Source organism: Rattus rattus, chromosome 6 (genome assembly GCF_011064425.1).
Source record: "Rattus rattus isolate New Zealand chromosome 6, Rrattus_CSIRO_v1, whole genome shotgun sequence".
Classification (NCBI taxonomy): domain Eukaryota; kingdom Metazoa; phylum Chordata; class Mammalia; order Rodentia; family Muridae; genus Rattus; species Rattus rattus.
The window spans coordinates 90128355-90200443 of NC_046159.1; positions in this window are offsets into that span (position 1 = coordinate 90128355).

The window sequence follows — 72089 nt, forward strand, 5'->3', positions numbered from 1 at the left end:
CCGAGTGGACCACACGTCTGTTGTGGTGCCGTGCTCATAATGTGCCTTCTTAACGTTGTCTGTGTGTTTTGCTGGAGTCACAGAGCAGACTGACAACTTGAAGTTTACCTAATTTAGCTTCCGGGACAAAGTGTCTACCTTCCTGGGAGGCTTAGAGGCTGTGTGACTTGGTAAAGACTCTTAAGAAAGCTTGAAGCCATCCAAGCCTCCCAACGCACAGATAACATTGGTGTATACACATGTGACTCTTACCCAAGCCTTCACTCCCAACATACAGGCAGTCATGTACGTGATCACACTTACACACGCACGCAACCCACTGTTACACACTCACACAACTCACTCTCATAATACACATACTCATGCATACTCACATGCTCTCTCTCTCTCTCTCTCTCTCTCACACACACACACGCACACACACACACACACACACACACACACACACCTCTGAGATTTAGAGTTCTGTGTAGATCTATCAGTTCTAGACTTTCTAGCATTCCCAGAAGGTAACTGACAGTTGTTGAGTCTTTTAAGAGCAGGAAAAGCTCTGGACATGTCAGCAAACAAACACGCTATCAAGTAGCCTCTCTTTCAGTTTTGCAGGCATAGCATACTGAGCTAAAAAGCAATACAGATAGGATTTTTATATTGGAAGATGAGTTGCACCCTGAATCGATGGCTGCTGCTTTCCTTCCTCATGGGCCTCGGCTATCCTTGGTGGGTGGGGGTGGGAGGGGGCTGGCATGTGCTGAGACACTCACACAGTGGGAAAGATTCCTTAGAACAGAAGACAGAGTATTTGGTGCTTTTTCCTGCAACACGGAGTGGAAGGATCTATTTAAGACAAACTGTCTTTAACTGCAACCAAGCTGGGGACCTAACCCTGCAGATTTTCAAGCCTGCTGGCGGGGGACAAGGCATAGACCCAAATGGAAAGCAGTGCAGAACCCTCAGGGAGAGGTAGACGCAGTGGAGGCCAGTTCACCAATTAGGGAAGAAGCGAAACAGATGACGCCTGACACGGGCTGGAGAAAGAGGAGAGTTTCAAATACACACTGAATTCTGTTTTCTCCAAAGGTCAGCTTTAATCAAGTTCCCATGTAAATATTACCAATATAAACCAAGTAATGGAGGTTAAATGGCTGCTCTTGAGGTCACTGACTCTTGGTCAAGCTGGAAGATTTCACGTGAAATGGACCAGTTGTAATATACCTGGAGGGCCTCATGCCCAGCCATGAAACCTGAGCCCCCTGCCTCCTCTGGCTGTCAGATGGAGTGTAGAGCGATGGGAAGAGGGGGCAGGGCAGAACCCAGATGCACAGGGGCTCTGAGGATTTTCTAAACACATAAGAGCTTAGACTCTGTGGCTGAGGGTAAAGGAGCAATCGCATGCGCGTTTGATATATAGGTTAGTACTTCCTGTTTGCTGATGTCATCGTGGAGGGACACCTAGCAGTCCTAAGAGCACCTCTCTTTGGTTCTACGGGTCTTTCATGCATTCTTGACTACTTTGCAGAAGTGCTACAAGATCTTGCTTCAGAGGCAGAGACTCTGTGTCCAACTAGAGGCGACCCTGGCCTGGAAGGCTCTATCACTAATGTATAGGGGAGAAAACTGAGGTACGAAGGTCAGATATTTTGGCTAAGGCTGTAGGGTTGTAGGACAGGACTTGGCTTCAGGTCTGATGTGAGTCTGTGCCTTTAGCCACACAATTCAAATACTTTCTCTAACTGGCATCCTTAAACTTGTATCTTCTCAGAGCGCACGGGGTTGACCTCTTTTGTTTTTAACTGACTTCTAAGTACATCAGCTTACCACCTAAATGTCAGAGTTGCTTCCTTTGAAGGTGGTCTTCAAATCAGAGATGTGGAAAGTTCCTCACATAGTTAAACCCTAGAGATAAAGCCATGTGCATAGCACACACACATCATAGACAGTGGGAAGGATGTTGGGCTAGCTCCTGAGAGTAGCAAGGGAACCTTCCAGCAGCGACTGCTTACTAGTTCTAGGAGCTTCACCGTTCCCACACACACTGCCTTGCTCACCCCTGAACGGCATGATGGGACAGTGTGAGACTCAGGCAGTGTTTGCTTGGATGCCTTCTCTGCTTCTGCAGGAAATGGCCTGAGGATCCAAGGCTTCTGAAATGCTCCGCCTGTCATCTCTATGGGCACTCCACACCATTAAACCCAGAGAGATAACTGTGTCATCTTTCTCAAGGCAAGAAGGCTTAGTAGGGCAGAGCCATGACACTGATGCTGGGTCTACAGAAGCTGTGCTCATCCAGCTCCACTTTCCTGGGACCGTGGATGTCAAACCCTATCTTCATTAAGGGGAGAAGTTGATGGTGTCCCCAGGAAGCCCTAAACCCTGTACTTTCTGTTCTTCTGGTGCTGTTGTCTCTAAAGTTAAATTCTGCACAGGCAGTGTTTGCATGACTAAACAAATCAACAACGGAAGCGAGAGCTCTTTATGACTCATACGTGTCCTGCACGCAACAGGGATGAGAGATGATCAGTCACATGCACAGTGTCCAGGGCATGGAGACCTAAGTGGGTCCTGGTGTGACATTTTGGGAAAATGGTTGGAAGGGTGCCCTGGTTAAGAACTGAAGGTAGACCAGCGACTCAGAGGAAAATGGAGTGGAGAATAACTGAGAGCGAGCTGAGAGGCTCTCCTGGGGCTGGTGAGGTGGCTCAGTGCAGTACAATGATTGACAGTAAGCCTGACAACTTGAGCTAGAGTCCCCAAGACCCCTGGATTCACACCGTGGAATAATAGAACAAACACCTGCAAGTTATTGTCTGACCTCTGCATGACAGTCATATGTATGTTGCATGCAAACCTGTGTGTGTGCATGTGCACACAGAATAAATAGGCAAATGTAAGAATTAAAGAACTTCCTTTATGGAAGGTAGAGGCGTTTGCTTTCCTCCTCCTGCTCTCAAAATACAACTGAATGATCAAAGAAAATGGCCAGGTCAGGCACGGTGTGGCCCACGAGGGAGGTGGAACTGGTGCTAAGAGTTTGAGGTTACCCTGAAGTACTCTTGCTTCACAAAACAAAGCCAGAAAACCCAAAATAGCCCAGAGCAGCAGCATGAGGGGCTAAGGTTATACAGCTAGCAGCTGTTCCTGTAGAAGACTGAACTACACAGACTCTTTAGTTCTGGTTCAAATTGCAGTCAGAGATGAGAGGTGGCAATGTGGGATCTTTTCAGGGGAAGAGACAGGAGAGAACGGGTCCCCGTGCTTACTAAGGACTCCAGAATTCCATGACTGTCCTTAATTATTAACTTGTGTGAAATTGGCTAAGTCACTTTGCACTGCTCTTGAATTCATTTTCCTCCTCCATAAAAACTGGTACACTGATCCAGAAAATACCTAAGGTTATCAAATGTCCTGTAGTAATTATTAACATCACACATCTCATTCTCAAATACCTAGGTTTAGAGCACACATTGTGTGGTTGCCTCCCTCACAGCCGTTACCATAACAACCTGACTTGAGATCAGTCAATGCTGATCCTCAGTACTGAAGAGACAGAAAGAGCCAAACAACCAGCTCTTTTTCTTCAAGAAAACAACAACAAAAATAGCTCTACTGTCTTAAACTGACCGTGCGTATGGCTTCCTTGCCCATTGCTTTCCAAGCATTAGCTAATGTGATGTACACGAACACTCTCGAGTTAGATACAGCTCTGGTACAACTGGGAACGCGGAGTCTCAAGAGAGTGGAATGTGGCTTGCATAGATGTGAACCCAGGTCTTGAGATCTTGAGGTCGTTTTTCAGCTTCCTGTGATGCTGTGTTTTGGATGACATGTTTTATCAACAGTCAGAGCACCAGTCCACCAAGGGCATGGTCTGGTTTTAGCAGCCAATCTTCTTGGTCGAGATAGCATTGTCCCTGTCAGTTCCAAACCACGTGACGCTGGTGCATTCAGATGAAATACCTTCCAAACTTGAGATGATTTTCCACGAGCACCTTTTTTCCTTTCCTACAAAAACCTCTAGACACCTGGGCTACCGTTGCCTCTGGCACTCTAAAAGGTTACTATTTACTATACAAGGCCTACCTAGGGGTTACGGGGACATCATGATGTGATTAAATCACAAGGGTGCTGTTACCCCAGCACAGCAGCCGGTTCAGGGATAAGAGCAGCCCAGCACTCCGAGGTCACGCTCAGAACACAGGAAGGGCTGGGACGAAATGAAGAATCTGAGAACAAGGTATAAACACCTAAGCAGGGTTGCAAACAAGACCAGAAAGGAGGCGTCTGGGATCCGCTTCTGCTTCTGGCGACTTTCAGGGCAAGGCTTGAGGCCTCTTAGACTTTCAAAGGAAAGTAACCAGTGTCGAAAGAAGAGCTGGACAGCACAGCAAGGGCGTGGGTCGGAGTGGACTGTCCTCAAGCACTGGGAATGAACCGGTGGGGTGACCAGGTGCTGTGCGCAAGTAATTTTCACCTTTTGATTTTTCTTAAACGTTTTTCTCCTCCCCCTCCCCTCTTCCTCCTCTCCCTCCTCTCCCTCCTCTTCCTCTTCCTCTTTCCCTCCTCCTTCCTCCTCAGCTATGCATGTCCTAGTGGGCATTAGCTGAAAACATTGCTGCCTTTTTATGAGGGACAGGCTCACAAGTAGCCTTTGGAAAAGCCACGTTCATTTTGGTTATGGTGTAAGTTTGGAAGGACAGAAGAGCTGCATTGAGAAGGCTGCATGTTTATACAAGATGGAGAAAGAGAAAGGCTCCTGGAGTGCTCTGAGGACAAGTGCGTCCTGTTTCCTCACGCAGGATGAAGATGAAAATGTTATGACCTGGTTCGTCCCAGTGCTATTTAGCACTTGCTGGCATGTTTGGGTTCTGAGCTATTGCTGTGCAAGGGCCACCATAGATTTTGAAACAGTGTTTTTGCATGGGGTGGATTTTGTCGAGAGACGTCGTATGCCTTCTGTATTAGGAATGTTTCTCCATACTCACAGCCCAGTGTCCCCTGCCACACCAGGTGTACCCTTGTGGGACTCAAAGCTAAGGCTCCCCGGAAGCTCTCTGAGGCGCACAGCTCTAGACCCTTCTAGAACAGAGTTAGCGTATCCTTCTGAGGAACTGAACCCGACTCCCTGCTGCATTCAGGGGAGGAGCCCCTTCCTCCTGCTTCCTGGATGCTGTCCTTTCCGCCTTCCAGTAAATCACTTTGAACTTGGAGAAAACAGGAGGGACAGAGTACACCCAGGTGTCCTGAGTCATTAAGCACACTGGCTCCTCTGGGGGCCGACTAGATTCTCTGAGCTTTGACAGCGGTGAAATGTGACAAGAAAGTAAATATTCTTGTGCCCCACTTAACCAGAGGTCAGATGTCCCTCAACCTTCTGGAATTCAGCTTGAGGAGCAGGAAGGAAGCAAAACAGGCTGGAAGCGGCGGAAACACCAGCCACAGGGCGATGCACTCTAACTATGTCTAATTGACTCTTAATTAACGCACAGTCCTAATGAGCCCACTTATTTAGTCACTTGGGCCACAGCGAATTAAAAGCAGAAAATTGAGGGGGCTAAGGAAAAGGGAAAGAGAGATTAGTGGTAATCACACCAAAGGCCGTAGGAAATGAAGACAAACAGCTTGACATCAAAGGAGGAGATAAAAAGCAAGCTTTCAGAAAGAGGTCCCAGAATTAGCAAGGCCAGCAATCCTCAGCATCTGTAATGGGTCAAACGGCATTGCACATCTGGAAAGCCCGAGGGCAACACCACCACAGTGAATACACAGTTCCTGCCCTAAAAGTCAAGACATTGTGCGGGAAGGGGTTGAAGTATGGCCAAGTCCCCACCTCCCGAGTCCCACGGTTCTTCCACCGTGGAATGATTTACTCTAGAAGCTTGTTGAAAATGGCTAGCACCCTCACAAGGCTCCGCTCACTGTAATGCTGACTCAGAATCATGCTTTTGAGAAACGCTAACCCCTTCACCGTGCTGGGAGTCCTAACCTAGGCAATCACTCACCACACTGGGCCTTGACTCATTTTAAACTAAAACTTTCAAGCTGCTCATTCTTCTGTCCCACAACTATTTCCTGGTCCGCCAAAAACTCTCTTCTAGTTTTCTGTTGACTGTGGGCAGCTGACTGGGTTCTGCCAAGGTCTTCTGCTTCATGGAGTGGCATCTGGTCATCCTCATGGGAAACAAAAGAGCTGGCAGAGCCGGTTCAGTCAGCGTCTCTCCTTTCTCTTAGCTATCCAGCCTATCAAAGACAGTGGGGCAGCCCCAGCGGATGGGCAGCTCTATTGGCCTATACAAGTGCTAATAAGCAAATATATGGCTTATGTCATAAAACACAAAAGATGCAGATTATCTAATTTTGTTTTTTTTAAGGAAAGATGATTTCACTTTTAAGAACACTCGTATAAAGTTTAGGATAAATTCCATTCCATCTATTTAAGAATATTAGCTCTTTGGATACTAAATTTACTTCATTGTAAGTTCTGGAGGCTCGGTATATTTTCCGGCTTATGGCCCAGAACTATTTTCAGATGAATGAATGAATAAATGAACGAATGAATGAATGAATGTCTTGGGATTTGAAATAACTAAGTTTTGGGTTTTTTGGGATGTTTATCTCTGCAGAATCTCCCTTCCTTTCAAGATGGTTAGCTATTACAGTACAATGACTGTAGAAAATAGGGAGTGAAACTGAGAAATAGTATTCATATTGGTCAAAACCACCTGTTAGGATTTAGGGAGTATGTTTAATATTTATGAAACTCAGAAAACCTCCTGGGCAAGAAGAGAATGACTCACAGCTCACGAAAAGGTAAAATCATGTGCCATTCTGTAACAGGTATGTGTTAAATACCATATGTGTTCTTGAAGTTGTGTGTGTAAAACATTCTTTAGGGGTCAGTAGTCATTTCCTTTACCAAGGATATTCTTTGTCGGATGCAATTAACTCGACTAACTTCTGTCTTTTTCTTTTCCATCTACAGGAAAGCAATGCTCTGAAAATTAATATTTACTAATTTATTAATATTTACTTTCTTTACAAAAATGCTTAAAATTTTGTTAGCTTCACAAATATGCAATCTGTGGCTTAGGCCCTGTGAAGAGTCACTTTGTAAAGTGACAAGCGTATAATCCTTTAGTTTCTTGCTTGCTGAAATGACCAAACCCCTACTTCTGGGATCTGCACAGCCAAATTGGCATTCCATGCTCAATAGGGAGCTAATATAAAGAGTCATCCACAAACAGACACAGTAGACCTTGGAAGACACAAGTAGGGGACAGATGATTTACTTAGCCCCTTGGTTCCCAAACTTGCTGGTACTTCTTGGTACCTCTTCACATTCTTAATAGTTAGTGATGGCTGGGCTATGATTATAAACATTAATCATATTGTACACAAATGTTCTAGACGCAACAATACAGATTATATTGGTCATAAAGATGATGGAATCATTCTGACTTGTTGTCTTCAGAAAATCTACACTCTACGTGAGTAGAGACTAACATTTGAGCCATTGTTATGAAGTTATTTTTAATATCCCAGCCCTGGAAGGGTCTCAGAACCCCCAGGTCCCTGCACAGCACTGTGAACTACTGATATCACTCATTCCAGAGACAAAACTCTCAACCACAGTAGTCTCCAGAGGAGCCTGGACAAGTGACAGAACAGTGACACTGGCTGGTGGAGGCTGGGGGAATTTCATGTGGATTGCGTCTGCCTCGTGACAACTCCCGCCTGCAGTGCAACAAGCACGCACCGTGAAGAGCCAGTGTGGAGGACACGGTATTTAGAGAGTGGCCTTTTCACCTCCGAAATACTTGAAAGTGGTGACCTTCTCTTCCTGAGATGACCCCTGACAGAGTGACCAGTGTTCCAGTGCATTCTTTGTGGTGTCTACCTCTGGAAGTCATTAGCTTCTGGGTGTAGTAAAGAATTCGGGGCTCAGTGGCTTCAAAGTTGCTTCAAAACTCAGTCCTTAAAAATCCATGAACTGTGTCAGATGCAGCACAAATCAGATATCCACTGAGAAAATGCTTGACTTTGTATTGTTTAAGTTTGTAATCACTTGATGTTATAAATGTTCATTGAATGAACGACAACTAAAGCCTGACGTTGACTAGGACTTGCTATAGGCTTAGAGAAGCCGATCTTGTCTTAGGGCAGAATGGAAATTCTTTCCTCTTTCCAGTAGAGAGGGGCACTGGGTGGACTCACTCCTCATAGATAGTTGTTCTGAGATTGGTGCAATGGCTGCGGCAGTGCTAGCTATGGGATGGCATGAAAGGTAGGATGCCTTATTCCAAAAGCACAGAAGTGCATTTTATACTTTATGAATGTGTTAATGGTTTTTTTTAAATCGCTGATCCCTTAAATGTAAAGAAAACATAATTTTTAAAATTGCTATCACAACTATTACTCATCATTTTTACATGCTATAGACCCGGTTTTAAATGCATATGTGTGTGGAATTCGTAACATTATACAGGTTTGTTTTCTCCTTCCTTCTCCTTTTATTTCTTCCCTTCATCCCTCTCTCCATTCTTCCCTCCCTTTCTTCTTTCCATTTTCCTTCTGTTTTTTCAATATTTTTTTTTTTAAAAATAGAGTTTCACCACATATCCAAGGTTATCCTTGAACTCATGAATCTCCTGTCTCAGACTACTAAACACTGTGGTTATTCCATGCCCTTGCCTATAATATGGTTTCACAGCTCATACATGTCCAAGGACAAAGTCTGGGACATCACCAACTCCCGTCAGACTACCTTAAACAGAGTCTAAAAGAGAGAGTCAAACAGGAGGTGCCACCAGAAGTAAGAATTTGTTGAGTTACATGGGATTGATCTTCAGGTTGTTCTTATGAGGCCCATTTACAGATAAGAATATGGAGAACCAGAGAGATAAGGAACTCACTGGGCTACAGTGCTAATTAAAGCTTGGTATTTTTTTTTAACCTTTTAGATTTCTTTTTTATGGGTCCAACCTGAAGAAACACTCCACATGGCCAAATCTAATATTGTCGCTAAAGCTGCTATGAGAAACTGCAGCCCAGCAGAAGGGAGTGGGGCCAGCAGTTTCTTGGACCAGAGGCAGGGTATATAATGCACAATCAAGACCGAAGGCTACTGTCATGGCGGAAACAATCCCCAGCATATTGTATGGGGCAAGATAGAGGGAGCTGAGAGGTGAACAGAGACTTCCAGCTTTGGAAATAGATCCACACAGCCTGCAGTCCTGCAAAGGGCATCCTTTATCACCCACAGCAAGCTCAAGGACATGAAGAACCTTACCGTGATCTCTTTGGTATTTACAATATCCCTAAAGGTGACACCCCTGCTCATCTCGCATTGCTAGCTCTATGGTTCTGAGTTGCTGGGACAAAGCCTGCTGGAGGGAGAACTGCCCCACTTCACATCCCCACGCTGGCTTGGACACATGCTGCAAACGAAGCAGCTTCCCACTGTCTATCCGTCTCCCACCTTCCTCATTTGGTCAAACCACACGCTCAGTACTGGGAGCTTCCGTTTTCTCCCTTATCTTGAACATCACGTACTGTTCCAGCCCACAGCCAGCCACCCAGGAAGCACGTTGTTCCTGGTCAGCCATATGGCCACACTGTTGAAAAGCCCTGTAAGTCATATTATCTGTACCACATTAAAAAAGATCTATGAGCACTTGAGACTCACAGTGTGGTTGGTTTCATCCTTATCTCTGGCCTGCTTACCTCATAATAAATGTGAAGAGAAAAACGGGTAAGGCAAGAGAGGGCATGTAAGGACACCAGCGGGGTTGGTGACCGAGCGGAGGCCTCTTCTCTTATCTCTATCAAGATTTCGTAGGCTCGGTTATAACATAGCAGTTCCATGTGTCGGGTTTCACTCCATTTGGGGCCAACGAGGAATCCAAACTTGTCAGTCCTTATGCTGTAATCAACTTGTTATTCAAAACAGAATCACAAGCTTATCACTTTTAATATTACTTGAAACATTTTTATTTTCCTTTTTTAAACTCCAATAACATCAATTATTTTGACGTTTATATGCAGGCATAAAAAGCTGTTGCTGTAAATGTGTCTTTCATGGGGAAAGAAAAGAAACACACGCGGCATGTTCTAGATCTTGTGTTTGTATTTTTTTTTTGAGGTGTCTTACCCCCTCCCAAATCTGTGCTTTAAGCCAGCTGTTTACCCTGAATTAGACCGAGAGAACCAGGAAATTCTAATGAAAACAGGTAAAAACACTTTATAAAGAAGGCCGTGATTTGCTGGGGTCTCTTCCACTTAAGGGGCGGCGTTTTAGCCTTCTGTGGTCAGAATGGTTAATGGAGTATAACGGTCAGAGGAAATTAAGATGTCCATGGCATAGGAAGAAATAGACTTTTTCTTACTGTCCTAGGAAGCTTACAAAGACAACTGGAATCTTGGATGGTGTGCATGTGCATGCGTGCACGTGTGTGCGTGACTGTGTGCGTGCATATGAGTACGGGCATGTGATGTGAGTAGAAAGAAGGGACACTTTGCTTCAAATTACAGCTCACCCTGCACGCTTGCGTCTGTGAGACTTGAGCTCTGTTCAACTCTGCCTTGGCCGCTCAGCGCTGCTCTCTCCTGCGCCTTGGGATGAGCTTGGTTTTCTAAGGACCACGCACAACACTTTGCAAGTCACTCTCTGCCTCTTCTTGTCAGCTATTTTGCTTTGGGTCCCTTTGTGTCCTTATCTTCTTGATTTTTGTTGCCAGTCTCCAGGAGTTCAGAAGGAGATGTAGTTTTAGCCTGGGCTTTTCAATCCGCCTTAACCGGAGCTCCTTTAAACTTCACTATGACCTCATGATGCAGATTCTGTTAATGTTCCCATAGGGGGTGGGGGTGCTGAGGCTGAAGGAAAGGAAGTGACTTGTCCAAGAAGACACAATGTATGTAAGGAGTAACAAGACTACGAAGCAGTTGCTTATAATCAAACATGTTCCCTGCGTCACCCGCCTGTGCCTAGACTGTTTGGGGATGGAGTTGAGGTATGACTTAAGGGGAGCATGAAGTGGGGCTTCTGTGTTAGAAATGACATCTTTTAGTTTTGAGCAGACATATGTCGCTGTGGAAAAGTCACAGGACTGAATAGTTTGATTCTGTTATAACATGTATGTTATACTTCAATTGTCTTAAAATAGAGAAGAAGGGATGAACAAACGTGAAGACAAAGCGAAGTGTACAACCAACGATCCGCTGACAGCTATCTGCCTGGGGCTCAGTAGGTAGGAATCCACCACAGACAACACCTCTAACTCATGAAACTTGGCTCAGGCAGAGTGCCGGAAAGAGCACCCCAGTCAGACCGTCCGGACTTGAGGCTGCCCCAGAATGAGAGTGGGGAAGTCCCATGAGCTCTGCCATGTTTTAATGTGCTTATCTACAAACAGGGATAGTTTAGTCCTTTGCTGAGCTAGGCTAATCCATGTAAGGATTTGGGTATGAAGAGAGTCTCTCGGTGCCATGGAAAGATTGGTAATTAGGTGCGCCTATTGGCACAGGCTGGGTAGGCAGCGCCATGGTCACATGGCAACTGTGATCCTGTTTTACCAAACCAAGTGTAGGCATTAAAAGCTTTTTTTTTTTTTTTTTTTTTTTTTTTTTTTTTTTTTGGTGCTAGCAGGCCCAGGTATATCCCTTTTCCTGGTAAAAAGCTCTTTTCAAACAAATTGTATGACCAGATGTGTTAGCCAACTGACACTAATAAATCCACCAGTTTTCCTTGGCTCAGAGGGTGCAGACAATCCTAAGAGTACTTCCTTGTCTTTGGTGTAAATCTTGGGTTCCATAAGTACAATTCTGAAGTGAAAATGAGCGAGCCTCTATCACTCCCTGGAGTTTATGACAACGGTGAATTCCAGGGAGACACAAGGGAGGAGAGGAAGAAGTTAAAAGTCTTGGGTAATATGACAGGCACTGCGTCTTCCCATTGGCTGATGTGTTGTAAATCCATGGAGTCTAAGTCTTGGTTGCATGCTCCACCATACAGGGCAAGCCCGCAGTGCTTCCAGGATGAGTCCTTCCACTCTATGCGTCTATGCGGGATAGCCTGCCCTTCCTCACAAAGGCTCATTCTAATTGTGCCAATGGTCAGCTAGGCTTGCCATGATTCTGTCAAAGCAGACAAATTAAACATGTCAGGTGACATGTGGGGGAAAAAAAGGTTTTCTGATTTATTGTGGAACTTTTTACGGATAAGAGTTATTTCTTTTGGCTGGGTACCTACTCTCAGTCTTGGTCACATTTCCAGGGGCCGCAGCCGTTCCTCTCAGATACTCTGGATGCTGAGATGTTTGTGTGCTTGTGTCGGTCTGCCTGTTTACACACCTGGGTACAGTCGGAAAGTGAGTGGTTACAAAGTGTTGATTAGGAGATGAGAATTAAGAGGGAGATTTCAACCTTCGCTCAAACTACCTCAGCTGAAGAAAAAGACTCAGTATGACATTGTTATTTAAAAAAGGCAAATCTGAAGGTTATGTGAATTGTACTGTGCATTTAGTCACACAAAGAAAGCGCTGTCCCATCCCACTTGTGTTAATACATGGGACATGGTTGCATCTTTTTCTCTTGAATGAGTGTGTATGTGTGTGTGTGTGTGTGTGTGTGTGTGTGTGTGTGTGTACCTCGTGGTACAGGAAGGTCAGATTTGGGGTGATCCTTCTCCCTCTCGCTTTTTAGATGTCACAGCCAGATGAAGGATAATTTAAGAAGCCCCAAGCTGGGTGATGGGTCTTGCAGAGCCGTCCGTTGGTTAGACCTGGGCGAAAGCTTAGACCAAGCAAGGTAATTTACGACCCAAGGCGAGCTCAGCTCCCTGTAGGCAGCACAGTCTAAGTTCTCCAAAGAACTCCTGGTTTATGAGAGAGAACTGTAAGGCTGGAGACAGAATAAGTTATGGCTTTCCAGTGGCTCCCCCCTCCCCCGATCCTGGTGATATTTATTATTTGTAGGCAGGGATGAGAGGGTTCACTTTGCCAACTTTTGAACCCTCGCCAAATTCATGGTTCTGAGCTTGACGCCATCCCTGAACCTCCCCGCACTGGAGTTCCTGTTTCCTTAAGCATCCCGTGGCTTCTCATTTGGAAAGAAAGGAGAAGAAATCTACGAGCTTCACTTTAAACCTGGAAACAATTCCTTAAACATCAAATGGGTCTCCCCTCCTTGAAATTGCAAAGTATTTTGATGAGTTGAATATAAATTAATTGAAAACATAAGCTGTAAGAATTCCCCCAGTTTATACACCAAGTTCACGGCTGAATTGCGCTTATGTTTTATTAGCTTCAAAGTTGATAAGAAATCACGGGATGAGAGAAGGGCCCCAACACCTTTGTTCTTTTGCGTTTTATTTCTATTGCCTTCTTTTCCTCCTTTAATGTAAAATGGGCTTCGGCAGAGCGCACAAGGCTGGAAAGGGGAAGAAGGAGCAGGAGGCGCTCCTATGCAGAGTTTTGCCAAGAAGGAACTCTGTATTAGGAAACAGGGTATTTTGGCTACAGATTTAAATTCTTGATTTAATGACTGTAACCTTAGGAGGTCGACATAACTTTGAAATCTGCGTGGCTGACTCCCCACCACACTGGAGCAGGCTCATCTCCTTCACACCTGCGGCTCCTTTGGCAAGTCCTCCCCCAACTTCAAGCCCTGTCCTCAGGAACCCTGTGAGGTTATTTGGGTCTAGTACTTTCTATGGCCAACCGCCTCTTGTCCTTTGAAAGGATGCCCTGTGGGTATGGAGGCAGCTGTGCAGAGGCAGCCTGTGGAGAAGTGGGGGTGCCTTCGGCCATTTTGATGTGCTGCGCTCCCGGTGAGTGATGTAGGAGGCTGCTGCGATCTCTGGATGCTGACTGGGAGGGGAATAGGCTTTGAGGGATGAGAGCGTGTGCCATATGGGATTGATCAAGAAATTTCTGCTGAATGAAGCTCTTAGAATCTGGGCCATCAGTGTTCATCAGGTGCCCCCGCCCCCCAATGTCATTCTTCTCTCTATTGTGTATGGCTGGAGGGGTTAGTCACAAGTTCCCATACTAAGTGGAGCCACAGATAGAGTGGAGCATTTCATTGTCTTGCTGTCATTCCCCCAGATACGCTTGGGAAGATGGCTCAAGATATTCATTCAACGGGCTTGCTATTACCTCACCTGAGAAAGATGGTCTTGGGGTGACCATCCCCCTCAGGAGTTGAATGTGGGGGAGTGAGAAAGTCCATGGGACTTTGGGTTCAAAGTAGGTACCCTTAAGGGGCACCATGCATGGAAAAAAAAAAGAGTTCTTGGAGCCTTAGATACAGATGCTCTGGGGCAATAGGTATGGTCTGCATCCCAGGAGCGAGCAGCTTCAAACTTGCTCTCTACTCATTTGGGGAGAGGAAAACACAGTTCTGCGATGACAGAATGTGCCAAGAAGAGACTGACAAAAAAAATCCCTCTGCCCAGATGTGGCCCCGCCGTCCTGCTGCCAGCTGGGATTATCCAAAGTGGGTGTCCACAGAGAACACAGGCATTCTCTCCCACCGCAGACCGTCAAACCTCCCTATTCGACTGTTTGAAAAGCTGCAGAGAATTAAAACATAGGCACTTTGGGAGGGGGGTGGAGAAGGTCCTTTGGGGGCACTTTATTTGGTTTGGTCTCTATCTCCCTGCTTGGAATGTAGCAAAAACCAGGAGAAGTCAGCATGCAGAGAATAGGCCTTGCAAGAACCGAAACCCTCCTGCCAAAGTGAAGGGCAAGGAGGGTTTTTTTGAGCTCTGGTTTTATAATCATTTCTGTTTATAGTGGGAAAGAAAGCTCCCTCCTCTTGAATTGAGCACATGGAGTCTTTTCTTCCTTGCTCCTTCCTTACACAAACATTATAGGGCCCGGTCCTTCAATGCGGTATTTTTGAGGAGCTAATGTTAAACACAGATGAATTCTGCCACTTGAATGGGAGGCCTGTGTCCCTTGTGTGGGGAAAGCGCCACTCACATGAGGGAGGAGATGATTGCGAATGGGGAATACGGGGATCAGGGATCGATGTGGTTGGAACGGGGCAGGGGAGGGACAGGAGAAGCATGACTTTCATGCTCTTTTGAAAGTCTGAAAGCCGGTGTGAAGGGTGGGGAGGACACCAAAGCTGCTGCCTTGAGCACAGGGTCCTAGGAAAATGAAGGGAGTGAGATGTGTCATATTTGATGACCTGTCTGTCTTTCTTACACACACACACACACACACACACACACACACACACACACACACACACACACACACACACACTGTGCCCTCCTAGCTCTGAGTGTGTAGAGCCCCAGAATTATAACAAGCAGGGAAGAATTCCAGCATAACTTGGAACTTTGTAAATACTTTTTGAACTGTCTTACCTCGATCTTGAATTATCTCAGAAAACCCAGTGAGGGGAGAATGAAGTAAAGGGGAAAAAGCAGAAGTATAGATGTCTCGAAGGAGCTGGTTTGAAGAGAGAGTCCCAGCCCTTGGCTCCTGTGGATGAACAGGGCTCTCTCCTAGACCTTGCTCCTCAGCCTCGTCCTGCCTCGGCTCATGCTGGGGTGCACCATCCCATGGTGATGGCGGCCATGCTGTAGGAAGAGGGAGCCGTTCCTCTCACACAGATGGGGTTTAGAGTTGGATCCACTAGCCCCATGAGGTGTTGCCAGTGTTCAGACACTGGGTCCCTTCCTAATCTACATTGAAAGAGAACTTATGAGAAATTTTCCTCTTTCTTTACCACAGGAGAGACGTGAAAATGAAAAAGTTAATATTTTTGATGGGTACTTATTATACTCAGGTTACAGATATGGAGATAATATGTTTATCACTATGGCTTCTGTCGTGTCCCTTCGTGCACATCCTTTTCTGTAATAACAACACGGTAGGCAAGAGCTCCTCAGGGGAAGACGACAGCACAGACCACTGATGACAGTATTGCTGGGGACACATGGGACAGTTTCCTTGAGCATTGAGCATGTTCCACTCTTAAATGACGAAATCTAACAAGCTGGCTACCTGGGAAATAACTGCGAGTACGGGAGGGCTGAGACAGATGCACAACGTTTTAACTAATATTCAAAACAGTGCTAAACTTAGCTGGCCCGCTGGTGTTTGAGTCCCTGGCGGTATGTGGTCAGGTAAACATTTGAAATGTGGTTAGTCTGAATTAAAACATGCACTGGCTTTTGAGGGTCCTAAAAATTAGAAAAAGTTAAGTATCCCATTGATAGCACTTCATATTTATTACATGTTGAAATACTTTGCATGTATGCATTTCTTAAATTTAACAACTGCTTCTTTTTGCTTTATAAAATGCGGGTAGTGGAAGATTTAAAATCACAGATGTGACTGCATTTGTGGCGTGCCCTGCTCTTTTGTTGCATAGTGCAGGCACGGCTTTTGTAGAGTCCACAAGGCTATGCTACCAGGGACTCAGTATCTCCTTCCCAATCATATCATCGGGCCGTGACTGGCCTGAACTGGTCCTCCTGTCGTGTATGTTGGCAGGGAAAGTTACAAAACACTTTGAAATTGACAGGAGAAGAATTCCCGAGTAGCCTGCCCAAGGCACTCCTCTAGCTGTTTTTATCTTTTATTGTTAAATAAAGAGCTATTTTATAATCACGAAAGCTGCAGGACACTGATGATGATGGTGATAATTCTCGTTTAAAGGAATGCAGATATGTGTTTGGAAGGATAGCATTGATTACTGCCTTATGGAGAAAAGGGTTTGCCCCTTTTTATAAACACATCTCAGCCTCCCTTATTGTAGATGCACGTGGTTTGACCCCATTACAACATCTCTCTCACCCCTTATTACTTAACAAATAAGAACCCTGGAGACCAGCTGACTGCATTTTCATATTTGAATCATGATTTGACTCTCTCTGTCTGTCTCTCTCCATCTCTCTCTCTCTCTCTTCATTTCTTACTCCCTCCTCCTTTCCTCATTTTGCAATACTAGAAAATTCAGAGGTTCATGATGGTTTTTAATTAACTGTCCCATCCTTTCCTCTTCCTTCTAACTTTCCAGCTCCTTCTCTGGCTCCTTCTCAGGATGCTGTGCAGTTTTAGCAGCCGGAGAAGGCATAGTGCATGTTTTTCTATAGGAAGTGCGTCACCTGTTAGCCGGCTACTGATTAAACACTACTCCTCTGCTTAGCTTTGTGGCGCGTGCCTATGACACCAACACTGGGAGAAGCAGAAACAGGTGGGTCTCCGCAAGTTCAAGGCCACGAGATCCGTATAAAAAGCTCCAACATAGCCAGATGCAGGTGGAGCCCCACGCCACCATCCCCACCATCAGACCCTCCTGTTCAGAACAAGTGTACCCGTGGCTTGTTTTTGAATTTTCTGAGTCAGCCAGAGAATCCACCTATCGGGTGAAACCCTTAATTCTAAGAGAAAGAAGTGCTGAATCCCATATAATGAAAGGGAAACGCAGCCTGTGGTGTGAAGACTGTTCACTGTGGGTGTCCAGCAGGTAAACCCCCCGCTTAATGGCAATACAACTTAGAAAAAAATGAGTTGAAAGTTTTGACAGTCTTGTTTGGATCCCTGTTTTTTGTTTATTTTATTTTGGTTTTTGTTTGTTTATTTTTGTGGGTTTTTTTTTCTTTCTGAAAAGAGATTGACTCTTTCAAAGCAAGGTTAAATAAAGTAGGACAGACCCCCTCATTATCTATTTTACAGTTTCATGTATTCTTGTGAATTGAGTGAAGAAAAAAAAACAGAATCAAATTGAAACTATAAAGTCAATAATTTTATGTACTCAAAAAAAACCAAAAAAACAAAAAAACAAAAAGCAGTTTAGAAGCACCATAACTTGGATGATATGTTTTGTTTCTTTTCTTCATTTTTTAAAATGAGAATTAACTTTTCTGTTTCCTTTGGAAACATCATCAATGTCGTGAATGCTGGCCTCTGGATTTAAATTTCACCAAACAGGAGCTTGCTGACCTTTGACAAGCAGGGACGTATGATTTTATGAGTCTGTGATTCTGAAAACGAAGCTGTCTTTGTGCAAAGGCAGATCTCACATCAAAACAACATCCCTCATTAGCGTCTTATACATTTCCTGTGTCTTTAGGGAAATAACATAGACAACCAGGGGATAGACACTTCGATTCACTATTTTAATAGCACAATTTTTATTTGATGACACACACACACAAAAAAACTAAAGGATATTTTAATATGAAAATAAGAACGTTTTACAGCCATTTTAAACATTAAAATTCATTTAAAACAATTGGGAATCATGAAACATCTAACTTGACTGGAGGTGCCTTAGATTTTTTTATATCAAATACTTTTAAAAGTAACTATTCAAGAAGAATAAGAATTTTTATTACCGTTTGTTTCAGAGTAAGATAAGCATGCATTCTAAGAAGTTGATATGATTAAATGAAAATGTGTGGTAAAATTTGAAAGATAAAAATGTTTAGGTGCCTTATGGTTCTCAGATGGAAAGAAATGACTAGCATGGTATATCGTCGGTCATTACCAGAAATAATGAAGCAGCATGATCTGAAACGAGGGAACCGGACTTTGTCTGTCCGGAAAACTTACTTCCTATCAAAGAAGTTTAATTTGAGTCATTTTTCACCATCTCCCAAGTAGATTTCACGCATTCCTTTCTCTTACCAAGTGTCCACTGCTAAATAGAGGCAGGGCTACATAGATTGTTTCTTGGGAGCCAAGAATTATGAGGTCTTCTCTAGAAAACAGCTTTACTTCTTTTTTATTAACCTGAAAGTAACTGAAGGTTCTAATTGGGGGTGGGGGGGTGATGTCTTTGTCCTTTGCTGTTCAGGAAGGAGCACTCCCTACCCATGGCTATCTTCCATCAATGCTAGTGGCCAAGTGAACCTTATCACACACCGTTATGACATACAGCTCCGTACAGCAGGAGGGTCTCTCATGTCAACATCCACATTATTCATAGGGAAGGGTAAATTCAGGAGCTACAGGCAGCTGCAGAGTTTTTTCTTTTAAGTACCTGGAGTACCTGGAGTTGTCTGGTGATGTTTCATGCCAGCTTTTTGTCTTGGTTGAGGGGTGTTTATCAAAGCTTCAAAGGTACCTTCGACTATCCTGTCAGGAGGAGTTCCGAGCTTCGTGGGCAGCAGGATTGATAAAGCTTGCTATTTGCCTCTATAATTTCTAGATGAAGGTTTTTAAGAAACACCCTGTTTTGTCCAGAAATGGCTATGGTCTGAAGACTGCAGCTTTTCTGCAGACATCGCCACAGACAGCACATGTAAACCCAGGAAGGCTAGACTTAACCCACATGCCGGATCATTTTCTCAAAATAGAAGGCTCCCTTTCTTTTTAGGGTCATGCTAGCTTGCATTTCGGCCTCCAGCCTTTCCTCCCTCCTCCCTCTGAGGGGGAACTGTGGTACTTTCATCATACAAAGGGTTAAATGCCCTCGACACCACGGGCAGAATGCAGCGCTCTGATCTAGCTAAGAATGTAATCAGTTTTTCTCTTACAATGCATCTGTATTAAGAATCAGATTCAAAAGGAATATTGTGCTGTTGATAATTTACAAGGTCACACCCTGTGTTTCTAAAAAAAGTAGGAGCAAGAAAGTGATGCCTTTCTTCCAACCATCACCACAGGGAGGACATTATCAAAGGCTGTATTTGCTGGAATCTGCACTATCTGGTTCCCCATTTCACAAAGCGGTCCCTGGTTCCTAAATCAAAGGCTTGCGTGCAGTCAAGCAGGGGATGACTGCAGTGCAATGCATCCTGGGAGTCACCAACACACCAGGGAGAGGAGCCTAAGCTCTAAGGGAAGGTGCTGGAAGAGAAAAGGTGGCAGGAAGATTTTTCTCTAATGGTTTGAGGTTCCTCTGGCAGCACTGTTTCCCTGATCCGAAAGCCTATGGAAACCTGCTCAAGAAGTGGGGAAATTTCCGAGGTAAGATTGCTAAGAGAGCTACAGAGAAAGAAGGTCTTCAAACGAGGGTGCATCTCGCTTTCCTGGTTCCTGTCTCTGCATCGCCCCCTGAGTGACAGCCCTTTTCCAGATGCTTTGGTGACTTTCTGACCTGCCCCCAAGAGATAATAGTAACTACCTTGCAACTCACTTTCCTGTTTGAAAAACAATGAAACATTTACGTTTCATGATTCTGTAAAGTCACTGTTCCTGAGGTGAGCAAGCCGACTTGCACAGATAATGAACGAAGCTGAGCTCTTTTTCATAGAGACATAAAGCTGCAGAGCAGGGGTTTTTAAACACAAACTACCAACCTCCAAATCCTCCACTTTTCTGCATTCGGATGACAGTGGGTTAGGATAAGATGTACATGCTTTAGCCCGCTGTGTCTGCCTTTCCGAACGGGAGGCTGGAGAGATGTGATGTGCTTTTTTGTTTTCCTTTTCTCAAAATTAATCTTTGAGGAATCCAGAGCACTCCTGCGTTTATGGACTTATACATTATTTGCACTGTTTTGAAATATTCAGGGAGAGAGGAAATATAATTCTTTGCCTTTGAATAAGCTAACAGCAGTAGGCAAGGAACCGGAGCCAGCTGAGGCATCCTGATTGCTCCGTACGCGGATGCTGGCGTTCTGAGAGCTGGGCTGGTGGGAGGAGGGCTCAGCATTGTGTACATTGTGCCTGGAATCAGCACCAGCCCACAGGGGCCCCAGGAGTTCCCTCCTGTATCACTTTATCCCATAGCCACTTAGGTGCTCTGGCAGGAACTCAGCCAGGATAACCAGTGCTTGGCTTGCCAGATTAATCCTGGCCACTTTTATTTCACAAGTGGAAAATAAAGCAAAGAAAGGTTGTCCGATACCTAAACAGAAGAAAAAAATCAAAGGAAGATGTCAGGATCTTCCTATGATGCTAGTGGCTTTTTCTACAGAATAGCCTTATAGCTAAACTCAAAGGGAAAAATATTAGAGAAAAGAAAAGTTTGAAGCTACTTTTTATTGTTTTATTAAATATCAGGCTGCCTATCCAAAGGGGGAATTGATTCTCTCTGATACAGGATTTTCTTTCAATAGCAGATTGGTGTGTCCGTGGAAATGTGCCTTATTGGGTTGTTGTTGTTGTTGTTTTTCTGTGTCTTCAAAGATGTATGGTTCTGACTGTCAGGGAGGGACCCCAAAATGCCAGTGATCTTTTCTCTTAACTGCCCCCTCTCCACCAGCCCTGATGTTCGAGCATCGGCGGTCAATTGTGGACCTCCACCAAGCCCAGCGCCAGCTCCATGGCGCTTTGCGGAGATTCATCAGAACAATAGGCCAGCATTTGGGAGAAGGTAGTCATTCTACAATTCTGCTTTCCTACCATCTGTCCCCTGATTTCTTTCAACTACGAGGCTAGTCACCGACTTTGGAATACGGGCAGAATACCAGGGCTCTGGAATGCTCTGCGTGCAGTTCAAAGGAGCAGCCATGCTCGTGAACTCTACGGCTGCCTCTTACCACACGAAGCAGACAGAGACTGCTGAGTAGAGATGCACCTCACCGTTGTAATGGAAACACGTTAAGCTCTGGAGAGCTGGCCTATGCTTCTGTGAGCTGGAAGGGAGCTGCCACAGGGCTCCATGGGAGAGAGAGGACATAGGCCACAAAGGCGAAGGGGGGTGTCTTGTCAGTCTTCTCATCCAGAACTCTCTTTATTCCCGAGAGAAGATCAGCAGGCTCGTCATCGTCCTGCTATGGCTGCCCATCCTCGTCTTCCTCCAGTGTGCTCGCATGGTCCCTGAAGGGCCCAAGCCAGATGATAAAACCAGGAAGAAACAAGATGTCACATTTGGCCAATGAGTCGGACTTCCTGGCGGTACCTGAGTCACACCACTCTCCAGTGATTATTTCCTCTGTTCTCAGGCAATTCGTATTAATTGACACAATAAAGGTCTGAAAGCCCTAAAATGCGGGTCCAATTCCCACCTCTGACACTAAGGGGCTAAACAACCTGCAAGCGGATGGGTAGAAAAAGCGACAACAAAAATTTTCCATCTGCAGAATGTTTGCCACTGGGACACGGGGTGGCATTAAAAAAGAGATGTCTCCCAAATGCTAATTATTCACCAGTCGCTGTTCCAGACTGCGTCCCTTGGTATCCGTGGGCTGATTGCTTGGAGTCAATGATGCTGCTTTAAAATCTCAGTGTGTGCTTCAGAAGAGTAAAATTTCAAAAGGCATCAGAGATACAGAATAGTGGATGTGGGAAAAAAAACAAAAACAAAAACCAAAAACTCAGGCAAGAATCTTGACATCCCCTCCTTCGCTTTTTAAGAAGGAAATCAAGGCACAGAGAGATCAGTGACCCAATCAAGGTCATAGCGGGGGTCACAGCAAAGTCAATGAGGTGCTGTGCTTTGGTGTAGATCTGAATCCTGCTTCTTTCCATGTGGTTTCCCACCACTGTCCCCTCGGAGGGCTTTCTCATGCTGTGAGATTCTTTTTCCTGGCCCTATACGGATGACTGGGGCCGTATGTAAGGCCCTTTTGTGATCTTGCTGGATCCCAACAGGTAGAAAGCTCATTTCTTGATGACAGGGCTGCCAATCCTCCTATCGGCTGCCAAGGCTGTGGAAAATGGAAATAAACAAAGCCCGACAACTCTGTTCCCGTGTTGTGACCCCGTCACCTCTCCTGCCATTTCCAACTTGGCTTCTCCCCGAGCAGCCTCCTGTTATTCAAGTCAGCAGGACTTCCGGGCACCAGGCAGCATGTGCCCGCCTGCCAGAGGAGTATTTGCACGGTGGGGTGCAGGTGGGTTTAAGTGCTGGGAAGTCCAGCCTGTGATAGGCACAGAAGGGGCTCTGCGGCTCTTCAAGGTTTCTTGGTCTAGAGACTTCCTCCAAAAGATTCCTTCTCTCGGTTTTTAAGCAGTCATGCCCTGGAATCACTAATGCTCTCACCCTGGTTGAAAAGTTGTTTCTTGAGATCTTCATGGAACCACTTTATTCTGGGATGTTCTTACCCAATAGGCAGCTTTAAGAAGAACCTAAGTAATGAATTTAAACAAATTAAATGTAGCTTAAGGATTATGGTTGGATGACAATAGACATCCTACCTCAAGTTGACCTACTTTCTACAGAGATGTTCACACAGCATCCTTCACAGTCGCGACAAAGGAAGAGCAGCACAGATGGATTGTCAGTGGACGCCTAGGTGAACTAAATGTCTTACTCTTACTCAATGAACTGGTGCCCAGCAATGAAGACAAAGTGGTGACATTTGGAATGTGGACTAATCTTAAAAGGTTATGCTAAGTGGCTGTCCCCTGAGAGTCTCCACCCTAGCAGCTGACTCAGACAGACTCGGACACCCAAAGTCAAAGAGTGGATGGAGCTTGGGGACTCTTACGGAAGAAGAGGAGGAAGGATTGTGGGCCCAAAAGAGGGTAGGAACTCTACAAGACAACTCAGCTAACCTGGACTATTGAGGCTGTCAGAGACTGAACCACCAACCGAAGGGAGAACAGACACAGGCTAGACCTAGGCCTCGTCACACGCATGTAGATGATGTTCAGCTTGGCCTTCATGTGGGTCTGGAACAACTGGATCAGGGCTACCCTAAAGCTGTTGCCTGTACATGGAATATGGTCTTCTAGCTGGGCTGCCTTGTCTGACTCGGTGGAAGAGAATGTGCCTAGCCGCACAGAGACTTGATATGCTGGGGGGTGCGGGGCAGGGATACCCAGGGGCCTCCACCTGCTCATAGAAGGCGGTTGGGGGAAGAGTTGTGAGGGGTGGCTGACACCAGGCAGTGAGTGAGATGTAAAGTGAACAAATTTTAAAAAAAAAAAAGGTTATGTTAAGTGAAAAAAGCCAGACAAAACAGACCACAGTCTGAGTGATTCCACTTCTGTGGAATGCCCTACAAGGGAAACCAGAAACAGAAAGCAGATTGGTGGTTATCAAGGGAGTTAGGGGATTATAAGTGAGTGTGAGGTTTCCTTTTGGGGGTGATGCAGATGATCTAAACAGACAGATATTGTGGCTTCCCCACTCTTTAAGTTCACTACAAGTTATTGACCCAGTTAGGTTGTGTAAATTGTCTGGTCCGTGCATTTCAAAGAACATCGCCCCATCAGATGCCCCATCGCCCAGCACGGAAGACATCTTTGGAGTGCTTGGACACCCACTTGACTCAGTCTTTCAGGTCTCCTCATCCTAACTGTCCCCCAACGGGAAGCAAGTGACCTTCAAATCAGGGCAGTGGCCTTGCTGATGAAGTAGTTTACCCTTACAAGGTGAAGTCTGGCGGGACCTTGATTCAGGGACAAACACATTTGGCGACAAGCCGTGGCAGCAATTTAGGTCTGCAATTAAGACACATTTAAAGTGTTTGGGACCGGCAAGAAGTTCACACAAATGTCGACTCAGTTGTAAAGTCTTTGAAGACATAGCATCGCACAAGGCCCATGCACAATGGCCGCCTGGTCGTATTTATTTATGCAATGTTACTGTCTGTAAAACACCCCCCCCCAACTAGAACTTTTCCAACAAGTACTGGGACTCTCAGCAGGGGAGACTAGAATTGGGTCTGAATAATGCATTCAAGATAATTTCAGGAGAAAAAAAATTACCCTTTAACAAGGACCACATTCCTCCAGTTTTCCGTTATATATGATTCACTATTTTGCAAATGCTGATGTCTGAAGAATGCATTGAACGAGGCAAAAGTTGAAGATAGCCCCTGTGGATAAGACCTAATGGACACCATCCTGAAATAATATGGAGAGCTCAACCCCCAGACATGTGTCTTCAATTTAAAATAATTCAGCAATCATGTTCAACTAGAACCTGATTACACAAAATGGGACTTTTTAACTCCCAGACTTGGATCAAGTTTTGAGGCCCCAAATGCGGGAGGGGGATGGTATGTGACGTGTCTATATATCCCAGATCTTGTGATTAAGTGGTCCACACACATATTTAAGTGCTGCTTTGAGCTTATCAAGGTGCCCGGCACCGTTTCCCACCTATAAATATTAGCTTGCTTTATGAGAAACCAGGTGAAAGTCCTGGCTGAGATACAAGGGGAAGAAAACGGAAAATAACTAGCACCTCTTGGCTGACATTATTGTTTCCAAAATGCCAGACTAAGGTCTCGGTCTCCGCTCTCTCAGAGGTTGGGGAGGAAAACCTCTGGCCAGCGTTCCTCAAGGTTGGTACTGGGTGACCTAGTACAGAGACTGAGCACACAGTGTCCCCTGAGCCTTGAAGATGGGTTGCTCCTTGATGAGTTTTCGGTTTGTTGCTGGCCGCCTCTTCTCTCTGGTGACCGAGTAGGGTCTCCTTCCGCAGAGACACGTAGGCCTCTGTCTGTGTTATGACTGCTAAGATGCTGGGAGGTCCTCTCGAGCGTCTTTGATAGGCTGCCCAGTCCAGAGCTGCTATCGTTACTAGGTAGTTAGTTCTTGAAATCCCTTTGATCAGAAGAAGTCATAACCATAAAATGCTTTGTGAATCACCAGCAATGGTCGTTAGGGGATAAGACTGCCAGATATGGTACAAACACACAGTACAATTTGAATTTCAGATCTACCACACATGTGTTTGTGTCACCAGGAGAGAGCGGTACGTTTGTTTGTAAGCAGAGACCTTAAAGCCTTAAGATATGATGGTCTAAGAACTAGGCAGAAAAAATATGCTTGACAAGGTATCTAGGCTTTGCTTTTTAATGGGCATGTACAGACTGGGTGAGTTTTCGCACAGTGTGGATGGTTCCTTGTATGCCTTCGTTTGCAGGGACTGTGGTTAAGTGTGGTTACCCATCACTACAGGTAGTGACTGAAGGACACACTCCTTCCTGCCACCTTTTAGTCTAACTTCTGGGTGCGATGGTGGTGGCCAACGAGTTCTCCCAGAAGGTGCACCAGGTCAGGGAGTTGAAGGTGGTGCTGAGTTGTCTGCAAACTGATTTGTTTCAAGAAGTCGGTTACTAAAACTAGAAGAGCCACCCATAAGCCAGGGACTGATGCTCCTCCAGGTCCCTCCTAGACATCATAGGTAATCACCGGGGGAAAGGGTGGGCTACTGATTGCTAACCACAAAAATGCAAACAGAAAAGCTGTCTTTCAGAATTGCCCCCTGCCAGCATAGCGCCTGAGGAGCCAGGTCTAGCACAGCATTTGGGAAGGGGTGGGAAGAGCTCACACTCCAGCTTGTAGCCCAAAGAGGACTCACCTCTCAAGGCGCTACTTTGTGCAAGAATCAAACTAAAGTGTGTAAGAATACGTGGACGAGAATATAGGTTGAAAATGGCAAGTGTGTAGAAATAGGTAAGAGAGTACAATGTGCCTTCAACAAGCCACCTGGGCTTCCCAGAAGCACCGTTTACGCAGCAGAGAACAGCAGACCCATGGGACTTTGTACCCAAGAGCTCAGAGGAGCAGCTTGTAACTTTGTGCTTTCTCTCAGTGATGGATATGGGTGTTATTAGTGTTATCTTTTAAGGCTCCCTCCCAAAATCTAGCTAACTGTGCCTGGCAGAGCTGGTCAGATTGCTGCTGGTAAATCTCTCCCAGCTGAAGTCTGAGGACAGAATCTGCAGACCCAGAGTGACAGACAGATCTGTGACTTTATTTTGTAAGCTGTCCTTGAGTTTGACAGGGCACGTCCTCTAACCCCCTTGTGGCACAGCCTCTTCAACTTCTCATGGGGCTCCAGAAAACCCAGGTGCTGTGTCGAGAGCAGAGCGAGAGGTTTGTAACGGCGTATACCTTTGACATTCAAGCCTGGCCTCCGATGCTCTTCCGAACATTTGTTTCTGCAAGAACACGGCAAGGATTTCACTCCCTATCTCCAGGCAGCTGACCATCATTATTAAGCTTTGTAACCAGAGGTGTGTGAGCCTCCAGTGGTGCTTTCCTAGGTCCTCACAGTGGGGGTTGAACCCAGCATCTACTCAGTGATTTCAACAGATCAACAACAATGGCAGCGAGTGATGCCTAGAAGCCCATATCTCTCAGTGCACCACACTGCAACCATTGGAGGCTTTGGAGTTATCTAAATTTGGTTTTATACAATGCATTTGGAAGAGTGTGGGTGAGAAGAGTCACCCCTCTTATTTACAGAGGACACCTTCAAAGATCCCCATGGAAGTCTAAAGTCACAATAGTACCAAATCCTCTCCACTATGGTTTTCCTATGTGCCCTGCAGCACTGACTCAGGGCAGCAGACACTTACTTCTTTGTTTGGTGTCCTGAGACTTTCTCTGCACCACCATTCATGAACTCTGAGGTTGTTAAACAGGGGTTTCTTGAATACAGCACTGCTCACATACAGGCAGTCTGATTAATAATCACGACGACTGTGTGGCTAATGAGAGTGGAAACACTGGATAAAGAGGATTCCCATTCTAGGCAGGAGGCGGGTGCTGTGAGATCCCACCAGGCGATCCAGAGGGTTTACAATCTGAAACCTATAAACTGCTCAGAGACTTTTCCATTGATGCTTTCAGATTGTGGCTGGGTCACAGGTGACCAGAATCATATATGCTGGTAGTTGTGGGGTGAAAGGGGTGTTTAAATGAAGACGTATTGACAGAGGTAAAGTCAGCAGGCATTTCCAAACGTGTTTCTGTAGCCCCGGGAAGATCTGAAACCATGTACGATGTCCTAATTTCAGCTTAGAATCTACATTTTTTTAAATCATGAGTTGTAACAGCTATTCTGGACATAGTTTTATTGTACCATGTTTTGGGTACTGACATTAAAACCTTTTGTGGCTGCTTCAGATGTAGCCACAGAATCTATTCAATTTGGTGCTTTTTATTTTTTGCATGTATCTGCATGTGTGTGTGGTGCATGTATGTTGACACATGTGAGAGTACACATGTGTATGCTAGTGAGCATGTATGTGTGTGGAGGCCTGAGGCCAACATTTCGAGTCTTTCTTGTTCCATTTCCACCGTATTCTTTAAGGCAGTACCTCCCGATTGAGCCGGGATGCTGCCATTTCAGCACTCTGCCCTGCCAGTTTGCTCCAGGGTCTTCCGCCTCGGTTAGACCTGCAGGCGAGCCACCGTGCCCATCTGGCGCTTACACAGACGCTGTGCATCCAAATTCTGGTCCTCGACCCATTGCCCACCAAGACGTCTTCCCAGTTCCAATACTTGCTGTTTTTCTTAAGTGTATAGGAAAAAACTCTCGGAATTTTACAGTATTTCCTTATTTCCATAAATGAATAATTTATATTCTACTTTTCTCATATTATTTCAATCCTCCGGAATGTATTTTTATGCCTAAAAACTTTTATTGAACACTCCATTTTACTCGCCTGCTACAAAAATATGTATATAACCTGAAATTAATATTTTTACTCATTAAGCCTAAATGATCAGTATTAAAATTCTACCGCTGATGTTTAATGGCAACCCATTCTGAACCTTAATGATAATATCGAGCGAGAAGTAGAAATTACTGGATATTTGCCTCCTAATGGGATGAAAGAAGGTTTTTATTCAAATCAGTCAGAATTCAAATAAGGTCTCTATGAAATGACTGATGGATACAGTGCTTACATCCTCCACTCTCTTTTGTTTATCACTGAGATAGGATCTCACCACGCAGCCCAGGCTGACCTGAAACTCACTCTTCACCCCAAGCTGGCTAGGAACTTGTGACCTTCCAGCCTCGGTCCTTCCATCTTCAAATGTCATCTCTTGCTCGCTTTCTCCTCCATATGGGAGCAGAGGAAGAGGAAGCTGCTTTCCTATGGTAGCTCAGAAGCAAAGGGGAAACAAGGAAGACCCGGGATTCCCCATTCATGCCTCCAGGGAACTTCTCCAATGGCCTGCCTTCCTTTCTTCCTCTAGGTCCCACTTCCTAAGGGCTCCATCACCTACTAACATGGCACAATGGGGACCAAGGAATCAATGCACAACACTATAAGGACATTTGCAGAAGCAGATGAGCTCACAGGGACAGGCTTACTCATTAGTCTCTCTCTACAAGGCACATCTCAGGAATACCTGTTGTCCTAAATGCATACTTTGCCCAAGACAAACATTAGTTCCCTTACAGAGAATCACGTGTACCCTCTGTGAAGAGCATCTCACTGGGAGACAAAACGTTGTCTTCTTGGCACTTCAGCCTGAGTGGGGAGAGAGTTCAAAGATGAGACCACTGAGTCAGTGTGGCAAGGCTGGAAGAACCCGGGTTTGTGAAGCCCAAGGCTCGCTCAGGAGTTTCCACTGAAAGAGAGACACAAATCAAAGACGCCAAAACAAAGGGCACAGGGAACTCAGCCACAGAGGGGGCAGGGCTCTGGGGGCAGCTTGAACTGGAGCACACTACAGACAACCTCAACAAGGCCTGACCTGGTGTCTCTCCACCTCTTGGATTTCATCCTGCTCATATGTTCTCATTCTCAGGTTCCATCGTAACAAGGTGGCTGCTGAGAGGGCGAGAGAGATGACCCAATGCTTAAGAGAACACATTGCTCTTCCAGAGAACCTGGTTTCAATTCCTAGCACCTACATGGTAGCTCATAACTATGTGTAACTGCAATTCTAGGAGATCCAACACCCTCTCTTGACCTCCTCGGATACCAAGGATGAACATGTGCACACATATACACATATATACACACAAAATGATGGTGGTAGTGGTAATGATGATGATGATGGTGATGATGACGATGATGATGGCTGATGTGTCCCCTGGGAAACTTCCTTCTTTCTCTGCAGTAAAAGTAGCCTCCACTTTTTCCCCCTTCAGCTGATGACTGCTGGTGTCGAGTGCCTGACTCTTAAATGGTATAGAATGCTCTAGTTGACCTAATTGATGTATCCCAAGTCACGCATCCTTTCAAGGTCCTACAAAAGAAAGCCAGAGTCATCCCCACACAAGAGTGAATGCACACTGATAGCCAAGAGACAGCTCCCGATACCCTAGGTTCACCCACTGCTTAATCGAATAGCCTAGTGGGTGGTGGAGCTGAGCAATAGAACGGACAGAAATGAGATGGACGGAACAGAATCAAAGCTTGGTGTGGCCGAGATTAAAAGCAATGAGTGCCACCAGTGAAGAGAGCAGGGTCCTGCTGGAGTGCAGATACGGGCACACAAGTCCTCCGCACAGGCTGACAAAAGGAAGAGGGAGTGTGTGAGATCTGGTTTGGCACAATACTTCCAATGTCTCATGTCCAGAGGATCCTTCTATAGTAAGCACGCACATCATCATCCCACTGCCTGGGGCAGCCTGAGTTCTAGAAGTCAGGGGACAAGCCTCAGGATTACTGACGCACGCACCTCGGCAGAACAAAGGCGTGCTCACAGGGTCTAAGCAAGCACGCACATGTATTTTCACAGAAGGTGACAAGCCTAGCACGGGCTGTACGTGTTTCCCTGTACTTGACTAGGAGGTGTTTGGGGACTGAGGCACACCCCATGTGGCCAAGCAGTGATGGAATAGTGACCAAAATAAAACTGTTCTGGTTTTTTTTTTCAACAACAGATTCTATGCTAGGGAGATGCAGAAATGCTGAGAGTCAGGAGGGGCAGGGTGAGAAACGGATCCGTTCAAAGAGGCTGTGGCTCAGACTGCTTGGATCAGAGACTGCCTTCGAAATCCTTTTATTTATTTGTCGTGCTGGTAGAGACGAAAACTGGGGCCTCACACATGCAAGGTAAGTAATCATCCCCAGGACTGTAGTCCAGTCCCTTCATCTGGGGCTTTTAAGTCAGGCCAACCGGGTTGAACCCCAGCTCTGCTACTTACTCTGTGTAACGTTAAGGAAGTCTCTGCTTCTTCCTCTACAAACAGATGCTCGTTAATTATAGCAACAGGCTTGCGTTTGCGCCTAACATAGACCTGGATCGCTTGCCTTGACCTTCTGAAGCTCAACTAGAACCTAAGCTCTTTAAACAAAAGAGCTCACTAGGCTGTCCAGAGTAACACACACACACACACACACACACACACACACACACACACACACACACACACACACACACACACACACACACACAGAGCCTTCAACTCCAGGAGCACATTTTCCTCCACTCCCCACCACCTTTTTCTTAGAACCAGATGAGCACAAAGCTGTTTGACGGCTTTTGAATTTACAGAGTCCCCCCACCTTCTGCCCCCAACTCTTTTGAGCATCTCGGGCCAGATGAATTCTCCACGTCAGCAGAATTTTACATATGTTATGCAAAAGTACATCACTGAAACACAGAGCAAAAGACATAAATAATGCAAATTGAACATCCATCTTAACCCCAGCCAGATGAGGCGGGGTGGGGCTACAATTAGCTAGGGAGAGCTGACAATGGTTATTGTGGCGACATAATCTATGGGAAGTGTCCGGTTACAACCAGCGCATTTGCAGGGCAGAAATATGGTGCCCGATAAAGGGAAAGGACAAAGAGAAACGGTGAAGGGCCAGAAAACATGGTCGGCAGACAGATAAACAGAACCCCCTGAGATGGGCAGGCAGGGGGAGGCACACACAAGGGAAGGCCAGCTTTGGTTTTGAGTCAGGGCAGAAAATGGCAGTGTTGTCCTTGAAATCCCTGCTGTGGGGTCATGATCAAGCTGTTGATTCTGTTGCAGTCTAAATTACAAAGGACTGCAATTATATGTGGAAAATTGTCCGGCCGTGTCCCCCGAGCAGATGGGAAGGCCGTGGCGGCAGATGATATGAAGTTAGCAAGCTGCCGACCCTTCCCTCCTTGGCGTGGGCAGAGGCTGCCTGGGCACCGAGGCCAGCATCGTCGAGAACAAAACAGCCACTTTAAAAACAGCCTGTTGTCTGTTTACTTAAGACTCAAGTCATCAGCTGGTTTGAACACTTGGTCCCTGGCAGAGGAAGAAGTGTGGGGAGTTTTCTTATCGCTTGCCACCTACTCTGGCAACCCTGAATTGTGTCCTCGGGTTGTGAGTTCTGCCCTGGGCAGAGGTAGGACAGTGGGAAGGAATATCAATCTGGCTCTCCGGTGAAGGATGCCAGGCCCCATGCTTCTAGAGGCTGTGCTGGCCAGAGTTAGCTGCAATCACAGTACAAAGCTTCATGGCAAGCTTTTGCTGGAGAGGCACTCTAGGCACACAGAGAAGAGGCAAGCAGCCCGGGGAGAATGGTCCTCACCAAATGGCCTGGGAGGTGGTAGGGAGCAGAGCCAGCCTGTTCTGATCAGCAGCTGCTGGGGAGCCAACCCGAGTTGCCAGCAAGTCCTGATTATTTGGAGGCTCATATCCCGGGAGAATCATCACCCAGCACAGAGAGCCTCAACATTATCACAATCATCACCAAACTTAGTAATGACAATCAACAAGCAAATGGAAAGCTAATGCTTACAGTGTGCCTGGCATCATGCTAAATACTTAAAGAATCTGTGCGTTGAGGAGCGTGCTTCTGTTAGTTTTACTTCAGTAGTAAAAGGGATTGTGGTGCAGAGGGAGTCGTCTCTCCAAGGCCACTGGGTAGCCTAACCACTCTTCATTCTTCCCAGGAGTTGCCTCTAACGTCATTTCTGCAGCTCAGCTCTTGGCTGGCCTGACGTCTTGCTTGACAGCGTCCTCGTTCTGTGACCAGGTCTCAAGATAACACATGTAACTCATAGATGACTCATGCTCTTGGAACTCTTGGGCTGCTGGGTGCAAAAGCCCGGTCTGGCCTGCTAGAGGATGAGAAGTCATGTGGAACAGATATGCACTGTCCCAATATAGACCAGTCTATTCCAGTCAGGGCCCCTGGCCTCATGAGAGAGTCTAGACCACTGATTCTCAACCTTCCTACTGCTGCAACCCTTTAATGCAGTTCCTCGTGTTGAGTGTTCCTACTCCATAGCTGTAATTTTGCTACTGCTATGAATTGTAATGTAAATATTTTTTGAGATAGAGGTTTGGGAATCAATGGTCTAACCATATTCTGGTGAGCATGGCCACCCACACTGGCAGGACATCCAGTGAATCTCCTAACCTGTAAACAAGGATGCCTGGTATTGTTCTAGGCTACTAAGATTTGGGATGGTTGTTTCTCAGCCACAAAAACAAAAACAAACAAAAACAAAACAAGCATTCTACCCTAGCTTTCTTGCTCCGAAAGCCCCTTCAACCTTTACTGGTGATAACACATCCTTCTGCGCCCTTTGTTCACCACATATGCAATTCTGTTGTTTTTTTCCAGGTGGGTTCTAATAGCAGATGTTGCCGGTTGTCCATGGTGTTCACTTTCTGGCAGAGCCCCTGAGACACAAGAGCCTTCTCCCCCGACCTCCAGGGAAAAATCCCAATTGAAAAAGCCAAGAGTGGTGGCTGCAGGACCTTCGTCAGACACTGGCTGGGATGACCTTCTGACCTGTTTCTGACTGAGATGGATGGCCCAGCTGAGAGTCTTTCTGGAAAAATGCTCCTCTTGCTTATGCCACAAATACCAAAATGGATTTAAAAAATAACCGTACCCTGCTCACCAGCTCTCGACAGAAAGGCCTGGCTGAGGCTGGCCCACATGTCGAGGACGGCACGGCATGGACCTGTAGGGAAAGCATCTTGATATTACCGGGAGGCAGAAGCATGCCTGGGACCCAGACAATGCCTCTTTGGGTTGCTCCATTTTGTTCAAGACGGCTCTAATATTTAAAACATTACTGTTATTTTAACCTTGCAACCAAAGGTGTTTTGAAGGAAAGTATTCCAGACATCAGTGGAAAGGATCCTGGCCACTCACTCTTGTTTCTCGTAAACACACGCAGAAGACACTGAAGTGCATTTTCTGAAGGCCTGGCCTCTTGGTACGCCATATTGAGAACCTACCTTGGCACTTTGGGCTGACTTCAGAAGAAAGTAGTGCCTTGGGGCTCACGTAGGATGACTGCAGGATGGGGTAGAGGGAGGATAACTTGGAGGAAGTTCTGGGGAGCATGGAGAGTGTGGTCAGAGGGCCAAGGGAGTACTAGATAGATGGTCTACCAAAATGTGCTCACCTTCCAGTTGGTTCCAAATTTCTTTCCATTCTTCCATGTTCAGGAATCACATAGGCTACCCTTTATTTGTAGATGTCACTCAAACGTTGACACCTGGGATGGCTAAGATGCAGATCAATTAAACAGACGGCTACCATGGCACTAGGACAGGAGCTGGGAAGCCTCGGGTTTATATCATGGGGAGATCTTAACGGAGAGAAGATTCTTGGGTAGAAGCCAGGCCAACTATGTAAGAATAAATGGATAAGCAATCAAGGCAGTGACTCTATTTCAACCAGGTTGGAATGATTTCCCAAGCATTTACACAAATGTCAACAGCTTGTTCAGCCATACTGGGTTACCTCAGACAAGCCTGGCTAATAATGCATAGTGCCATTTTTGTGGCTCTGTCTGTGGTGCCAGTCTGAGCGCTGAGAGCACAGGGACACAAGGTGTGGATATGCCAGGTGTGCTGAGCACCCCGCACAAGCCACAGCATGCCAGCCACCTATGGAGCAAACAGAGCAGAATCGCAGAGTCAACCTCGAAGCCCTTTCATGTCCTCTGGTCTAGATTCTGAATGAGGAGGACTTTGAATGATCACAGTCCCTTTACTTCAATGACCTCTTCAGAAGAGCATTATGGAGACCAGGTGACCCTGGAGATTCCATCTAAAGAATACATTGAGTTCTGGAGGAGAGCAGATGGGAGAGAAGCCTGGGAGAGCAGCAACACTTGTGCCCTAAGGGCACTTGGAGCATGCTGTGCCCAGACTGCTGGCTTCCTTTGTTGTTAGTGACTTCACCATTCTCAGAAAGAGAACATCCCTGGCTCACTCTTCACAAACTCTGTCCCCAGATCTTCTGAAACTCCCCATGTAGTCCTAAAGCCTGGTTCCTGGATCTTTCCCCAAACTTGAAACGATGTGAGACCATGGCAGGATTCCAGACCATCCCCACTGAGGGCACAGGTGAGAAAGTGATTAATAAGCGACTGAAGGCGTCCCCCCTTTGCAAGTGCTTTTAGTAAGGGGAACAGGAAATAAAATCCAAAGTCATAATAATTTGAGTTCAAGTACAATTTTGTTGCTTATAAATCATAGGCTTTCCTTTATAGAAAATTTCAGTTTCTTATGTCTTAGTGGCCATCACCAAACCTAGGCCAAGGGCTTGCCAGCTGGTCAAGTTCTCCTTACAGTCCCCACATGCACTGTATCCTGTAACTTCCCCTCCACTTCCATCATGTCCTTCAGTTCCCCTTTTGTTTTAATATAGCAATAATTGCACTCCAAGTATATAAGTATACTAATGTAATAAATACATGAACATCACTACTTATAAGTATTCTTTGCTGTTTTTTTTTTCAGCCAGAGCCCTGTACGAGCTTGGTATGCATTCTAACACCAAATGCAATCCCAGTCAGAAACACTCTTCGCATGGATTTGAAACATTAGCTTACATTGTTTCCTTTTTATTTTTTTCCAGCTACATCATACCCTGGTAGATCATCACGTGAGCGATCTTGCTGAACAAAGATTTGTGTTGCTCTTTTCTAGACATACCCTACAGAAAGGGCAAGGACCTATTTGGAGCATGTTCCTGGAGGGAAAGAGCGTCTACATGCAGTGGGTGCCTCCCTTGGCCTATCTTCTCCCTTATCTGGTGTAATGAGCATTTACTGAGGCCAGCACAGAGCTCCAGAGTGGCGGAGTCAGAGGTTGTCTGTTAGGGAAAATAGGCTTAGAGAGGTTACAGGAGATGCAAGAAAGGCAGCATCATGAACGCTACGTCCACCTTCCCAGAATTTGTCCCTCTCTCCCTTCAAGTACAACATACTCTGAGTCCACTTCCAAATCCAGTGAGTCTTATTGGTCTGAGCCACTCCTGACCATACTTTGGACAGTGATTGGTTCAGATACCCTGGATCTCAGCCCACCCGTGCAGGGCATACCCTTCTTTCTCCTTCCTGTTTCTAAAAAGAAAGACGAAAGCTCGTACTACCATCCGCAGCCACCATGCAGCCCTAAAGGGAACCGTGGTCTTAGTCTCAGGATGAAAGTGAGCCAGGGGACTGGGGAGAAGAGCCAGCCATTGGACCAGCGTCATACTGGACCACAGGCAAAGCAGGCTTCTGCATGGCTTTTACCTGAAGGAAACAATCAGAAGTTGTTTTATTCTTGGCACAGCTACGCCCATCTTCTGCTTAGGCTTGTTGCTAAGTAGATTAAGTTTACTTTGGAGCAGATACTGTGATACTTCAGACAATGTGTTAGTTGACTGCAATGGCTACCCTGTGGATGTTGTATACAGTGTGGATACATTAGGTGAAGGAATGATTCATCTCCTGGTTGGGACTGGGAGGGAGATGTCATTACATTGCAGAGAATGGTATACAATTTAAAACGTACGGAGTCTTTGTTTATGGAATTTTCCATTCATCATTTTTGGAGTGGTATTGGCTGTGGGTAGCAGAAACGGTAGAGGTGAATCTGTAGGTCTCAAAGAACCTCTCCCAGAACGGCTCTGGTCAAGGGAGGCTTTACAGAGCGGCGACTGCAGGAGGGAGCAGACATGTTCGTACCCAGCACCTCTGCCATTGTTCAGTGCTTGATGTATTGAACATGTAAGAATGCTAAACTTCTCTGCCTGCAATCTAATTTGTACAAGTGCTTAGCGAGAACGCTGGATTTATCAGAGCTTGAAGTGAGAAATATTAAAAAATAAATCACAGCTAGTAAAATCCTAGCGCTACCAGGAGATCCATTTGGAAAGACAGTTAGCAAAGTAAATTTGAGGCACATCCATCAAGCCTTGAAACCATGGGAAAGGCCCATCCACATGGGCTTCCTTTCAGCCAGCCCAAGAGGATCCTGTAATATAAAGCAGGGAACAGCTGACTCCTGATAATTAGCAAGTAGATCCTTGGGAATTTTAATAAAATGTATAAGAAGATAAAAACAAAATGGCAGCTTAAGCAATGAGATCTAGTGGATAGTTTTAAGCCTTCCTTTCTCTTGTAGGAGATGATAGTTTTAAGTCTTCCCTTCTCCTGGTCCTTACCCTCTTGAGTGCGCTGCATGGGGCCTGGAAGTGTTCTTGATCTAGCTTGCCCACTGAGCCTGATGTTTCCAGGCCTAGATACTAAGTCTTTTACTCAGACCTGTGGCTTACTTAGGTGGTTCTCTGACAATAGAGAGCTTCTCCTGTTCTTCTGGATGTCCTGTTGTCTCCCTGGATGTCCTGTTGTCTCCCTGGATGTCCTGTTGTCACCTGTTGTCTCTGGATGCCTATACATGAGAGTTGTTTACAGGCCTTTGGGAGGACATCTGCTAACCCAGTTTGATCCTCACACAACTTCAGTCCTCCTAAATTCTGATGGTTCTAGTTCATCTTCTAGTCTTCCAACCACTTAGAAACCTGAGCCCTTTGGACACTGGGCTGACCTACCCCATTGATATATAATATCACACTAGGTCTATGTCTATAGCCCTGGGTGTTTACCTGGGGCCTAGGACCTATCACTTCTTCCTTCGAAGGCGTTGCTACTGCATGAGAAAGACTGAACCCTTCTCACTGTTGGGTTTATATTCCCCCAAAATGCATTACTGTGGGATCATGACTAGAAGGCTGTACTCAAACTGTCTTGGTTGAATGATTAGAGTTTTGTGGTTTTCAGGCTGTCACAGAATGAGATCTGGGCTCCCACAGCTCCTCCCGACACATGTGGCAGGTACCTGCAGATCATATATGTGGATGTCACAACGGTGTCATATTATAAAATCTCCACGGAGGTATTTTCAGTTTCTGAACTTGCCTTGCCACAGACCAGTAAGAAATGGCTGCCATCTGTAGCGAGGGTGGACCTCACACCTGTTCTATCAGTACCCTTTGGGTGGTTTCCCAAACCAGGGGCACCAGCATCATTTGGGGATTTGTTCCAAAATGCAAATTCTCCAACCCTAAGAGGAGCTGAGGGATTCAGGAACTTGGAAGTTGAGCCCTAGCACTCAGGACTTCTGTTGGCCTTCCAGCTCCGTGAGGAATCTGCCAGAAGAAGAGGAGAACTGTTTTCATACAGCTGGGCCAGGAGAAGAGCTGACATCGGGGGTGAGGGTCAGGGGACGGGGGTTCTTCCTTTAGAGTAAGTACCAGTCAAAGGAAATGGAGACATCTGTCTCAAGGACCTATTGAACTTAAAAAACAAAGCTTCGAACTGTATTAGTCTTGAAGTCAATGAACAGCACCCACAGACATTTACTTATAGACTCACCTTAACCATGCCCGCAGTTTGAATTTTCAAAGTTAATCTTTGATGGACTTAAGAGTGAGAGACCCTTTTAGAGGGACTCCATGCTTATTTCCCCTTCTTTCTCAGGGAGATGCCAAGTGTAACCTGAGGTCTAGTCTTAGCTCCCTCTCCTTCTTTAGTCTCAGCTCTCCGTAAATAGAAATAACAATTAAGTTAACCCCACAAACATTTTAAAGGATTAGATGGCTGGAGGAAGAAAGCCTTTAACGTGGTAACTATTACAGTTAGTCTTCATCTACCACAGAGGGCTTCTCGATTGGCTCAGCGGTGCTTCCTTGGCATGATCCCCCAAAGTCAGAGCCAGAGCCTCAAATGGAGACGCCTAAGGGAGAATTCCCACCGCTGGACTAAGCTTGCATTCCGCTTCATGAGCTGGCTTTGAAGGAAGCAATGGCTTTCTCGCCCAAGTACATCTCATCCTTGGAATATGACAGTTGATGGCGGCATGACCACGAAGCCCAAAAGCACTAGTCAAACATGTGTCCAGCTCCGCAGAGAGGGGCACACTAGAACGAGGCCCCAAAGCCGTGTCTGCCAAGTCTCCCTATCTGCAAGGAGCCCTGTGGAATCCTGGAACTCCGAGCAGGTCTTGCGCATTCTGTCTCCCAGCCTTCTGTTCCCGTCTTCCTGTCTCCTTACGTCAAATTGTCTTAATATGTAAGGGCTTTCAGGAAATTCAGTTTTCAAGAGGGAACAAAGCAGCCCTGAGCTGGCAAACGCCCTGCATTTCAGAGGTGACGCTAACCACAGAAACACACTATTATTTTTGCAATTTCCAATTGTCCCTGGAAGCACTTTGCTGTGGAGACCAGTGCCAGCTATTAAGTGGAGGAGCTCATTTTGGTGCCAGAATTAGCTGAAATTAAGATCCTTTGACATCTTCGTGCAGAAAAAAGTCAGTTTCGGTAGAGACAATTCGGGATTTAATAGATTGTGACAGGTTATAAAATTCTATGCGTTTGAAAGAAAAGCTTTGTCGGTGGAATAATGTGTTTCTAATTTACACATAATAGGTCCATGGAGCTGTGACTAGAAGGACATTAAAGTAATGAGGAAATTCCAGTTATGGACACCTTGTGCAGCGATCGCTGAGATTATGATCAGGCCAGTCGTTCCCCCAGTACCTCGCATAGCAAGAGCCAAAAAAGAAGGGATCTGGTACAAAGAAAGGACCAGGAGAGCAATAGGTTTCAGGATAGGGAGAGAAGGGAGTATTTGAGAGAATTCTGCTCACCCTTGGGGAAGGAGACATTTTGAGAAGTGCTGTGCTGACTGGATCCCACCTCTCCAAGGGCCATGTTGGCGCTGTGCCGCAGAGAAGGAACAGTTGCCAGTGGCATCGACGGCAGAAGCAGCAATGCTATTTTTTTGTGACTAAAACTCTTCCCTAATAAAAAGGGGGAACATTTTACTCTCTCTCCGTTCTTTTAGCCTACCAAGCCCCCCTCGCCAACCACCCATGAAGAACACAATACAAAACGGCACCGTCGGATGGTTCCATTATTGAAAGCAGTCTTGCTGCTGCGTTACTTAAAATATCCAGTGGAAGAATCCGAAGTGTGTAGCGTGTCACCCGATACAACTCTAGGCAGTCATTCTCACGCCACAAGTGGACGCAGAGGCAGGAAACGCACCTCAGGCAGAAAAGCAAAGGACACTCCCAACAGAAGGCGTACGGTCTACACTAGTGCCGGTGCGTGCTTTCCTGTTCTTTTCGGAAATCAGTTTCTCAAAACTGTAAGGCGATATAAACTAGAACCCTACATTCTGAGCTGAGGAAGATGGGGAAGGCGAGGCTAGGCTGCATTTAACATATAGGTAGTTAATAAACTTTGGCCTCCCAGGGTGGTAGGAGAAATAGCACTTCCCCATAAAAGATTTATTGCTTTTACTGTATTTGATCACCCTCTCACTGTCAGGCAGTTTCTAGGCTCCCTGTGATCTTTACTGCTTTGTTTAAGCTCAGATGGCCTTCTGGGGGAGCATTTGATATGCATGTGTGCAAATATACTTTATATGCAAATATACTATTTATACACATATATACATATACACAATAGATTTCAAAAGAATCTATTGGACGCCACCACGCACCTAGAACTCTGTGAAGGTGATGGGTTTACAGCTGCAGGATAACCATAGAACCACAGAAGAGCAGAAAAGTCTGAATATTTTTTTTAAAAGAAAAAGGAAAGAAAACGCATTGGCTTACAGCTCTCTGCTTCCAGAGCCCATCTTCCCTTGGCTAATCCAACAGGCACAAGGCTTAGCTACACATTCCACTTCTGCCTTCCTCATTGAAAAGGATTCTGGATTTACTTAGGGCTTAAGATGAAAGAACTGTAGTGAAAGGCAAGGCAGAGAGACACTCTGCTTCAGCTTCCAGAGGGCCCAGCTCCCTGCGGATTGATTGCAATGTGGCTTGCAGGCCGCTGTGATCCCTCGCAGAGCAGAGGCATGCACCAGGCCACCTCTCTCGCTTCCTTGCAGAGCCTCTTACCCGGGAGTCTGAGGGTTGGGAGGAATCTTAAAAGTTTCGTGGTCTTATCCACACCCCATCCACATCTCACATCTGTGTCTCTTAAAGGACCAAATGTAGTTATCACACGAAAGGCAGTGGTTTGTGAAGGATGAGAGTGGCCTGGCTCGGCTGTATGCAGTGAGATTTACAGAGAGGACCCACAGATGGATTCTAAGGTGCAGCCCGTCTGCCAGGTCCAAGTGGGCCATCGAAGTGTGAGTTATATCCCAGACGGACTGGCTGGACCAGAGCGTCCCTGTCGCAATGCCCTTCAACTCTGAAGTTCTGCCCAGGCACACACGTGCCACTTGCTGCTCCCTTTTCTATAATCCTTATTTCTTGAAAATGCCTATCCAGCTCATGTGGTTTTTTAAAGTCTCCATTCCTAAAATGCGCCATCTTCTTTTGCAAACTCCGTGAGCAGAATCATTCATCAGTATAGGACTCTCATCACGGTACCCAGAAGTAATCCACCTTCAATGCCTTACATGGCTCCTCATGTAAGGAATGAAGAGTAAAACGACTGTTCAATGCCTCAATAAAATCAGGCCTCTAATTTTTAAAAGTCATAAAAAACATATATACCCTTTGACTTTGCATTTCTGCTTCTAGGAACGCACGTCAAAAAGCATGGCTATTAACCAAATATCAAATATCACTTAAGGTAATTGCCATTAGCTTGACTTTATAAATAACACCTCACATCAGGGACTAGAGAGATAGCTCAGAGGTACACTGCTCCTCCAGGGGACCCAAGTTTGATTCCTAGCTCTCATGTCACAGGCAGCTCATGACTGCTTAGAGCCCTAGCAGCAGGGGATCTGATGCCCTCTTCTGGCTTCTGAGAGCACTGCAGGTCCGTGTGTGCACACAGACAGACAATATACACACGTAAATAATAAAACAAATCTTTAAAAGCGTCACGCGTGGCTTAATGCGGCCACTACTTATTCTTAACTTAGGACACAGTTTGAGGTGAAAGGTTAACTTCCTTATGCGATTTAAGCGCCCCAACTCACTCTACCTTGCAGTTGTACTCTGAATGTCAGAATCCTCCTGTGGACTCCTCCTTACGGATGAACGAGGAAAAGGAACAAAGAGAAATAGCTGAATTCACCAAGGACGCTGCTCACACAATTAGGACTGTCTTTTCTGTCATTGCCAGAAGCTGGTAACGTAGCCACGGAAACGGCGAAGGGTGCTTTGAAGTATTATCTTCAACTGCGCTTACTCAATGGCTTATTCACAGATCATTTGAATAGAGAATGTATATCCATAAACACAACACTTATACAGCCTTTGAAAATGAGGCTGTCATTCCGGCCAGCTAGATTTTGTTGTCCAAACAGTGCTGCGCAGGCTGCTAGGGGAAACGTCATCAAAACTCTTCTCTAGATGTGAAAACGATGAACTACAAGATCAACCTTCTGGGCAAGATTGCAATACTGGCACTCCTATTATGGAGGTAGCCAAGTGCTCTCTCGTTGGACTTAGAGCCTGCTCCACAAGAGAGAGTCCATGCCTGGAAACCTGGTCAGAAACCTATACCCCAGAGGGGAACTGCATACGTTGTTTAGCGGAACTGACATAACATCGACCTGCCCTGTTCATGTTTATATCCACAGACAAAAGCCCCCCTCAGGTTTAATCTGAGAAGCTTCTCTCTCCAGCAACAGATGCAGAGATTCAAGGCTGCACAACGTGCCGCGCTTGCCTACAGATGGGTGGTCAGACCCTAAGCAAGGCGTGCACACTGCTTCCTCTCAGGTTCACAGAACGCTGGAAGAGAGAGGAGAGGAGGAATATAAGAGCCACATGGAGGGAGAAAGGCTGTGAAATGCCATCTTCTGGGCAAGGCACTGCTATTGCAGTCACTAGCTCACTGTAGCCAAGAATGGGCCAGTCAAAAGGCAGGCATGGGCAGAAGAGGGTTTCACCTCTTACTGCTAAGCCATTTGCTACTCATAGATTCAGGGAGAGGGGAGTCCTTCCCTTCAGCTGTGCTGCCATTCACTGCTGGGATCAGGTGGATAGCTCAATCCAATGCTCATGCAGATGACACTGGTTAAAGTAAAGACGATTACCAGGCTAGCCCAAAAGTCATGAGCCTGCAAATGGGACCAGCAGAATTAATGACCGGGGGAAGTGATGTGTATGGGTGGGAGATAAGAGAAGGTTGGTGGATAAGGTACTAAAAATACATCCTATACATATATGGAATGCCCAGTGAGCAAACTAACCAACAAAAAAACAAAGCCATGAGCTTGGTGGTGCAGGCCTATAATCTCAGCTCACCAGAAAACCGAGACAGGAGGAGCTTCAATTTTAGGGTGGATTGGGCTACAAAGTGAGGTCAGGCTGATTCTGGTCAATCTAATGAGATCTCATCTCAAATTATTTTTAGAAGAGCAGGCAGTGGCTGGGACTCTTCCATATCATGCACAGAGCACTGTTTTAACCCCAGCCTGGGAGGAGGAGGGGGTAGCTCTGTACACCTCTGCTCTGTTCTAGGGCAGCCTGGGCTGACATAGCCAGACCCCATGTTACAGACTAGAAGGAACATGGTAGATTTCACAGTGATTGGGTCATGAGCCTGTACACGTCTCTAGTGATAAGACCCCTGTGAGACATAGATGGTGTATCATTTCAGGATATAATCAATACAAGTTAAATGATAAAGTATGCATTTCATGTTTTATCGATCTCTCTATGTAATGTCTTTAAAATCTGCATGGATTTCTCAAGATGGTATCATTTGAACCAGACACACGCTAGGCACTCAGTAGATGCACATAGCCAGCGGCTATGGAATGGGGAGCAGTGTGAGAGGGGGCTCCGTGTAGGTGGGGGAGGCAGCAGTGTGAGGGAAACAGGAGGAGGACATTGTCTAAGACACAGGTGATGTCAAAATGCCATTGAAAACAGTATCCACTGCTAACACTGTCATTTTCATTTCCACGTTGACCACCAGGGGTCACTAGAGAGGAAGAAGTGGGTTTCTTTCTTTTTTTTAAGGAACCGCTGTGGCTGAGGCCTGAAGGAGGTATTTACAAGTACAGATGCTCCTCGGTTTCTAATGGGACTATGGCTCCAACGAAACCATTGTAAACTGAAAATACCGCGAATCAAAATTATGTTTGTAAATGAAACTATGAAATATCAGTAGCCTGGCAAGATCCTTCAACATGGAGTCTACTTAGTGATAACTGTATGTAGTTCACAGAACGTACTCAGTACCGGACCAGAGATAAAATACAGGCTGGTGGTGTGCACACCCTTTGTAAATTGTGTGCATTTGTAAATTTAAACCAGCATATATTGAACTCCATGTTTGGGATGGGGGTCGGAACGAATTTGCATGTTGGGCTGGGGTGGTGGTCGGAAGAATGCATGTTGGTCTGCCAGAGAATGGAAAAGGAACAGCAAGAAGAACACTGAGATCAAATTCAGAAGCGGCTTGAACTCTAGAGCGTGTGCTGGGAAGAGTAATAGCTACTCAATGTCGGGGCAAAGATCCCCAGTGTATGCCTCTGTCTGAGATAGCCACTAATAGGGTATCCATTTCACAGATGAGGACATGAAGGCAGGGAGATATATGGCGTGTAACAAAATCTGAATTCTGCCTGTCCTGCCTGTCCTGCCTGTCCTGCCTGTCCTGCCTGTCTGGAGTTTCACTGCATAGGCAGAAAGACCCTGAGCACAGAACATGTGGAAAACGCTATCTTAGAGCAGTTGTAATCGATGCTGGGGAGAAGGGGTGGCCAGGAGTAGCCAGTTCTTTAATCAGAGGAAACTGTGATTAGACTCACAGTAACCCAGAGGCGATTTGGAAATACCAGCCTTCCCCGGTTAATCTGTCAGGATGTAACATTCCAGAGACAGATGACAAAATGGCAAAAGGGCCAAGGGATTTTAGAAGCAGAGCGGGCATTGTGGCCACATCCTCGTCTTATGGAAGATGTAGCACGCTCACGTGAACGATGTGTCTCACAGTAAACCTTGGCACCACACCAGGACTTTTAATTTCCCCATTCATCGGCTTTTCCACCATTAACCAATTAAGAAATCTGGAGCCATAGATATTTGGGCTGGAACCAAACTCGGTTATTAAAAATATCCCCACACCATAGCACCTCTGTTTTGGACAAATAATGCCTGTTCCACGTCTCTGTGGCTTTCATAAACAGTCATCGTATTTGTTCTTCCTTCCTCCCTCACAAGAAGGAACGTAGACCAAAATAATCCTCACTACTTAGGTAAACTGAGGCATGTGGGAATGGGACTCATTTCTGAGTCAAATCCTCTAATGTCCATTTTTGGAAATCAAAGTTTATTTTATATTTAAAAATTAAGTAAAAGTTAACACGGGTACTGAACTAAAAGAATCAAACTCCTTAATAGATTTTTTTTTTCTTTTTGAGCAGTGAGCTTTACAAACATGTCATTATTTAGATTCTAAAGGTTAGGGATCGTTTGAAATGCATCAAAAAGAAGACTGCTCCGCAATAAATGAGAAATGGCATGTTTTCGGTTGTTCTGTTTTGGATATGGTGACTGCAGGTTTATCTTGCTCAGCAGACACACCAAGGGACTGTTTTAACCTGTGCAACCAGCACAAAGCCAAAACAGGCATCGTAGACGGGTTGCGTAGCACCACCAGAGGGCGCAGGAATCACCCGCTGTTGTAAAAGAAAATAGACACCAGGTGGCGCCACTCGGCCATTTTCCTTCAGTATGGGTTTAATGTACTGTTTTATTCCTTTGTTTAGCAGGGGAGTTAATGGGTTGGTTTTAGCTGTGTAAAACACGTTTCTACTTTCCTAGCCTCTTACTAATATGTCAGGCTTCTGTGACTTTCCTGTCTGAAAGTGTGGTACAAAAGGGAACTCATTTGCCTAAACCTACCTTGTCCACAGCATGCAGGTGAGTTAGCACACAGAGCTCTTCAGGACCAAGCGTATTCCAGATTAAGTTTTCTTTTTCGGTCTTTTGCCAGCTTTCTGGAATTTTCATTTTAGTTTGATCTTTAGGAGACAGAATTCTAAATTCTACCAGAGCTACAAAATAAAGTTGGAAGCAGGAGAGAAGCGGTATCATCACAAGAGCTGTGGATTGGATTTTGGGTTGTGTTGTATGGAATAGTTTACCCAGCATTACCCCTTAGTGAGTTAGGGGCCCATCTGTGAGCTGTTCCCCTGCCTGGTGTCTCCCTCTAAGCATCCTCAAAGATGTCTTCCCACCTTAGAAGTCTACGAGGTCATGTGTAAGCATAGCACTGCCCCTTTGCCCTTCCTAAATACAATTCTCCAGTATGTCTAGTAACATGCCAATCAGAAGCTATAGATGGTTCTCAGGGGCATAACACATGCAAGTGGCAAGGCAGTTTGATTGTCAATCCATCTTCTGTGGCTGAAGTCCTTCTGAGAACAGTTAGAATAGGGAGGAGAGAGATTTGCTCCATCCTTCCTGCCTGAGAAGTGCTAACCCACCAGTCAGCAGACAGGAACGGCACTCAGTGTTAAGCACTGGGATGGGTATGTGGAGATATACACAGCCAGCCTCTGCTACTTTAGACCCTCAGAGGGACAAGTTGTCCACTGTTGGAGAGTTAACAAAAATGGAGTTGCCAAAAGAAATGGTGTTTTCCTTACCTGATTCCTGGTTCGATTTTGCCCACAGTTAAGTCACGATGGGAGGTGCACATTTTTTTTTCCAGAATTCTCCAATTTGGTAAACAGAAGAGCTGAGGAGAGATATTTCACATTCTCTGTTAGCTGATAGCAGATGTTAGACCTCATGATCAAAGGTGCTATACTCTCTATGAAGCAGCAGAGTCTCTCTCTCTCTCTCTCTCTCTCTCTCTCTCTCTCTCTCTCTCACACACACACACACACACACACACACACACACACACTGTGTTACTAGCCTTAACAACATCTAAAAGCCTGCAGTGGGCACCAGGAGGGAGTCTTTGATACTATCCCCCAGAGTTGAATCCTCCTGCGTGCACTCACCAACCTAAATGTTGCCTGGGGAGCCCTTGCAAAGGCTATTGGTGGGAACAAAGGCTTTTTGGTAATGTCTTACAAACAGAGAAGTGTTTTTGTCTCATCCGTTTGGTGCATGTTTTATGTGTGCCATGCTGGCGAAAGTGTACCGAGACAAGTGGTTACATCACCCACTGAATACCATAGCTGCCAAAAAGGTGCAAACGTGAATGATTACATAGGTAATGTCCTCTGAACTGGGCTTGGTAGAACTGTAGAGGGTTACTCTGAACTCTGACGCACCCACAGATAATGTGGCAAGCACAGCCTGTCTCTATCCCGGCATGAGATGGACAGGGTGTGTGGAGGCAGCTGGTGGGCTATTCAGAGTTAGGAGGCTGAGGTGGTGGGACGTCCACAGGGTGAGGGATGCTGCTGAGGCCACTGAAGTGTAAAAGTTCACGAGAGGAAGCATTGCAAGCCTCTGTAATGCAAGATGGAGCCCACAGCAGCAGCACACGAGGTGTGGGGATTCCCAGAGGTGCTGACCAGTCATCTTCTAGGTTAAACCAGGGGCTTTGCAAAGGGTGTTTGTTGCTAATGAACACCGAAGCATGTTAGTACACGGATAGAATAGATATCTTTGCATCAAATTAGCTTGGAAAATGCTTTATTGAACAGAATCAATTAAATTTCTTTCATACCCAGGAGGCTTTAATTGGCTACAATCGTAATGACTTTAAAGGAGCAGCCGTCATGTTGGGCTTCCCAAACGTCTTTAATGTAGCACTCTCAAACATTCAAGTTCTGAACCATTTTTTAAAAAAGAATATCTCAGAATATCTAGACTATCTCAGGATGAGTCTTCTGAGAAACACTTTTTGAAAGACAACACCGTAATGCATCCTAATTTACCTTTTATTAAATTCTATTTGGCAATTCTCAGCCTAAGATTTTAGAGGACAGAGCTGATACAAAAGTGAAAGATTCAACACATCAACGGGTTTGGTGACAGCAAAGCAAAACCGGAAGGAGCTGGAAGGATGCCCCCCACCCCCTTTTCTTTATTTATTTGATGCTGACGGTTCACAATCTTGAACATTATCTTAAAGGATATAGGCTGTAGAAGCCCCCTTTTTAGATTATTATTCTGCCACTCGTCTATGCTGAGTCATCTCTGAGGCCCGCACATGGGTCTCAGCTACAGCGGCCCTACATGGTGGTGACGAGTGGGTGGGTCGGGGGACGGGATGATGACTTGGACCTACGTGGACTGTCCGACTAACTATACCTTCTGTTGTGAAGACAGGAAGAACAAACACAGCTTCTAGTTTCCACAGCAAAGACAGTGCCAATTGATATTACACAGTAAAATGCAACGAGATTAAATCAATAACATCTGCAATAAGGCATAATGAAGGTAAAATTATATCTCTGGCTTCCTCAACAGCTGTGAATCTGTTTTTAATGATCCTCATTTTTGGCAGTCAGCTAACAACTTCTAAAACGTCCTAGAAATCGGATTGTTAAGCAGATGAGCGCTGCAGTGGCTGAGCGTGTCATTAATCAGCTGCGGATCCATCTGCACAGGCGAGCTGGAAGCATGGGGAAACTCACCCACTACTCCCAGCGCTGAGCACCCCACTCTCAGACTGTGGGCAATCTTGCAAATGCTGAGAACGGCAAGGCAGGGACATCGGGAGGAAAACGGGTGATTTCTAGGAGGGGCTTGGGGGTTTGAAACCGGGATAGAGGGACTTCCGGTGGAAATGGAGTTAGCTTCCTGTCTCCTTTGGAAGATTTCTTTACCCAGGAGCCAGCAGGAGCAGAGCTCTAACTAATCTTTCCATTCAAAAGTCAGGGCAATTTCCATGGGACAGCAGCTTCTCCGCCATGTACGTCAGGTTATGGAAATGTGACACTTGGAGCTATCCTTGCTCATCGTATCTGCCTATACCTCTGCTTCTGAGGTTGCTTCCTAGTATTTGTGCTGGGAGATGGGGACCGATCTCTTTGAGCTAGCGAAGATAGGGTCAATGACTGGTGGTAGCTCATATTGTCCCCTCTATGGGTCTTATACTCCATGGGCATCTATCTAGGATCTCTAATTAAGCTTACTAGCCTCAGAAGGTCCCTAGCCAGAAGATTCCACAGAAGATAGAAACTCACCTCTCAGATTCCCCCAGCATTGGGTGAAGGTCTGTGCCCAGGAAGAGGATCGTGGTCCTGTGGGGAGGGGAGTTTGGGTTCCCTGTGCTGAGACTCTTCTTCAACGGTGAGGAGACTCCTGAACAGAAGGTGTTGCCATGGCTGCCCAGACCAGCTTGGTAGATGGGGCTGGGCCCACGGCAGAGCCTGCTCTCGGCTGCTGTACCTGCTGGCCGCGAGTTTTATTTTTAAAGCAGGGGCTGGGCTGTAGCAGGGATCAAGATTAGAGAGAAAAGTGGCTGCAGAATTTGGCTCTTGACAAAGGATAAGAAGGTGAGTGGACAGCTCTAGTCAGCAAGAGCACAGCTCCAAGTTGCTGACTGTGGGAGTAGAAACGCTGTCCGTTGGAGGGGAGACTAGGAGGTGGGGAGAGAGTTCTGCTGTGATGGGACAGACAGTATGATGAAACACGGATCACACAGAGGGTGATAGCGTCGGCAGTGATCCCATGCTCAAATGGCAGAGGCAGGCGAATCGTGAGTTCAAAGCCAACTTGAACTATGTGGAGATTCTGTATCTCAAAAATTATATATAACCCAAAAATAAAAACAAGTGGCTAAAAGCTAACAAGACACAGAGTGCTCTTGGAAACTAAGGCACCCAGAGATTTGGGGGGTGGGGGTGGGAGGGAATGGGGTTCCTGTGAAGTAGACAAAAGATGGTCTAAAGTAGAAAGTAGGGAAGCCTGGGAGAAATGGGAAAGTTGCTTTCATGAGACAGATGGGGGCCTGGATAGTGAATGAACTGCAGAGTCCAGGAGCTTAGCATTAGTAAGAGGGACTCTTGGGCGGCCTAGTCTCTGCGCACTGGACCAGGCCCTGATTGACATGCCAGGAGAGTGGTGATCCTTGGCCAGGCAACCGACATGCTTTGCCTGGCTTCTTTTGCCCTATTGGGTACCAGTTCCAGAACCCCCACGTGAGTCAAAGGATGATGTGAATTATCTAGCATGGCCTGTTACAGGCATATGGGTCTCACAGAATGGGGATGAAGCGATAGCTTTTACTGCTCTGGGACCTAACCCTCCATCTTGTTTAACTGCTGGTTGATGCCCATTGCCAAGGATGTGATCCAGAGTTGTCAAGGCTTTGCCTACCTGTTCTTTCACTTCGGGGTAATTGGCTTCGGGTTAAAGGGGCTGTGAGGCTAGACCCAGGTTTGTGGACACATCCTCCCAGCAAGAACACACCTTCCATTGTTTGTATGATCAGGGATGTTGCCAAGAGAGGCAGGGGAAAAGCAAGGGCAGGGGATTTTATTTGGGGAGAATTTTTTTAATTTAATGTTTTACTTATTGACTTTACATCCTGCTCACTACACCTCCACCCCAGTGACTCCCTACCACAGTCCTTCCCCCATCCTCTCCTCTCCTCTCCTCTGAGTGGGTGGGGGCCCCTGGTTATTCCCCTACCCTGGCACCTCAAATCTCTACAAGACTTGGCACTTCCTCTCCCTCCGAGGCCAAACAGGGCAGCCCAGCTAGAAGAAGATATCCCAGGGACAGGCAACAGTTTTTGGGATAGCCTTGGGGGTGGGATTTAAGGAAGCACTACTTATCTTAGGTGTGGTAGCTCAGGACAGAAATCCCAGCACCAGGAGGCAAAGGCACAAGGAGAATTCAAGGCCACTTGCATTCAACAAATGGTGTCAGACTGCAGCGAGAAAGGAGGGAGGCCACAGGGTCCTACTGACACAGTGAGGAGTGGAAATGCCTGTAGAGTCAAGGACCAAGGGAGCTGCAGCCTGGTAAGTAGGGGAAATGGTATGCACAGAGGACAGCTCCCTACACACCGACACACAGGCACACAAACACACACAGAGACACACAGATACACAGACAGACAGACAGACAGACACACCGACACACAGACACACAGATACACAGACAGACAGAGAGACAGACACACCGACACACAGGCACACAGAGACACACAGATACACAGACAGAGAGACAGACAGACACACAGACACGAGGCACAGACACATAGGCACATTAGGCTTTGAAGGCCTCAGAGTCAACTTCACTTCCAGAAAAGCAGTCAAAAGGAAGGAAGGTTGGGTAGAAGACTGAACAGTCTCAGAAACTACGGACCAGGGAGTTGATGGGCACCACAGAGTGAACCAAAGTCCTGACCACTAAGCAAAGCCCTGGGTTCAGTCTTCATGAAGAAGAATTAACTGTTGCCTGTTCCTGGGATATATTCTACATTCTAGCTGTCTCTGAACAGCCCTCCTAAGAATAGTTCACAAATAGTCCACTGTAACACTACTAGATAATGAGATGTGTTTTTTAAGGAAAAGCCCCACCAAAATGTCTATGTTTGTTTCTTGATTTACCTTTCTGAATATTCCACACTTGCACCTTACCTGTCTGGCCTGTCTTGGTTAAGCTGCAGCATCTGGTGACCACAGATAGTGAAGTGACAGGCAGTGTAGAGGAACTAGCAGGCTCAAGCATCACACTTTCACCACTGAAGGCTGGAGGTTCAAAACCAGCCTGGTTCTTTGCAGAAGTCGCTGCCCCTCTGCCAAGCAAGATTGTTCTCAAGACAGAGCACAGACTTTTCCCTCTTGTCTGGTCACACAGGTACTGGGAGCTCAGTTTGCATCTAAGGGACTTGTGTGGTCATGGAGAATGTGTCTGTTGTCTGCATCCCATAAAATGAATTGTACTCCATATTGAATGATTCCTATTCATTGCCTGTGGAAATATTCTAACTGAAGGGTTAACATGTTTTAGAATGTCAAATCCTTTATATTTTCCCCATATGCCCTTCCAAATGGTTCAACTTATTAATTCTTTGTGTTTTGGGAACTTGAGGTGGAGGCCTGGAATAACTTTGGCCACTCTTCCTCAGCCACCATTCATCTTGAGTTTAGAGACAGGGTTTCTTACTTGACTTGGGCTCTTCATGGGCTAGGCTGGCTGGTCGCTGAGCCCCAGGGACCTCACTCACTGCTTCACCAGTGCATGCTAACACACCTGGCTTTTTACTTGGGTTCTGGGGACCAAATCTGGAACCTTGTGTTTGTGACAATTATTTTCTGGACGGACCCATCTACCAGCCCCGAATGGAGGAAGTCTTCTCATGTACTCTCTGAATGGTCTACGTACAGTCTGAGAGTTTGTGGTGTGTTTTCTGGCTTCACTATTATTTGAAATGTACCCAGCATGGAGACCCGCAAGGAACCACCGTTGCCAGCATCTGTGACGCTGGTCTCGGCAGAGTCACCGTGCACAGGACGAGAAGCTCTGATATGGTGCAATCCTCACTTGATGGCATATCATATGCAATTATGATGCGATATCATGATATTGTAAACTTGATTTAAAAATAGTTTGGTAGCTGCATTTTACTGTAATTGCTTGTAATTTCACGGCTGATATTTTATGTATTAAAAATGTGATTCTGACAGAGAAGTTCCTGGCTAGAGTGTGACCTCCAGAGAGGAGCCCTTGCCTCAGAACCTGCTAAACATCTAAAGTCACCTTTCTGAATTATATATTTCTGGGTTTTTCATATTCTACATTTTGACCATGTTTCCTTTTCCCCAACTCAGAGTCTCCCAGCTTTATGTTCATTTTCTCTCTCTCTTTAACACACACACACACACAGATACACACAGACATACACACACACCACATGCACACACACATACATACACATGCACACAGACACACACAGACATACACACACACGCACATGCACACATACAGAGACATACACACATACACACACATACACACACACACACACACACACACACGTGAAAATCAAAACAAACAAAAAATCCTCATAAGACAAAAGAAAGAAGCACCGTGGAGTCTGTTTTGTGTTAGCCAACTGCTCCTGGGCAAGGGGCCTGCCTTGGAGTGTGGCTGTTTACCCAGCGATACTCCATTGGAGGAAACTGATTTTCCACCCCTAACGAAGGAACTACTTGCCATGGATACCTGCTGGCAAAGGAGGAAAATCTATTTCATATTTTTAAAGTTGAAACAAAACTCACATGATAAAGTCTTCCACATTGAACAATCTGCAGGCTTGAGCAGGTTGTGTTTCTGTCACCATCATCTCTTCCTAAGACTTCGGCACCCCAAAGGAACGTTCTGTTCATAGTCACAGCATCCTCCTCCCCTGGACCTGGCCACTAGGGTCTACCTTTTAGCTTCAGGATGTTGCCAGTCCTCACATTCTCCATGACTGGAATGGTGCCATCTGTGGCCATTTTTGCCTGCCTTCCCTGACTTAATCACTTCAAGGCCCACCCTCTAGGATCATGGGCCGGTGCTTTGTTACTTTTCATGGCTAGGTAATATTTCACACAGTAGACACACCACACACGCCTTATTGTGTATCCATTTGATCAAGTGTCTTCTCTGCCTTGGTTCCTATGTTTTTGAAGTGGAGAGATGAGGGTGGATTTCAGCTAACTGATTACAGATTCTCGCTACGTCTGTGCTTTCCGTATAGGGCCTTGCTATATTATTTCACATAAATCTCTGCTTGCACTCATTCATAAGTGACTTGATATTAAAATTGGTCCATCAAACTCCCAATCATCCAGTTTCATCTTTTCCTATACTGAACGATCTAAGCCAGGCTTGGGGAATCTTACCTGAATTAGATGGGTGTGGTAAATGGTTTGGAATAGGATATACCCTTTCTCCACTATCTTTGCATAATTGTGGCAGTCATCCAAACTATTCTGGGCCAAGCGCGTCACAGAAGCAAGGACAGTCAACCGAAATCTTTCAAGAGGGTGCTGATCCTTGAGATCAGTTCAAGGGCTTTTTTAAGAACCCCAGTCCACCGGTCTAAAGTGGGTTTTTTCTGTAATTTTAACATGTCAGACCCTCAGAAAAACCTGTTTCCAAAACCTGCAAAAAAAAAAAAAAAAAAAAGTGAAGGAGGCAAAGGCTGGCGGTCCTCCCTCAGGCAGAAGCCAGAGCTTGTCGGTGTGTAGCAGCTCACTGAAGGGCTGAGCCTGCTCCTTAACCTGCTCCTGCCTTTCATAAAAGCACTTGCTAACTGCTGTCAGAAACTGTTAGAGAAGCAAATAAGTGTTTACTTAGCTAAATTAAATAGTAAACTACACATTCTTAACTGACTCCCTCCCTCCCTCCCTCCCTTGATGCACACATCAAGGAAGGGGTGAGCCCTGTTCCTCCTCCTCACTGCCTGGACACAGCACTGAGGTCCGCTGGACTCCACTCAGTCTAGTCCTCCATTCTCTCCACACTCCCCACCACACGGGTCATGAAGTTCAAGTCTATGCCTGACACCCTGCACTAGACTCTCCTCTCTCCCTCCTCCTCCCTCCCTCCCTCCCTCCCTCCCTCCCTCCCTCCCCCCCTCCCCCCCTCCCTCCCTCCCTCCCTCCCCCCCTCCCTCTCTGTCCCCCCCTCTTTCCTTCTCCCCTCTCTCTAATGTTTCTTGGCTCCAATGTATTTCAACAAACCCTCAGGCTTGTCCTTTGGGCTCAGGCTCCTCCTGGCTACAATTTACTCTTTTCTTTGTCTCGTCCTTACTAGACTCTAGCCTAACATTCTAGACCATCATGCTCTTTGTTTATCTGCCAGTCTTGACTGAAGCATCCTTAATTCATCTTTATGACTTTGGGCGATACGAACAGCAATCCTAGTGACATCTTGGGGTTTTTCCTTGTTTATTTGGTTGGTTGATTTTTTTTTAATACATGCCTTCCCATGCTCAAAGACTCTCTGTTGCCAAGAAATGCTGAACACATTGCCGACGACAAGACAAAGTCGTATCATCTTGAGAGGGCCCAGAAAGCCCACTTTAGTTGTAAATGACTCTCCCTTCATTGATGGATGCTCATGTCTGAAATTCTACCTTAAAGTCATTTTCTGTTGGATCATTTAGTGCCATCCTCTTGCAATATAACACATTCTCAAATATGCCGCATCTTTCATGTACATCCTAATGAGAATGGTTTTATTTAAAATCCTATTCTAAGGACAACCACGTGAGAGCAGGAAGAGGCTGCTCTTTGTTTTGAATGTGTATGTGTGAGTGGCTGTGTGCACGTGTGTGTGTGTGTGTGTGTGTGTGTGTGTGTGTGTGTGTGTGTGCATGTGTATTCGCGCTCACACATATATGGAGACCACAGGTTGGTATTGAATGTCTTCCTCAGTTGCTTCCCACATTATTTATTTACCTCAAAGCTCACTGACTCAGTTAGTCTCTCTCAGATTGCCCTACGAAGTCCCTGTTTCTCCCCCACTGGGTATTAGGACCATGGGAGGGCCGCCATGTTCTGCCTCACCGTTCACATGGGCTTTTGGAGGTTTGAACACAGGTCCTCATGCTTGTGCAGCAATCACTTTATCAACTGAGCCACCTCCCCAAGCCCTGAAAGGGATCTCAACTCTTTAACAACTAAGGTTTTGGCTGGTGGGCCTGGCATGGAAAAGTACAGAATATAGCTGGGGAACATTTGAGTTTTCAGGGCAGGGTCCTTCGGGGTATCTGGGAAATGCAGGGCAACATTTTCTTACCTGTGTCTTTTCTAGAGTGACCCCAGAGCAGAGGTTAGTATGGGTGGTCTGGCAGTCTTAGCGGTCCCCTAGCTCACACAGGGGCAAGGAATTCCTTTCTCACAGCAACAGGGCTCTCTGCTGAAGATGCTTGGACAGCCGATGAGAGGTGACAGCAACATTAAAGAATTAGATCCTTAACTCCGGTCCCAAGATTCACAGGCCTTGAGATTCACAGAGTGAGCCATGTGTACATCAGCAGCACAAAGCCGTGAGTTCTGCACAAATGGAACATGACACGAGCTTCTGAGGCTTCAATTTTACTAGACAATAACAAATTTAAAATGTTACTTTCAAATTAAAACGCGCATGACTGTATCATGGACCGGAGAGCAGCAGTCACATGAATTTAAGCAAATTTTGAAGGAAATAAATTTGACCTCAGAAAAGAGTGTGCGCAGATATCAGTGATCATCCAGGAGTAGACTTCACATCGGATTGTCCCCAGAATCAGCAACAAGACGCCAAACCAAGCTTCGAAGAACAGTGATTCTGGGCTTCCGGCTCCCTTTTCAAGTGAGGGCTACTCCATATGCCAAGGTAGCCAGGGGTCAGGAGGGGTCAGCTAATTTGCATCTGAGATCTTTAGCCACTGTCCTTTACAGCACCTTGATAGTGTATATATGTACACACACACACACACACACACACACACACACACACACACACACACATTAAGAGACCCTCCCCTCAGAAAACAAAGTGGGGGGCTGGGAAGACTGATCAGAGGTTAAAGGGCTTGCTGCTCTTGCAGAAGACCTGAGTTCAGTTCCCAGCACCCATACAACTACCTGTAACTCCAGTTCTGGGAGGTCTGATGCCCTCTTCTGGCTTTTGTAGGCACTGCACTGATACACACAGACATATACATACACATAGGAATAATTAATCAAAATGAAATAAGCCTTGAAAAGCATTCAGGGAGGAACACTGGTCTGGGTCTCTCGAGCAAAGGTTCTGATTGGAAAGACTCTTATTTATGCTGAGATTGACTTCACTTGTAGTTTTAATGTCAAAATACTTTCTAATATTAAAGACAGATTTATAGTAACTGTTAACTTTAATACATGACAAAGTAGAAGAACAACTGAAAGCCCATGTATTTCTCCCTACCACCACACAACTTTAAAAACGCCACTTTACAGCCTCATGAAAACTTAAGGGGTAGGGGCATTGGGAGTCTCTGCTGTGGACCACCCTGGGTGTGGGAGAAAGAAAATAACTTCCAGATTAGACGTTACCTGGAATTTTTCCCCAGACTACAGACCCCCGGCTTCCCTGATCGATTGTCTTTATGTCTTGTAGATGATGATCCCAGCACATGAGGCTGTAAGGCTCCCTGGAAAGTATAAAGGATCTCCAACGCCTTATGCTGGCTTGGGGTGAGGATGTTTAAAAGCATGAGCTTCAAAGTTGCATTGGCAGTGGTGGGGAATCCAGTATCATGAAGCCACCCCCTTCATTGGCCCAGAGAGGGCCAACAACGTTGTGTCTTGTTGTGTGGTTGGCTATGGCAAACTATGAACCCTCAGTTCAGGGTTCCTAGAACTGTCACAGAGCAACTGCTGTGCTTCCTGGGGATGTCCTGACAGAGCAGAGTCATCTGTCCTCCTGTGGCTCAGGGGCACGTCAGTTCCCACTTGCTTTCTCCCGGCCTCAGTCTCCCTCCCAGAAGGCTTTGTAACTCACTTCTACCCCAATGACACCCGCTCTCGACCTTCCCTAGCATTCATTGCCAAGAGAACTCTAAGATCTGGAGGTGTAAATAACTTTTCTTGTGACTCTTTCTGTTTATTGCAATGGAGGCAAGGTACCCATAATGAATTCCAAAATGGTTATTTTATAGATCTCTTTTTCTTCTATGCTCAGCTGTGGAAGCCTTCAATACGGTAATCAGATAATATGCATTTAAAAAAGAAAAAGTAACCAAACCACCAGCGCAGTACACGGTAGACGGTAAGTTCAACAAATGTTCAGTAAAATTAAATTGTATAAAGTTCTCAGTCTACAAATGATGGTCACACTTTTTCATAATGAGGTCTTAACTGAGCAAAGTTTATCTCCAGGGTAGCAAGTCCAGAGGAAAGGCATTAAGCCATGCTGAAACCACAGAGAATGGGCGATTCACACAGTACCCATGGGGAAAGTACAAAAGAGACACCAACCCATGGAGGCCAACCCCACGGCAATCCCTGCTGAAGTCTCCCAACAACATCCCTAGACTTCTGCACAGCACCAGGCTCGAGGGGCCCTCATTTCCCTTTCTGAAAAATCTGAAGGGAAGAGTTAAGAGTGAGTTTTAAAGAAAGGTCTCTGAATAAAAAACTTTTTAGCTTTTCTTTGAACATCCAGACAACTCAATGAGACCCAGATGAAAACTGGCAATTTCCAAATCTGAAGGCCAGCCAGGGGCGTCTGCACCCCCTCACATTTCTCCCAGTAACCCTGTGGTAAAGCCGTGATTGATTTGAAAAGAATTACAGCTATTATAAACCGTAATCAGGGGTAGATGAGAATAATTACGCAGGGAGAGGGGAAAGGCTGAAACATGGCTGAGCAGGGCTCTGATGGATGGGAAAGTCATTTCCTGGCTGTTAATGACTGATTTTCAACAATCAGCACACAGGCTGCGGTCCCGGTGGGAGGGGAAAAGAAGAGCTTTTCTTTCTTTTTCTTTCTTTGCTATACCCAGAGCTATTGATTTAACTTTACTGGTTTAAATCTGGATATCTAGCCTGCCTCCATATAGCCTGGATTTTCTCTTTCAGGCATCCTCTCCCAGGGTGGGATTAGAGTTTGACTTTCAAATAAAGGCCACCAGGAAAAGTCGTAGCGAGAGAAACTAGCTCAGAAGGACCCAGTACTTCTGGGGACTCTGGCATCCCAGGATGTCAGACCCTGGGAGCTACGGTAATCATCAAGCCAGATGAACCCAGAGACAGGAGGGCACTGAGCCACAGGGATATGACACTAGGGGAAATTGTGGGCTTGAAGCAGACAGGTCTCCTAAAAGCAGCAAAGTTCCATCTGAGGGAAACAGCTTCTTTGAGTCTTGGGTGAAACTGACAGGCTCTCTTGCTTTCAGAGTCACCGTGGTCTTACTGGGTTGACCACAAGGTCAGAGAAGGCATGCACTGTAGGATGAAGTGCTTTGCTTTACAGACACCATGAAAAGAGCAAGCAAAAGAGGGATGAGAGAGAGAGAGAGAGAGAGAGAGAGAGAGAGAGAGAGAGAGAGAGCCATTGATCTTGCCATTTGCAGTCTTAATATAAGATAACCGATGGAGGTAGATTTGAAGTCACAAAACTAAAAGTCTTTGGTGAAAGACATTCTCATCCAGGGCTCCTGTGGTTCTAAAGAGCTCTTTGGATACCTCAGTGCCAGGCAGGCTGGACATGGAATGAATCCCAACCTCAGGTACCTCACCACTTAAGGACAGAGTTCACTGGAAGAAAGAAGGGTATCCACTGAGCAGAGCCTGCGTCTGCAAGGCTAACTGCTGAAATGCTAGCTAAATGTCCAGATGCGCTCCGTCCCATCTTAATTAAATTTGGACTTCTTTGGGGGAAGGCACTAAAATACCTCAGTTCCTGGAAAACTGGTTTGACCTCAGAATCATTTGGATTCAGTTTAATGAAAATAGATACTTTTGACCATGACTGGGGGGCCCCTCCTAGACTTTCCCTGGGTGGGTATTTTGGGGAACAAACTCTCCAGAGCCACTGGGTCTTCTTGACAACCCTGGACACAGCTCAGCTTTCTGTCTGGTTTCCTTTTTACTTTCTGGAGTTCTTGGCTGTAGGGTTGAGTCTCTTTCACTTTCAGATACGTTTCCCTGTGATGTTTTGTACAGTTGTCTTTGGGTCTGTCGTTGCCAACCCCTGTTCAGGCCCATCCACCACTTCCCCATGGTCCCCTGTGCTTCTCCCATGCCCTGGGTTCCTAAGTAGCACCCCACAACAGCCCTTCCTAATTCAGGATGGATACAGGGAACGTAGTCATTCAGGCAGTCCAAGCCCTGTATCCCAAAGCCAGGGTGATTAGCCTTGAAGTGGACATGACTCTTAAAGAGACAACTATCGCTGTCACCTTTGCTGGAGTTTGCTTGTGGAAAATGATTGACAGTGGTATCTCTTTAATGTGAAACAATGGCTGTAGGGGTGTGGCTTTGAGTTATGTATACTTTTAATAAGATGATAAGGGAGAGAGAGAGAGAGAGAGAGAGAGAGAGAGAGAGAGAGAGAGAGAGAGAGAGAGAGATATCATGGTGTCACCCAAGTCTCCTAATTCTAGTAGGGCCTCTTTATTATTCATAACCCTGGATTTCCCAGTTATGGATAATAATGGACTTCTTCCTTGTCTACAAGCTGGACAGACCCAGTGTCTTAGTCATTATTCTATTGCTAGGAAGAGACACCACGACCCCAGCCACTCCTACGGAAGAAAGCTTTTAATTGAGGGCCTACAGTTTCAGAGGGTGAGTCCATTACCATCGTGGCAGAGAGCATGGCAGGAGGCAGGCATGGCGCTGAAGAAGTGGCTGAGAGCTACATCCTGATCTGCAAGCAGAGAAGTAGAGAGAGTGGAGCGGGAGGGCGAGGAAGATATGAGTCTAGAAGCTCTGTTCCTTAAGGAACCCTGACTAATACCTCCCAGAAGGGGAAAGGTCAAACCGGGCATTGCCTACCGGATGGTACCCAGTTCCAAGGCCTCCATCACTTCTCTTCAACATCTCTGCTCTCACATCTGCCTGCTCTCACTGCAGGCCTATACTCTGATTTGATCCACCAGAGGCTTCTGGCCTAGCACTGAGGATGGCACCCCTGGATTTTGATAGTCCCTTACCCAACAAAGCAAGCACCCCTTTGAGGATGACTAATGAGCCTCTCTGCCTAGTTGATTCCATATCGGGCTATCATTTTCCTGTAGCCCTGCCGAAGGTGAGCCCCTGGGAATGGAGATCCTCACCGCATGGGCTGTGGAATTCTGCTTTATTTTACCTGGAGCTCACAAGGCACAGGGAATTTTTCTTCCTAAAAAGGGTTTTCTGTCTTTCTTTCTTTCTTTCTTTCTTCTTTTCTTTTTTTCTTTCTTCCTTTCTTCCTTCCTTTCTTCTTTTTTTCTTTCTTTTTAAAGTGGTAACTTTCATGTTCTCAAGTTTAAAATATGACCATTATTTTAAGAAAAATGTCTCTATTTTCATTATTTTATTATAGAATGCTTTTTATGCGTTTGGAAAAATTGCAGAACACACGGTACTCACGTGGTCTATCACTATCGAAATATGTACAGGGGATTTCGTGCTTTCTTCCTCACCCTCCTCCCACTTCCCCAGTTACCTGGGCTGACCTTGGAGATGCCCTTGAATTAGGATGCTTGCAGAAGTCCTAGGAGATGATCTAAAAGCCATAGAAAGGTCGAATGGAAGATACAGGGTGAATCCTGCCATCTGCTTCCCGGGGCCCAGAGAAATCTTACAGCCAATGTACAACACCCTTGGAGTTCGTTTACTGCGTCTTATGGCCCTATGGAGTCACGGAACACTTGCTTCCACATAACGCTCATTACCATCCTGTGGAACGAGCTGAGCACATTTTAAAGCCACAGCTGAATCACGAGAAAGGTGGACACCCCTACCTGCCCCCGTGGTGTGGCTGGCGTGCTGTAAAGAGCATCTGGTTGGCTTGCCCTAAGGAGGGTGCCTGTGCAGGGGCTGGCCTGTGAAACTGCATGGATACAGTTCATGCTCGAGATGGCAGAGAATTGTATTACTGGATCTCCCACTGCTGTGTGGTTAAAAAACACTTTGGTGTCTTGTTTCCCGGTGATCATCACTGGCATCGCCACTCGTGACATCTACTAAACATTTGCTGCTTCCGGGCACTGCTGAACCTCTCACGCGAATTATCCTGCTTAACCCCCGCACACTCCAGCAGCCCGACAGTTCACGTGCTTACCGAGGAGGAAACTGAGGATCGGATTAGCTCAGGGATGCGCTTGGGGCAGTCAGCTCCAAAGTGGTTAAGCTGGGACCCGAGTGCATGTGGTCTCATTAATCACCACATTCTGTTCTCTTTCAATAGCTCAGCTCCAAGACTTGCAAACATGCAGAGACCAAGTGAGCACAGCCCCAGACCTTATGCCCTTTCCTCAAAACAAATTTACAGCCCTATCCTATCTAAGAATCAAGCTGGCTTTCCTCTCTTTTGTCCTCTTTCCTTTTATTTGAGTTTAGGGCATTTCTACTGGATGCCAAATGTTAAATTCGATGTCATATTGAAATACAGTGTTAAAACACAGCCCCCCCCCTCAGGGAGCTAAAAGGACAATCTAAGGTTGCTGTGAGTAAATCAGTCACTGAAACATGGTTCCCCTTCCTCTGAGAACCCCAATGAGCAACATCCAGCTTGGTGGGAATTGGGAAGAACCTCCTGGAGGAAGTGGCTAGAGAGCTGAGCTTTGAAGATAGGCACTAACTCACTTGAAAGCTGTGGAGGCAAGAGATGGCCGAGGGGCTGGAGACACAAGCCCTGGAGCTGAGATGGGCTGGGAGAAGTGGGCAACGGACGGTCCCATGCTAGAGGAGACTGGGGGGGACTGGCAGGGTCTAGAAGGGTTCTAGATGAGAGATTCTAGGCCAGTGAAGGAGATGGTTAAGTCTGGGTTCCTGAAAATTTCCAGATAGGGAGGCTGCCTGACGGGGAGAAGTTGGATTCAGAACGGAATTGGATTCAGAAGCAGGAATGATGAGAGACAAACTGCGAGTGGACAGGAAATCATAGGCAGAGACATGGTTAAGAGTCTTAGACGGGCTTTAGTCCATATGTAAGGAGGAAAAATGACCACCGGGAATGTGATGGTAGTGACCGGGTACTGGGGTGGAAAGGGCAGAGCGTTCTGGGGAGGCTGGGAGCTTGAAGGACAGAGTAGAGGGTCAGAGGAAGTGGCCAGGACCCTGTAGGTGGGCCTGGTGACTCAGGTAACAGCACCTTTAAAACAATTTGGACTTTCACCTCAAGACCTCATCCAAAAAGAAGTATATATTCTCCAATTTTGTCCAGATCTCAAATTTTACAAAAATCACCTCAATGCGATAGCTTCCTTGAATGGTGGAAGCAGCACATCGTTATAGCACGTGTTTAGGAAAACCAAGACAAAACACCAACCATCCTACTGCTTGAGGTATTTTTATTGGGTGATTGTTTTCCTTGTATTTTAAAGTTGTTATTCAAAAGTTGCAAAGTAAAGAAATAGAGGCTGAAATTAACCAGACGCGAAGACAATCCAATGAGCCCCTCTACGGTTGGAGTAGGCATTCAGAACGGAAGCAGTGGAGCCTCACGCTGGGTCTTATACGTTCACCACTGGACGTATCTTATGCACTCCTCCATCTGTCCATGGCTTCAGAACTCCGTAAACTATTAGCCTGCTTTCTTTTTCCCTTCACTCATCTTCTTTCCCTTTCTTTTGTACGTATTTACTTAGCTAGACATTACCTGTTCATTTGTTCTGCTGACATCTATGACTGGTACTGTAGGCCCATAGACAAGACAACAAAGACTAGACCCCAAGGAGTGCTCATTTGAACTAGAGGGATTTGTGCATCAGAAACAAACATGTTGAGTGCAAAAACTCCATTGGGATTATGCCCACTTCAAGCAAAAAGAAAATGTATGTAAAATTTTAGTTCACACTATGGAGAAAAATTTAAATGGGTTGTAGAGCATTAGATGGAAGTCTGAATGTTGCATAGAATGATCTAGGAGGACCCCTCTGAGAAGCTGAGGCATTCAGTACTGGCCTGAAAGGAAAAGAATCAAGCCATGCTGCTTATCCAAGTAAAACAGGTTCAAGCAGAGGGATGTGTCTGTCTCCATGACTGGTTGAGGGAATACCTCACACGTTAATGGCTGGAAAATGAAGCCAAAGCAAGGACACTATGGAACTGCTGGGAAAATGCCTGAGCACGAAATTCCAGGGAAAGGAGCATGCGGGCCCATACTGAGGACTATTTGTATGTCTGGCACTGAGGTTACAGTGGTCCTGGTAGGGTTGCATTAGAGGGGCTGGGAAGCAATTGGATCCCAGCCTGTTTTGAAAGCATGGCTAGAAACCAGTGCATCTGTAGGTTAAGATGCTTCCTAGCAAGCCTGACAACCTGAGGTAAGATGGAAGGAGAGAAACAACACCTCCTAGCTATCCACTGACCTCCACAGGCTTGCAGTGCCCTGTGGGTGCGGCGTGCGTGCGTGCGTGCGTGCGTGCGTGCAGGGACTGGAGGAATGTGGAATACTGCGATCGGCTCCCCGACTTCTATCTTCCGCTGAGAGATTGGAGCTTTAGTTCCCAGGCATGTACTGTGTTGGTTACCCAGATACTAACTGTTCACCTAATTGATACATAACTTTGTATCACGTCTTGTCCTTCCATTTCCCACTTGTTCTCTCAAAAAGAAAATTAAAGGAAGATGAAGAGAAGATATACTTCTTATTCTGCTTTTCCCCCAGCGATAGCCTTTTCATGTCAGAAAAAAAGAAGTAAGTGAGTTAAGCTGTGTATTTTGAATTTTGCTTGTGACAGAACTTGGCCAGAGGCTGCACTTTATTTGAACTTTGTGGCCAGTAGCCAAGAGAAATAAAATCGAATTAATGTTAATTTTTCTAACCCCTTTCTGTGCCTTTTCAGCAAAATAAAACTACCCATGAGAGAACTTGCCAAAAAAAAAAAAATTTAAACAGACCCTATACTACTAACTCCAGCCATTGATCTTGCAAAAATATTTCTCTACATGGTTCTGTTTAGTTATAGTTGATAAAATATCTTACCTTTCTCCTCCTCAGTGGATTTTTGTTAGTCTTTATTTCTTTGGAAGACTTGAACACAACATATGAGTTTGCTCGCACTGGGCTGTGCTGAGTACCTGGGTGTGCCTGGGCATTTAGCTGCTAACTTTCTGGGTGTAGAAAGCCAGCAGGATAGAAAACCAGCTGAGTTACTCAACTACATCTCCATTTGTTGGCCCCTTCAGTCTGAGAGATCATTAGGACAGCTCCTGGTGTCCAGCATTTCTAGAGGGGACCACTTATTGTTTATGAACTTGGCATTAATGGATGTCCTGGTTGCTCTGTCGGTAAGAGCCACTGGCTGCTACCACCCCTGGGCTGCTGACTTACCAGTTTGTGAAACAGTTGAACTGTGGGTGAGAACAGTAGTCTCTTAGAGGTGCAACCTTTTCCACAACAGAATGCTGTAAGGCAGGGCCTTATGCTGTGATAGCTCATAGTGGTTGGAAAAGCTCTTACCTTATCAACCCCTTCCCCCAAGCTTAGAACAACCAAAATCAAAAATCAGAGCAAGCAAAGCAAAAGAAGTGCAATCTTCCATGCATCTCCGATGCCACCACCAGTATAGTATTTTAAGAACCAGGACCCCCTAGGTCTCATCCGGCGAGAGAACGTCAGAGCTCAGCTTTGCATAGGAGATGGCTTTGTGATTGCCATGAAGACACAAACACATCTTTTTGTACTTGCATTAGAATCATTTCTCAGTTGAGATTATGAATTAGGGCAGTGCCCTAATTAAATTACCACCTCATAGACTTTCTCTTATGTCGGTTCTCACTGGGAAAGTATGGAGTAGAAATTTCTGGTGTCTTTGTCTCAGTTGTGTCATGTGCTGTTTTTTTTTTTTTTTTCTGGAAGCTGTCTTATTCGAGGACGTTTTGTTGAGGCAGACATGTGAGAGGATGTTTTGCTGAGAACAGACACATGGTGTCTTTCTGGAAGCTTCATGGTGAAAGGGCATGTGATGTTTTGCTGTAATAGATGCTTGAGAGGGCATGTGATGTTTCGAAAGAATATAAATATAACTCCACAGGCAGTGAGAGGACGCTCCTGCATTGGTTTGCCTTGCAACACTCCCCCAGTCTTTGCTGACCATGCTCTTACATTGGTAAGCCTTGCGGCATTCATCTGGTCTTCCTTGATCTTGGCTTCTTGTGACTTCACAGAGAGTAACTCACCAAAGAAATTGCTGTGGTATTCCAGCTGTCTCTCAGACTTGTGCCGGTCTCGGGGAGCCTCAGGGTTACTTATGGACTGAGCCTCCACTCCTGGTTTGTGTTTGCTGACACTATTGAACTGGACAGCTGATATCCTGGCAACGAAGATTGGAATTGCCCCAAGAACTACTTCTAAACAGGTTCACACACCCTTTGTCCTATTAACCATCTTCCTCCCCTACCTTTGTTTGGTGATCTATAAAGGAGGTTGAAGCATTTAAGAACCCTTGTTAAAGTAGGTTTTGACAAATCAGAGCCTGCAAAGACAAGGGGTGGGTGGAGGAGAACCATAAGACACACATTGGAGCATCACAGAAATGAGAGCAGGGCAGTGAGCAAGAGCTGTGAAGCAGCGAGCCCTCCTTTCATCCGTCTGGACACCTTGAGCGCTGTTCCTACTGAGGACCCCGTTGGGAGTCCCCTGCAGAACCTATTTGATAGGGCGTCTTTGCGTTTGTTTCCGTCTCTTCCCACAAAGTGCAGTAACCAGCTGCCAACCATTCTCTGGGTTCTCTGAGGACACACGGAAATGTGATGTTCTACATCTCACCATGGATGTTGGCCCATCTCACTCATTTCTTCAGAAACATCCCAGACCATTCAAGAGCAGAGTTGAAAGCTACAGCTTCTTAGCACAGAACCAGAGCCCTTTCAGGATGAGCCCAAGGTGAGATCAAGAAAAGGATCACATGTTCTGAAGACACACTGTAGAATCTGGTGATGCTGTTCCAAGACTGACCCTTTGTTTCAGAAATTACCTTATGTGAGAAATTTCACTGTGACAGACTGTCCACTACACATAGGATTTTTTGTGTGTATTTGCTTTTATGAATTCATCTTCAGTGCCTTTGAAATCAGTGGGCTATTCTGAGAATTTACTGGGAGCGAACTCTCTTCTGGAAGCCCACACTTACTTGTTCATGTACAAACACCCCCTGATGGGCAACTTTAGAGAGCTGTGGGCCATCTGGGAAGCACAAAAGTCAGGTCATTCCATCAAAATGTCACCTTAAGAGTCCTGATTTGGACACGAATCTTGATTTGGATATGGCTTTTATGCCTCTAATATTATAAGAATGTTCTTTAGGGGCTGTGTTCCCAGCACTATTGCTGTTCTGACTTAAGTTGCATTCCTTGTGTTAAAGGCAACACCAGCTTTCAGCTTCTTACAGTTTTTCCTCAAGTCCTTGACATGGTTACAAAGCATGTTTGAAGGGATCTAGTGTCAGGTCTGTCCTCTTCTAGGGAGAATGACTATATTTTGTTTCATTAAAAATGCTTTTGTTTCTGTAGACCAATATTTGAAAAGTTATGAATATACATTCATTAATTCCAGCCTTTCCCGGTGGGTAGAAAGCATTAGGTTGTCACCATCTGACAATTCCAATCACAATTCAAAGCTTGAGCGGACAGCTGAGTCTGTTAGGTCAAGTCTAAGTCGCAGTCTAGAAACAAGCTTTTCGGAGTTGTGCGTCTTGACTGTTCATCTTGCCACTCAACGAGATGGTTAGTTCCTATCTAGTTCCTCCTCACGCTCCTCAGTCCTCATCTCAGCTGAATGCTTCACTTCATTACTAAACTTGGGCAGCCCAGAGGGAACTTTCACAGGCTACAGTGTCTGTATTCTCCCACTAGATGCACCTGTTCCAGGGTGCCACACATCCCTGGTTGCCATGGATGAGGTGCTTGAGATCAACCCTTCAGTGGTGTGTGGGGCATTGGCCCTTCTCTCCCACTCAAAACAAGCTTGAGGGTCTGCCTATCTCTTCTTAAGAACCACTTATCCCCTGTCCAGCCTTATCTCATCCACGCACAAACCTATTGTGATTCCCCACCCAAGGCTAGGCAGAACCTTTTCTTGACCTCACATCATACCCTTCTTATGGCCAGATTGATCATCTCTGATTATGGCAAACTCCCTGAAACTGATGACCTGGCTTCTCCCTTTCAGTTCTCCTCTGAATCCCCTCTAACCAGGGTTTCACGCACACCACTCTGTGAGAAAAGCTCTGTCAAGGTACCAATGAGCAGCATGGGGGGCTCAGTGGTGAATTGGCCCACCCAGCTCTGTTTAACAAAGGCTCCACTGAGGGTCTTCTGAACAGTCAAATAGGCTTCCTAAGAGAAGAGAAAAAAGTCCCCCAACAGCTTCCCAGATTTGAATCCATTGCATATGGAGCCCTACTTGGCATGACAACATTTCAACATGAGTGAGCCGCGCAAATAAAACGTAAGCATATCCCTAGGTCTGTGCATTCAAGGGGAGGGAGTGTGGGCAATTGTTCAGTGAATCTGGACTTGTACCTCAGGGCCTTGTACACGTTAGGCATGTGCTCTGTCACTAAGCTACACCCATATCTGTTATCTGTTCTTGTTCTGGGATGTGATCAAGCTGCCCTTTGTCCTTTTAGGCTACAAAGTACATCACCCCTTGCCACGGGCTCAGGGGACAGCACAGCTTTGTGAACTCATGAACCTGGGAGAGCAGCAGTAGAGGGAATGGATTTGAGAGACTTAGGTATTGTAGTGCGGTGTGCACACTCTCCTGCCAACCAGGAAGAAAGGGATTTCCATCCATATTTTATGAACTTGGGCTATTTCTCCTCTATCTTCTCATGGGGTATTCTTCATTCCATCTACTTCTAGAATGAAAGGTTCATTTATTTCCTTAGAAGAGGTCTGAATAAGGGCAAGGGACAATTTAAATGCAGCTAGGCTCAAGGTAAATCAGTCATACAGAGGCAACTATTTTATGTTAATTCTTTCTTTAAAAATAATTTGTCAATGAATTTACCTCCACCTTTTTAATTTTTTTAATGAGGTTATGAATTTTAGAAATTCAATGTGGTTTTAAAAACATGGTCAGAAGACTTAGATGGTATAAAACAGTACCTATTTAGATTATATAATAAATATATGGCACATGATATAATTATATAATATAACATGTTATTATATAATATAATAATATATAGTACATAATATGTATGAAATATATATAGCATTACATAGAATACTATACGGTATTGTATATAATATACATTATATATGGTATTATATTTGTTATATATTATGTATAATATACATAGTATATGTGTACTGTATATTGTATATATTATATATTATGCATTCTTATTTTTAAAAAACATACTCGGAACTATTATTGATCTCTTTGGGTTGCTGTATGTATCAAAAGTTTATGTTGCTATCTCGTCATACATTCAGACTATTATATTAGCAATAGAGATGTAAATCTCTAGTGCCATTTGTAATCAAACCTGAATTTGAACTTTCAGTCTACTGATGAGTGAACTGAAGTTTGTCACCATGAGGAATGGGGCTTCCTGGATTGCTCTTCATGGCTTGCTCAGCCTGTTTTCTTATAGATCCTAGAATTTCCTGTCCTGGGTAGATTAATCTCCCTTGTGAGGGGAGATCTACTCCAAGTCATCCCCATGGTCTGAGGCCTACACTGACTAGAGGGGATGCCTTCTTATTAGTGTTGAATACCCAGGAGAGAGGAGAAAGATCCCTTTCATGGATTCTTCCTGCTTTCTCATTTACTGATAAGCAGGAAACAATAATTTGTGGCAATGATTGCTAAGAGAATGCAGTAAGATGTCAGAGAACCCCTCATCACGTCACCGGCAATGACAAAGCCCTGGTCCCTGCGTGGTCGCCGTGTGGCCTTATGTGGTCCCTTTCTCTTTCTCTACCATCATAACGACATAATGACTGACTGCACCATCCCCCTCCCAACCCTTGGGTCAAGTTAAACCCTCGAGTCAAGCATTTCATCTGATCATTGTGAGAGTTTCGGGGTATAGTCTTTATAAGTGTGCAGTCAGAACCTTGAGGATATAAAAAGGTTTTAGAAGATTTTAATATTTAGTTTAATATTTTCACCACAGTATTAGAAGACAAAAAAGGAGATGAAGATTAGAAACACACTTATCCTTAGAACTAAGACTTTGGGGGCATCCTTTCTCTGAGAAAATAGCCAGTAGGAATCTTTAATTTCTCTTAAGGAGAAGTAAGATATTTTGTAACTCTGCCAGGATGCACAAAACGCCTAGAGTGAAAAGACCCTTGGTTCCTCAGATATGGCCAAATGTTTCTACACAAAATAAAACAAATGTTCTAATGCTTGAGATAAAGACGAGAGAACACAGGCAGGAGAGGGGAGACACAGGGTCAGGGAGCAAGTTCATTCTTCTTCAGTGTGAGCCTGTTCATCTTCCTCCCAGGTCATTTCTCACTGCCTTCTCATGCTGTGGCTGACAGACTTCATCAGCATCCCTAACTCTCCATCCATCTTGTATCTCTGTCCTTGGCTGTGGCACTTTGTGGCATCAGGACTTGATTCTGTTTCTCCATCTCCTGACCTGACTCGGCCACAGGGTTCACTTGGTCAGCAGGATGTTGGACGAGCACTGGCGTGTGAATGCAAGCCTAGACTTGGGTTTCTCTTGCCCCTTTGATGTGCTGCCCCAGTGGCTGGCCTGAAGGGAGATGAGAGGTCAAATGGGAGAGTGCTTCCAGGTGGGTAGCGCTCTAGGACAGGAATCCTGCCAGCCAGCACAGTGGTTGATCACAGAAGCTTGAGCAAATTCCACTGAGATCCATGAAGCTATAGCCCCACTTCGGAACAGCTAGCACAACACCGAATTTGGGAAACACCATCAATCAGCACTGGTTAAGCCACAAAGTTTAGAAAGCGTGTCACAGAGTAGCTAACTACTGTGTGTAAAAGCCCTTTGTCCTCCTGTCCTTCCCGCTCCACCAAAGGTTATGACAGCTTGATTCTGGTGAGTGAATTAGGAAGAGGCTTGCGTGGCTGTGATGGGGCCTCTTGCCTCTCTCATGTGAGCATGTGTGATCTCTATTTATGGAATATTAACTCGCCCAAAGTGACTCCGTCTGATCTATGAGATGCGTTTTCCATTGTAATAAACCGTTTTCCTCTTACCCAGAGTATGATTCCTCTGTGCTCCCAGGGCTGAAGGTCATTGCTAATTGGCACGGCTGCTCAAATCTTTTCTGGGCATCGCTTCACAGACAAATCTTTGCAAAGTGGGAGTCCTGAGGGAAACAGCAAGATTCTGATCACCATTTGAAAATAATTTGACTGGCTTGCCCCAGGCCTTGTTTGTCAGAGATAAAATAAAGGATGGGTTCTCAGAAAAACAAGCTGGCTGCAGGGCTGATGTGTGGGGGAATTGTCTGAAGCAAGACTGCCGGCCGTAAAGCCAGCTTGCCCTTATAGGTGTCCTGAGCCCGCCTGCTTTCTTGTCCAGACATTGGCCAAATCTGTTAATGAGAACTGTGCCACTCCCTCCTCTCGCCAGAGACGCTGGGGAGAAGGATTACCGTTTCTTTTCCCGTCCCCTAATTGAACTGCTGACCGACACTTAGGTACCTGAGTGGTTTAAGTGGGATGCTGAGAGCTCTGGCATCAGAGGGTTTTAGAGGGCAGCGGGAGATGTCATTCACTTTGTCTGCAGTTCCATTTGGATAGATGTGGAAACCTGCCAGGAGCAGCTAGCCTGGAAGGCGTCTGTCTGTACAGAGATGATTGATTGGCAGTGACCTCCAACCGTGCTTACACAGCTGAATCCTGCTGGCTGCAGTGGGCAGAGAGGGAGCATACCTGATAGCACAGAGGCATGGCTTGTTTTCCAAGTCTTTCTTCAGCAGCTGGGGAAAGCCAGACAGGAAGTCTTCAGAAAGAGGCCTTCTGCTATAGTCTTCAACAGCAAGAAGTAGGGGCTACCTCCAAATTTGGCATCAAAAACACTCAGACGTGCTTGGTTGGTTGAATGGTTGGTTAGATGAATCATAACACAGATCTGTGGGCGACTGAAAGAGTTCTGGACCGTCCTTTCAGCCAGCGGGTTGGTGACTGAAGTCTGTGCTTCCGAAACTCACCATTTTGTTTTGTTATTGCCTGTAAGGTCCACCATTGCAGCTGTCTGCTAGTTAACAGACTGTTTAGTCTGCAAAGGGGACTGCATTACTGTGATAGGAGATGTCAGGAGAGCTTGGGAGGAAGCCAGGTTCGTTGCACACCAGGCTTCCTCCCCGATTCCCAGGGTGTTCAGTGGACCTCATAGACTCTTCTTGGGCACTCACTACGGGAACTGGACTGCAAGAGTGGGTACAGCAGGGCTCCCCCTTTTTATGTTACTCCAGAGATTCTGGTCTTTGCTCTAGAAAACCTACTCATCTCTCCTTCCTGTCTTGAGCTAGACCACTGTCCTCTGAATCCACTTGATCTTAATGCTGCTGGAAGCTAGGGTGGGGAAGGGGTTTCTGCTTCGTCAAGAAATGTGATGGAAACCTTTTAAAAGTACATACCCGCAAATGTGAAATATAAATTACGTATATATAGCTCCTTTTTATGCCACCATTCCCATTTTCCAAAATGACTATAAAAATAGATCATGATATAACAATGGAAAGATCAAAAGAAAAATCCAAGTAAGAAGCAAAACACAAAATAGGTGTCTTGAAGTCATACACATTTGACTGAGGCAGGATGAGGGGCCACACG